Source organism: Microtus pennsylvanicus, chromosome 21 (genome assembly GCF_037038515.1).
Source record: "Microtus pennsylvanicus isolate mMicPen1 chromosome 21, mMicPen1.hap1, whole genome shotgun sequence".
Taxonomy (NCBI): Eukaryota; Metazoa; Chordata; class Mammalia; order Rodentia; family Cricetidae; genus Microtus; species Microtus pennsylvanicus.
In genome coordinates, this window is record NC_134599.1 from 36,552,373 (window position 1) to 36,624,461 (window position 72,089).

A 72,089-nucleotide genomic window follows, 5' to 3' on the forward strand; every position below is an offset into this window, starting at 1 on the left:
AGGGCATCCACATGCAGGGAAGTGGGCAGGAACTCCTAGGTAAGAACAGCCTTGCTGTGTGGCATTGCCTCAGCAGGAAGGAGCCTCAAGTCTCACATGCACCATATTCTAGGTGCCTCTACCCTGGGGTGGTGTTGGAACCCGTGTGGACCAAGTAGGACACAGGGAGCTGAGTCACGATTCCAACCCCACGCTGGACCTCACAGCTGGAAGACTCTGGGGGCAGGGTGACCTATCTACCGGCCCTGAGACCTCTGGGAGCAGGGTGACCTATCTACCGGCCCTGAGCCCTGGGCCCTACCAACAGGGTGGAGGTGTTGAGAGGTCATTTGAGGGATTCTCTGGAGCAGACATCCTCCTTAGGACTTTTTAGCTGCACAGGGTTTACTCTGCCTGGGCTACGTAACAAATGAAAAAGGTATGGTGACCTACATTTATTGTCTGACTCTTGGGAGGCTGTGAGTTCCAGGCCAGCCTGAGGTACAACACAGTGAGACCCTGGCTCCATAAAAGAGCATAGTGTTGACCTGGAAGCTGTAGCGATCCTCCTAGCAAACTGCCCCTCGCAAGTCTGTACCCAGCAAAACCCCAGCACTGACGGTGAGGTGAGGACACGACACAGCAGGAACAGGTCCTTTAACCCTCATGACCTTGCTGGGTTGTGTGTGGTGCAGGTCTGTGCCTGGGACACACAGCTGCTACAGATACCAGAACCTCAGCTCTTTAGATCCGGAGGCCAGGAAGTGCAGGTCCAAGCCACATCTGGCAGGTGCATCCTGCTTGTCGCTCTTAGTGGAAGGACAGAGGGTGAGAGAACAGAGCAGCGGCTTGCAGCCTGAAGCCCCAGCTCCCCTGGTCCACAGGAATCTCCTGGGCAGCAGTCACAGAAGCACCTGTGCGCTCCCCACTGGGTTTGCCTTCCCAGCATGCACTTGGCACCCACACTCCAGGGACGAGTGAGATCTCCTAAGATCCCTCCCTTTGGCCCTGTTCCCTGAGTGTGAGAGAAGAGCCAACGCTGCACAGCTCAAACAGCTGCTGCTTTGGGCACCGGAGTTCTGCTAACAGCCTGTATCTCCACAGATGATCTGGAGCCGGCCCTAAAGACCACCCTGCAGCTCCTGGGCGAGCTGGGCATCTCCTCCCCGGACGCCAGCGGGCAGGTGCCAGACACCAGCGCGCAGGTGTCACGCCTGCTGGAGGAACTCAGGGACTTGATTACCAAGAAGGACCAAGAGCTCTACAGGTGTGGGTCAGGCCTCCCCCTTTCCCCTCCATCCCTTCCCTCCTCTCTCCATCATCCCTTTCTTTTTAGTTGGGTTGCTGGAGGTGGAACCCCACCCAGCTGCTCTCTCAGGTGAAGACTGTTTGGGCTTTTGAGGACTCAGCTATTGAGTGCCTCACTACTACAGCACTGTTCCACTCCTAGCCCACTTCTGAGTTCTGAGACACTGGGACCTTGGGTGCAGTGAAGCCATCAATTCATACTGTGCCAGAGTCCAGCAGAGTAGGACTGGGGACCGTAGAGACCTGAGGTCACCACGGGCAAGGAAAGCATCCCACACTCAGTCTCATGCCCTAGATAGGGCAGCTCCAGGTCAGCAGGGGACAGAGAGAGCTTTTCTGAGCTGGACAGTTGCTCAACACATGTTAAACGTCATTCAGAAGTCAGTCTTAGCAGGATGTTTGGGGGTTTCTTTTTGTATGTTTTGTTTTGTTTCTAGACAGAGTTTCTCACTCTGGAACTCGCTCTGTAGATCAGGCTGGTCTCGAACTCAGAGATTCGCCAGCCTCTGCCTGCCAAGAGCTGGGAGTGAAGCTGCACACCATCACTGCCTAGCCAGTCTCGTGGTTTCTTGAGGGACATTGTTGTTTTGTGTGTTTTCTAAGACAAGGTCTCAATCTGTAACACCGAGTGTGGCTTTGAACGTGCAGAAATCCTCCCACCTCAGCTTGCAGAGTTCTAGAATGGCAGGTGTGAACATCACACGTGTTGGGGTTTTGTTTTTGTTTTTTTACGTATTTTTATGTTTGGGCATGTGCATGCCAAGGCATGAGTGTAAAGGTCAGAGGACGGCTTTGGGGTCTGTTCTCTCTTTCCACTTTGTGGGCCCTAGGGATCAGACTGAGGTCATCAGGCAGGCTTGGCCATTTTGGCCACCTCCAAAAAAATGCATTTAAGGAGATGCCCATAGGAGTTCTCAGGGATTCTGAAGCGCCGTACCCAGTGCTGGCCTACAGAATGGGTCAGCCATCACTCATATGGAGCATAGACTGAGGATGTCTCCCTGTGCTTGTGACCACTGTATGGCCACAAGTTTTCCCAGTCAGTATCTGAGCAGTACAGATGTACCTGGTATTCACTCTTGGACACATGCCCTCCGTCATCTAGGGGCTCTTAAAGTCTTCAGACACCTGGCCTTTGACCATGTGGTAATGGCTGAATCTCACATCTAGCTTGGCACCAACAAGGTCTCCTCACATCAAATTTGCCCACTGTTGAGGGTGTGGGGCACTGAGGTCCCAGGTGAACAGGAGGATGAAGGATGCATTCAAGGCTCGCCACACAGCTCTTTCCTGCTAGGCCTGGGGGCACAGATCTGTCAGCTGTCTCAGATGCTTGGGGGCTGAGGCAGGAGGGTCATCAGTTTAGGGTCAGCCTAGGAATCTTAGGTGCTGTCTCCTTCAAAAGAGGGAGAGCTGGGGACGGAGGGAACTCAGTATACACAGGCCCTGCTTCTGTTTGCAGCACCATATGGACACATGCACACTTGCCCCCAAGTTGGCAGCCACCCTTGTTGACTTCCAAAGACACCATTAGGGTCCTGAGATCAGCCAGCAAGGAAAGTCTGGTGTCCTGAGTTCAGTCCCCAGGATCTGTATGGAAGGAGAGAACCTATTTCTCTAACAAGTTTGTTTTTCTAAGATCTCCTTTAGAGTTCTTGGCCAGAGGCGAAGTTGTCCCTTCTCTTTCTTCTGCCCACAGGATCTTCAGTCTGGCCATGGAGCTTTCTTCCCAGGCCAGCAAGGATGCAGCCTTGATGAACCAGGAAGTCTGGGAAGAGGCCCAAGGCACCCCTTCGTGCAGCCAGTGGTACTTCGGTCCATAGGCAGCAGACATCACCAATGTCCACACTCCTGGTGGTGGGGTGTAGGGATAAGCCCAGCCCATTAGGGGGCGTGTTCGCCTTGGGCTAATGTTACCTATAAATCTGGCGAGCATGAGCCCCACAGCTCTCTTTGTCTGTATTTCCTGCTGATCACTGGATGGCTGGTGTTGTAAGTTCATTAAAATTTGCTGTTTCATATTAAGCTAGCCTGGTTATTATGCCGCCTACAGTGGGGGGCAATGAGTGGAGAGGCTAGGCAGATTTGGATGGTCACTGAACACCCTTGGAGTCCCCACACCCAGTAAGGTCCACAAGGAAGTTCTGAAGATACTGCAGGGCCAGCAAGCCTGATCACCAAGTAAAGCTGATTGCTGCCATACCTACCCCAAGTTTCATCCCTGGAACCCACATGCACATGGAAGGAGAGAACTCACCCCTGCAAGTTGTCCTCCGGTCTTCACAATTGGGCTGGCTCACACACCCTGGACAGACATTTCCTAAAATACACAGCATCCTAGGCCAGCAATCAATCCCTGGCCTTTAAGGACAGCAGCAAATGCAGGCAAACACTCATACACATAAATATATGAAACGACAAGTATTGATGAGGCTGTAAAGAGACTGAAATCCTCTTCCATTGCTGGTAGAACTATAAGATGATAAACCCACCGTGAACATGTTCAACATCTTTAGCCATCAGGAAAATGAATATCAAAACTACTTTGAGATTTTATCTTACACCTGTTGATTTCTTAAGCTCCATAATACAAGGGACTGTTAATGCTGGTAAGGATATGTGGCAAGGACATGTACAAGTGCAAACTTGTACAGCCAATGTGGAAATCAACATGCAGTCCTCAGGAAGTTGTGAGTCAATTCACCTCAAGACCCAGCTATACCACTCTTGGACATATATCCAAAAGATCCTACCACAAGGACATTTGCTCAACTGTGTTCAGAGTGGCGTGGTTCATAAAAGACACAGACTGCTGTATCTGGGAGAGATTGTGTTGATGATTGACGTGGGAAAGTTCCTCCAATGAGGGTGGCAATATCCCTAAGAAAGTGGGCTTGGGCTACAAAAGGGAGCTATCTTAGCATGAATGAAGGAGTGACTGGGCAAGAGAGAAAGCCAGGAAACAATCTTTGTCCATGGATTTTTGCATTCAACTATTAACATGATTTCCTATCCTAAGCTCTAAAAATGATGAAGTCAAATTACCCCACTCATTGTCTGAGCTGATTTTGGTTAGGGGATTTAATCAGAGCAACATAAATGTAAGTTAGGACAAAAAAATGGAAAACCAAAAGTAATATTGTTGCTAGGCAGAACCTGGGAATGATGTCTCTTGAAACAGTGTAGAAGATATCTAGATTTTAGGTGGTGAAAAAAATATAGAAATTAGTATACAGAACTAAATTGGCTGTTCTTATAGGACCAGGAATATGGAAATGTTAAGAAGAATGTCAGAAAGTAGAGATTGAGATCATAGCATTTCAGTTGGAAATGATACACTCCATAACCGATTAAGTTAGAGGTCATTTGTGTGATATTTTGGCTCCAAAATCTTCCTTTTATTTTCTTATTGAGTGTGGTTGAAAAGGTACTTACAAGGGTTTTGATTCTGTGGTTGTTTGAATCAAAATGGCCCCGAAAGTCTCATGAAGAGTGGCACTATTAGGAGGTGTGGCCTTGTTGAAGTATTTCATAGTCACTTTCTGCTGCCTGCTGATCTGGATGGAGATCTCTCAGCTCTTTCTCCAGCACCATTTCTGCTTGCATCCACCATGCTTTCTGCCATGTTGATAATGGACTAAATCCTCTGAAACTGTAAGCTTGCCTAAATCAAATGTTTTCCTTTATAAGTGTTGCTGTGGTCATGGTGTCTCTTCACAGCAATAGAAGCTTTAACTAAGATACCCAAAAGGCAGCCAAACAGGCACGTCTCCATCTAGTATGTACAATGGCTCTCCCATAGCTGCATATGTGGAGCTTACCTTCTCTCTACTCTTCCACCGCACATATGCTTTCCATTACAATACATTTCTCAGTGAACGTAGAAAGTAAGCCCGATAGCACTCAAGGTAAATCCCCACTTTTAAAAATGGCTTTCTCATAGGTGCATACAAAGAATGTACATCCTCCCAAGTCTTTTCCAGGCTGTGTACTCTAGTTCATCTCTGAAACCAGAAGGTCACATGTCATTAGGCATGATTTGCATATAGGTGACTGGAAAAGAGGCTGTGTACTCAGATGGAGGGGATACTTTCTTTCATGATGGAATATTAACAGTCAGCAAACCCGGTGGTGGTCATCCTTGGTAAGCAGTCACAAGTGATCACAGGAAGGTACCAATTGTTTGTCTTTAGATAGTGCTGAGTAACAACAAAAGAAATCTGAATAGAAACTGTATATGATAATGTAATAAATTAGTATTTCCTAGGTATAAACTGTTCAACTAAACCTTAGATAAAACACAATACATTATTCATATGATACTTGGCATTACTACTGAAAGACCCCCAGTTCTTGGGAGACTCTCACTCAAGTCTTGGGATAACACGACACCCCCCATAGTAACTCACAAAGGACCATCTTTGCTGCAATCACAGGAGGCTTTAATCAATGAGATGGGAACCAGTACACTGGGGCCAAGACTCATAACCCATGCAGGGGAAGAGTTTGACCCTGAGTGACTGGGAGAAGGAGTTTTTAAGGGAAGAAACCATAGCCCAGTAATCCAAAAGTGTCATAGAAAATTTCAAAAATCCAGTGTTGGTCACAAGGGGGCAACTCCCTGCCTCTCAAGATCACTTCCAAGATTACAATCTAACTTTATCTTCAGCTAGTTCTTGAAACACAGTCACTGAACTGGCTAATCCTAGATTCTTGATTCTTCTTTTCTTGCTTAGATTTTTGGCTATTTTCTTCCTGCTGGGAGGGTCTGGATTTAACCAGGTATTTCACCACTATAACCATGCTTTTGGGTTTTAATGTATGTAGTTGATACCAAGAAACAGTAAACACATAACAAAATATCATGGAATTGATCCAGTCCAACACAACTAAGAAATCCCTCTTAAAACTGTGATGCTCCAGCTTACTCTAGAGAGTTACACAGGCAGACTCTCTATCCTTTCTATGGGTGAGTATCTCATTTGCTTTTTTCACTACAGACATGTATACAAAAAAGTTAAATAAACATTTACATCTTTGCATCCAAATCTCTAATAGTTCTGATTAACATACTACTTGTCTTTGGGTGTATTTCAAAGGCAGCCCTCCCTCAGCTAAATTCTATATTGTGTGGCTTACTCTCTAAGCATTGGTCAATCCTTTATATCACCAATTCTACATTGCGACTGAGTAGTAGAGTACTACACAGTACATGAGACCCCATTTACAACGTCCACAAATTAACTCCAAATGGACCTTACACCTAAATGTCAAGTGCTAAGTGCAGAACTTCTAGAAAATACTTGAAACTAGGCCTCTCTGACTTTGGCAACCCGCCTAGGCTTTGGGAGGTTTCCTTAAGGCAATGATGTATAGAGCAACAACAGAGCTCTGTCTCTGATCTCAGGAATACGCTTGGGTGGGAGAGCTGGCAAAGATGTGGGGACAGGGCCTTTGGAAAAGGGTTGTTTCAGATCCTCAGAACCCAAACCTTTACACAGAAGGGTGAAAGCTGTGGTTATCAGTTCCAACACCACTGTGGACTTTGTTTATAATGTTCTTGGTTTACCCAATGTTCTTCTCGTGCAACTTTTTCTGATTAGCCTCTTTCTGAATTTGTATACTTCCTTTTAAAACCAAACCCATTGATTTACATTAGCAAAAGACTTGCTGTTGAACTTGACTTAGATCTCCAACCAATCTGGGATTTGTTTCTGTAGATTAGCCGCCAGTGCTGGGAATGCTGTGCTGTGTCCCTTCTGCTTACCTGCTTCTGTCACTCAGACCTTACTAGCCAATGAGAGCCTCCACCAGTCAAATGGGAGGGTTCTTCCGGGAGCCAGACTTCCGGTTTAGCACTTCCTGAAGAAATCACAGTCTCTCTCATGCACTGCGCCTTGTGATCCCTTGTGGGGTTAAAGCTTGTCAGCTAGGCAGCTGCACCATGGTGAGTGAATGGTTGCTCTCCCGAATGGGAGGAGAGGCAAGCCAAGGAGAGCAAGGGGCCAATGTCCCCAGGTGGGGAGGAGTTGCTGGCCTTGGTGCACGTGGTTGCTCTTCCCACGTGTGGAGGAGTGGCTGGACTTGGTGGGTTTGGTGCTGCTGTCCCCAAACTAGGTGGAGCGGACTGCTGAGGCTCGTGGCTGATGTGATGCATCTTCGCCTGGCTGGGCGGGAGCCAGTGGACAAACACAGAGTTTAGTGTGTTCCTGCCTCATCCTAAGTAGCCCTAAGTGATCCTTGCAACTCCCTGTGGCAGACTCTGAATAACTTCACTGCCTGGGTGGGTTGTGTCTGCACAGAGCAGAGCTTTGGGAGCTGCAAATGGTGGTGCCTGTAGTGCTTATGTTGTTGCATGTGGAGAGATATCACCAAATTTTCCAAACTCAGAGCCTACTGGTCTCTCCAGTATCTACAGAAGTTCTGCACTTTTAACATTTATGTTTAGGATCCATCTGTAGTTAATTTTGTGGAGCTCATAAATGGTTTCTCCTGTGTAGAGGCACTCCGCTGCTAAACTGTGAAGTAGGAGAGCATAATTGAGTATAGAATTAATAGTTTAAGGATTTGCCAGTTCTTAGGAGACATTAAGTCACACAAAGTAGAATTTAAGTGAGGGAGTACTGCATCCCAAATTCCCCAAAGATAAGTAGTATGCTGGCCATGCCTGTTAGAGATTAGTATCATGAGATGCAAATGTTTGTTCACCAGGATTAATAAGCGAGTAAGGTACATTTCTATAATAAATGAGACAACCATGATTTACAACCAGCCAAAAGACCCACTTCCCCATCAAAGACCTCTAACATGCTGCCCAAGGGGCCATTACAGGGTCACAACCTGTGTGCCATGAAAGTATAATAATTCTAGGACAGCTGCATTTTTCAGTTTTTAAAAAAGCAGTTTATAGTCAATGTCCCCTATACTGTTTGAGGTGGACTTGAATCCTGTCTGTAGCCCCACAGACCCTTGATATCCTCTTGGTTAACCGCCATAAATTTTTGGATTAAAAGTATGCTGCACCACAGAGTTCTAAAATTACCACTTTGAGTCTTATCGTGGTGGTGTCCATTGCAATAACAATAAAAGGATTTGTGTGTGGAGCATGGCTTCTCCCTTCAGACCCAAAGTGTAGGAACAGTATACTGTGTACACTGGAAGGGGGAAAAACTGGACAATAACTAGATCACAGAATGAAGTTTAAGGGAGTGAGCTTCAGGGGTATCCATTACAAAGAAGGACCTGATTGACATAGTGTGTGACTTTTGGTGTGATTTCCCATCATACATTAATTTCTTGCATGTGAATGAAGACAGACACCAGTGGGTGTGCAGTTTAAGGAGGATAGCTTGAACAACTACATATTTAGTTTCCAATTAGTGAACTCTCCCATGCAGGTATATTTAATCCTGGTTGACACCGTGAATTCAGCTCAGATGTTTGAGACACAGGCCATTGGCTGTAACTCCATGTGTCAGCTTACAGCACTCAGAAGCTAACATTTTACATGGGACAAAGTCATGCTTTCTCTTACTAATGGCATTCTCCCTACCAGGGAAGTGCCTACTCTGTTTCAAAGTCATTATAACTTATCGAAAATCCAAAAAACAAAAAAAAGAAAAGAAAAACAAAGTCAGTATAACTAAGTGTTCAATTATTTTTTATTATTTTAAGAAATCAATTAATGGTTGTCATATTTTAGATTTCATTTTCTTCAAAGGCATAACTGCTATAATCTTGTATTTTCTAATGTTTCCCAGGTTTTGAATTTCATTTTTAAGAGCTGTTTATTTATTCATCTTTTTATTTATTTCAGATTAGAGCAGTGATTCTCAACCTGGTGGGTTATGACTCATTTTGGTAGATCAAATGAACCTATCACAGGACAGGCCTAAGACCATCAAAAAGTACAGATATTTATATTATGATTCATAACAGCAAAAATATAGTTATGAAGTAGTAGTGAAAATTGTTTTATAGGTGGGGAGAATACTACATCATGAGTAACTGTATTAAAGAGTCATAGCACTAGGAAGATTGCGAAAAACTGGTTTAGATCAGTGTCTCCTGTAGCTCGGGCTTGCATCATACTATGTAACTGAGAATTGCTATGAACTCCTAGTGCTGCAAAAACAGTCCAGCAACTCCTACCATGCTGGACATTGACTGGTCTGTGTGAAGGAGAAATAGATCAGTGAATGAGTATACTCCAACTTCTTTAGATTTTATTGTGAATTTACAAGTGAAGTAGGACCTGTGTAATAACTGAGTTCACGGACCAATTCTAAAGCCAGTATCGTCACATCAGAAAAAGGGATGGGAAAGAAGGAAGGTAAAAGCTTTCCTACTGTGACAATAGTTGGCATTAGCAGTGAGTAGTGAGGTAATCAATTTTAAATGTTCCATAAATGTGCTGACTGGCCATTTCATGGGTCCACAGACCATGCATACAAGAATCTATATAAAGAAATTAACTTATCATTAAACCAAATTACTGTAGTTACAGCAGTTCAAGTAAAATAGAAGAGCTGGATAAAATGGTGTGGCCCTGCCTACCATGATTTATTTTCTAGGTTTAAGATGTATACTGTGAGAGAAATGATGTGAGTAGCACTTCGTGTGCTCTGATACAAATCCCTGGTCTCTGGGGCACATGACCATAAAATCTGTTTCAACTTTTTAACAGAATTTTTCAGGATTATAAATACATTATTTCCACTATCTCTTTCCTGCCTCTAAGCCCTCCCATAGACCCTTTGTTGTGTTCTAATTCTCATGGCTTCTTTTTGTTTAATAACAATTACTGTTTGTGACCTGTGTTTGTTTGCAAGACCTCCCAGCTATGAAGTAAGGGGTTGGCTACTCTGGACCTTGAGTGTGTAATGGAAAGTGTACATATAGGACCATGTGCCTTGGAGGAGGAACAGGAAGTGCTCTGGGAAAATGGAAGATTTTACTAAACTACAAAATTTCCAGATTAGTATCTTGTCTGACCATAGTGTGGAAGGACAAACCTGGAGGATTTTTGCTTTCTAAGACATTTGATTTCTGCTCTCCCAGTAGGGTAACTGCCAATGTCTGGAAGCCCAGCTGGGTGGTCCTAGCTAATGAGGGACTCTGGTTGGCAATTAGGAGCACCAGCAGGAGACAGTTTACAGGTTCTTTCCAGTATTGTATCCACATTCTCTTGCCTGTTCCCAAGACTTACCACAATCCCTCAGTGTCTTCTAATTCATGGCCCACTTGTCTTTAATAGCAGTTGTAAATGTGATCTGTGTTTGGCTGCAAGATTTCCCAGGTATGAGGCAATGGGTTGGCTGCAGTGCACATTGAGTGTGTAATAGGATGTGCACACAAAAGACCCTGTGCTTTGGATGAGGAACAGGATATGCTCTTTGAAAGTGGAGGATTATCTACTAAATTACTCACTTTCTATCTAGGGCCCTGACCACTGGGCTGGAAGGACAGAACAGGAAGTACTGTGCTATCTGAGTCATTTGATCTTTGATCACCCAGTAGGGGAGCTGACAATATTCTGAGGCCAAGATGAATGGCCCTAGCCAAGGAGAGATTCTTGAAAGTCTTAGCAATCAGGTATAATAGTGGCAGGTTTCTTGCAGGTTCTTTTCAGGATTCTTTTCTACTTTTATTGAAGTGAGTTTTTTTAACTATACTATTTTGCTTTTTAAAGATTTATTTATTTTTATTTTGCATACAAAAATCTGCCTCCATGTATGCCCACATGTCAGAAGAGGGCACCAGATCTCATTACAGATGGTTGTGAGCCACCATGTGGTTGCTGGGAATTGAACTCAGGACCTCTGGAAAAGCAGTCAGTGCTCTTAACCACTGAGCCATCTCTCCAGCCCTAGGAATACCACAAGCTATGCCATGGTGAGTATAGGGTGTTCAGAGAAGGTCTGTTGAACTGTCATTTCTGCTGGGATTTGGATGGACCATGAGCCAGGCTGTGGTTCTGTTGCCCTATGTAATGACCTGGGCAGTGGTCGTTGTCCTCTGTGCCTCCCTGTATATGGATTTCCTGGGAAGAGGGACACTCTGCAGCCCCGGCAAGGTAGAATATTATACTTGTAATATCACTGTCCAGTGTACACACAGAGTCATGCTTTTGGTGTGCAGTGGGAAGTCAGATTTGAAAACTTATAGTTTTATTTCTAGAAGTTCTGAATATTACATTCTACTTTCAAGTTTGTCTTATAAATGTTTCAAATAATTTAAAAGCTGGCAGAACTATGGTGATGTTGACTGTCTTTTAGCAATACATGATTAAAATGTTTCTAATTTGTTTGATACTACTAGCCACAATGATGTCATTCAGTGATATTTAGTTCCAGGTGACAAAAAGAGTTTCTGAGCTGCAGAGGTTTCTTAGGTGTGTATGGTGTTGGGCAGGTAGATAGGGCAGAATCTATATCTTGTGCCATAATCCATGTGACAGGAAGCAGAAATTATACTATATTGCTTTGGTATTGGGCATCAGTGAGACTGGGTTTACCTGAAAACATAACAAGACCGAAGGAGAGGTCTCTAGAGCATGGGGCCTCGCTGTTTGGAACAAATACCAGTAGCTGTAGGGTCAGAAAGAAGAGTTTATGGGTCATTTTGAGGTAGTTTTGTGAAAATTGTGAAGTCTTTATTTATTTAATTTCTCTACACATAGAATTATAGGTAGGTGAGTAACATTTTTTAAGATCACATGTCTTCTAAGTTTTCTTTGGTCTTTTTATTAATAGTTAATGATATTTTTCTGCCTATTCTCTCTTCTTTTTCTCTCCATCTCCTTTATTCTTTCTCAAATATTGTACACATTCTTGATTGTTGTTGCTTTTTCCCCCCAAGACAGGGTTTCTCTGTAGCTTTGGAGCCTGTCCTGGAACTTGCTCTGTAGACCATCTGACTTTGAACTCACAAAGATCCACGTGTCTCTGCCTCCCGTGTGCTGAGATTAAAGTGTGCATCACCACAACCCAGCAAGAATTCATATTATGTCAATTTGTGTACTATTTTTTCATAATCCCACTGATTACTCTGGGTGTTTCCACTATGAATATAACTTTGTAATCAGTTTTCCTGTTATAAATTGTTTTGCATTGTCATTTTAATGTATTTAAATCATGCAAATTTACCACACACATCATCTTAATTTTGATGCATCATGTTTCCAAGGGTCATTTATTTACTTCTTTATTTATTTTGGTTTTGTTGCTATTATTGTTAATCTGAGAGACTTTTGGTTTATTTGATAAAAGCCATTATGGATGTTGGCAGATGGCTCATCACATACTCATTTTGGAGAAGACCTATGTTCAGATACCTAACTCAAGTTGTTAGGCTCATAACTCTTCCATTTCAGATCCAAAGCATCTGAACCCTTCTTTTTTGTATGTCACCTGCATACATATGGAAGATATTCTAACTCATGTAAAATATATGCAAAAAATAACAATAAACTTGTTTTCAAAAGTACTTTTGACTTATAAAGCAATTAAAGTAAAACAAGTTGCTTTAGGTGTACACTGATTCTTTAAAAAATCTGTTATCTTGCATTTTGTTTAAAAATGTTTTCATTTCCTCACTCTGATTGCAGACTTACAGGCAATTATCAATCATGGGATACAAATGGTGTCTAAGTGACCCTAGGAGACATCCTATTCCTTACTATAAGATAATGAGATCCTTTTAGTAGTCAAAACTATTTTCTACGAAGTTAAGACATGAGAAGGTTTCAAGGGAATCTCTCCAATTTTGGTGGAACATCCCTCCTCACCCAAGCCATTTTTTGTTATTGTTAAAGGAGAGAGAACTGAAGTCTATAGGATGAGTGCTGGTCAGTGATTTCTTAGAGTTTGATTTTGGTTAAAATCTTGTAGTTTTTATTTAAAGGAGCACAATATGTCTTTGTGTCTTTGTCATCTATGTTATTGATTTTATTAATTGTTATTTAAGAATATTCTTCATTTCTGGAAAATAATGGTCTCACTAACTTTGTATTCAAAAAATTTCTCATGTTATTAGTTCCTTGAGTTTTTATTGGTTTGGGAAGTTTCTGTGGAGAGACAGTACTAGTTTTTTCTTCTTTATCTTATATGTTTGCCATTTTCCATTTTCTGGCATATCTATCTTCATGTTTGTGTTTTTGCTGGTCAAGTGACTGATGCTATTAGTACATTGCCTTTAGATCTTTAAAATATTTTTGTATAATATTGTCTTTTTCTCTTAATTAGCCTCAGCTATCAGCATGACATAGCTTAGAGTGATCTGAGAAAACACCAATTAGGGTATTCCTAGATCAGAATGTCTGATTAAATTGTCTGAGAGAGATTGTGTTGGTTTTGATTGATATGGGAAGGTTTTTCCACTGTGTTGGCAATATCCCTGAGCAAGCAGCTCTGGGATAGATAGAAGAGCTAGCTAAGCACAAGACACTGACAAAACAAGAGAGAAAGCCAGAAAATAATGGTTCCACATGTTTTGCCTTTAGCTATTATTTTTAGCTTGAGTATCCGCTTTAAGCTCCCATAATTAAGAATTGTGAAATAGGGTTAACAACCAAATAAACTTACTCATTACCTGAGTTGCTTTTGATTAGATAATGTAATAGCAGCAACAGAGAAGAAAGTTGGAACAAAAATGGGACTCAAGTGCTGCAAAAGACTTTGGAATGTTGACTGTTATAAGAATGCTACAGATATCATAAAACTGAACAAAAAGCCTAATCAGCTGTTCTTTTGGGACCTAGAAGATGGAAATGTTGAGAGTAATGGCAGAGAGTGGAGGTCAAAGTCATAAAATTTTTGTGGGTTGTAAGCTCTGCAGGGAACCATGGAGTTGGCCTGACCTAACTTCCTTGAGAGACCTGTGTCATAGGTTTTTCAGTTCCAGTTGAATTCCCTCAGATAGTGAAACGTTCAGGCTGATTTGTGTTTCTTTGTATGATCCCTTAGTAGTCAAGGAATCATGAAAGTTTAACATGACAATTCAATTTAAACATTAATCTTGTGTACACTGTATAGCTTGCAAATTTTATTATATCCTGGTGTATACAGGTGCCTAGGCTTGCAATAATTATAAAAAATTATTTTAATTACAAGACTGCTTAGCCAATAGCTTAGGCTTTTTATTAAGTAACTCTTACATCTAAAATTAACCTATTTCTATTAATCTTTGTGTCATCACATGACTGTGGCCTACCAGTAAGGTTCCATCCAGCATCTTTCTCCTTCGGCAGCTACATGGCATCTCCCTGACTCTGTCTTCTTTTCTCCTTTATCTCTGCTTGGAATTTCCACTTGTTCTATTCTGTGAAGCCATAAGCCCAAAGTAGCTTCTTTATTAACCAATGGTAATAAAACATCTTCATAGCATACAGGAGGAATCGCACATCACCTCCTATTTTCTGTCTAAATAAAAAGGAAGGTTTCGATTTTGACATAACAAGATTACATATAATGAAACCATTATCCAGCAAGAATTAGAGTTACAATATTTAGTCCCTTTACACTTGGCAAGTTAAGAAAAATACTATATCATCTATTCCATCTTTTTGAGTCTAAGGTTTTATGTCTAATCTATTTTTTTATAATTATAAAACTGTCTCTTTCTTCAACTCCATCAAAGAATCCAGAAGGATATACTACTACCTAAGTAAACAGGAAGTACGTTGTAAGCAACTTCTAAAACTCTAGAATTGACAAAGACATCTTGCTGCCTGGACAGTCACCCAAAGTTCTTCTGTAACAGTGGGACATCCATCTCCAGCCTATAGGCCCATAGTGTCTGGCAGACTTTTCCATGAAGCAGGAAATTTCAAAGACAGTTCTGCCTATATTGGCAGTTTGTTAGTCACCTTTTTTTGTGGATCCTGCAGAATGTCTGGCAGACTCTTGCATGGAGCAGGAACTTTGAATGACTTTCTCACCTTCTTTAGGCAACTTTAGCAGTCATTTTTCTGTGGGTCCTGAGTGTCCAGTTTATAAAACATACCATGAAGCAATTGCAGCAGAAGTTTCTTGCCCAAATGGCTAGTCACATTGAAGGCAAATTCCATAATGAGATTCTTTAATGCCCATCAACCTCTCTGAAATAATATGTGCTGCCAGAGGCAGATGTGGCTCACTGTCATGAAAAGTCCTAAGTTTTTAAAACATTTTAAATGCCATATTATGTATGTCTTTGAAAGATTTAAAGAATACTTATCCCATCTGAAATATATCTCTGTACTTCTAGAAAGCCTAACATGACTAAAAGTTTAACTGTTATAAAAGACAATCTATTAATTTGTATTTCTTTTTATTTATTTATTTTTTTGTTTTTTTTTTTTTTGTTTTTTCGAGATAGGGTTTCTCTGTAGCTTTGGAGCCTGTCCTGGAACTCCCTTGGTAGACCAGGCTGGCCTCGAACTCACAGAGATCCGCCTGTCTCTGCCTCCCAAGTGCTGGGATTACAGGCGTGCGCCACCACCGCCCGGCTCTTTTTATTTATTTTATTGAAAAAAATTCTGCCTTCTCCCCACCTCCCATTTCCCTCCCCCTCCTCCCCCTTCTTCCCCTCCTCTCTCCCTACCCCCACGCCCCTCCCCCTCTCCAGTCCAAAGAGCAGTCAGGGTTTCCTGCCCTGTGGGAAGTCCAAGGTCCCCCCCCTCCATCCAGGTCTAGGAAGGTGAGCATTCACACAGGCTAGGCTCCCACAAAGCCAGTTCATGCAGTAGGATCAAAACCCAGTGCCATTTTCCTTGGCTTCTCATCAGCTTTCATTGTCCGCCATGTTCAGAGAGTCCGGTTTTATTCCATGCTTATTCAGTCCCAGTCCAGCTGGCCTTGGTGAGCTCCCAACAGATCAGCCCCACTGACACAGTGTGTGGGTGCACCCCTTGCAGTCCTGACTCCTTGCTCATGTTCTTCCTCCTTCTCCTCCTCATTTTGACCTTGGGACCTCAGTCCAGTGCTCCAATGTGAGTCTCTGTCTCTATCTCCAACCATCACCAGATGAAGGTTCTATGGTTATATGCAAGATATTCATCAGTATGGCTATAGGATAGGGCCATGTCAGGTTCCCTCTCCTCAGTTGCCCAAGGAACTAACTGGTATGACCACTGTATCCCTAATCTCTCCAAGACCTTTATCATAAACGGATGTTGAATTTTGTCAAATGCTTTTTCACCATCTAATGAAATGATCATATGGCTTTTTCTTTCAGTTTATTTATATGCCGGATTACAGTGCTAGATTTTCATATGTCAAACCAGTTCTGCATACCTGGGATGAAGCCTATTTGATCATAATGGATAATTTTTCTAATGTGTTCTTGGATTCGGCTTGCCAGCATTTTATTGAGAATTTTTGCATCGATGTTCATGAGTGAGATTAGCCTGTAATTCTCTTTCTTGGTTGAGTCTTTGTGTCATTTTGGTATCAGAGTAACTGTAGCTTCATAAAAGGAATTTGGCAATGACTCTTCTGTTTCTACGTTGTGAAATACATTAAGGAGTATAGGTATTAGGTCTTCTTGGAAGTTCTGGTAGAATTCTGCATTGAAACCCTCTGAACCTGGGCTTTTTTTGGTAGGGAGGTTTTTGATAACAGCTTCTAATTCTGCACAACTCTCGGTCTATTTACATTGTTCACCTGGTCCTGGTTCAACTTTGGTATATGGTACTTATCTAAAAAAATGTCCATTTCTTTTACATTTTCCAATTTTGTGGCATACAGGCTTTTGTAGTAAGATCTAATGATTCTCTGAATTTCCTCTGTGTCTGTGTTTATGTCCCTCTTTTCATTCTGATCTTAATTTGCATGTTCTCTCTCTGTCGTTTAACTAGTTTGGATAGGGATTTATCAATCTTGTTGATTTTTTCTCCAAGAACCAGCTTTTTGTTTCATTGATTCTTTGGATTGTTTTCTGTGTTTCTATTTTGTTGATTTCAGCCCTCAGTTTGATTATTTCCAGTCTTCTACTCCTCCTAGGTAAGTCTGTTTCATTTTTTCTAGAGCTTTCAGGTGGGCTGTTAAGTCTCCAATGTTTGCTTTCTCCATTTTCTTTTTTTTTTCTTTTTTGAGACAGGGTTTCTCCGTAGCTTTTTGGTTCCTGTCCTGGAACTAGCTCTTGTAGACCAGGCTGGCCTCGAACTCACAGAGATCCGCCTGCCTCTGCCTCCCGAGTGCTGGGATTAAAGGCGTGCGCCACCACCGCCCGGCTCTCCATTTTCTTTAAGTGGGTATTTAGTGCTATGAACTTTCCTCTTAGCACTGCTTTCATAGTGTCCCATAGGTCTGAGTATGTTGAAAGCCTCTAGAAGACACATTTATTAAAACACTATGCTTGCCTGGCCTCCCTTGCCTACTCGGGCATCATCTGGCCTTTCTGTTGTGTGTATGCATCACTGCCTGTGGGCTGCATAGGTAGAGGCAGATTTGGGGTTTCCTGGAATAAGCCTTAAATCAGTAGAGGCTTAGACTGATCATCTTCTCTAAGTCCATGATGAGGAAAGGGCTTCTCAGAGTGTTGCCACCTCACCTCCTGTTCCCCAGCAGCTGCCACCGGAGCCTGAACCCCTCCCTCCTCTTCATCCCCTTATGATGGCAGTGCTTTCTCTAAGCTTTCCAAGCTGTGACTGTCCAACTGGAACATGAGTAATAAAATCTTGGAGAAATTGGGGATATTATATTATATTATATTATATTATATTATATTATATTATATTCCTTTAGGACTGGTTTCTATAGCAGCTAGTATGGCTACTGGGATTAAAGGTGTGTGTTACCACTGCCTGGTCAGTAAGACTGACCAATGGGGCTGTTTTACTCTTTGAACTTCAGGCAAGCTTTATATATTACAACATAAATGAAATGCCACTACATCCAATACAGGATGAGCCTGTCTTCCCAAAACTACTTCAACTGCCTGCAGCTGTTCCTGGGCTAGGCTTTTATGTCAATGAGCTGTGTGTCTGGGAAGAACTTTTGTCACAGGAACATAGTCTAGGCTTGTATCCATGGTCTCTTAGTGTCTGCAGTACATCTATTTAGGACCTTCTGGCTTTCATGGTTTCCATAGAGAAGTCAGGTGTAAGTCTAATAGGTTTACCTTTTTAAGTAATTTGACCTTTTTCCTTTGCAGCTCTTAATATTCTTTCTTTATTCTGTATGTTTTGAGTTTTAATTCTTATATGGAGATTTTTTTTTATCCAGTCTATTTCTCTATGGTTCTTGAACCTTCATAGGAATAACTTTCTTTAGGTTGGGAAAGTTTTCTTCTATAATTTTATTAAATATATTTTCTGGACCGTTAATCTGTACTTCTCCTTCTTCTACCCCTATTATTCTTTGATTTGGTCATTTTATTGTGACCCAGATTTCCTGAATGTTTTGTGATGAGAATTTGTTGGATTTGCTGTTTTCTTTGATCAGTGCATTTATTTTCTCTGTGGTATCATCAGTGTCTGAGATTCTTTCTTCTATCTCTTGTATTCTGTTGGTAATACTTGTCTCAGTAGTTCCTGTTCGTTTACCCAGATTTTCCATCTCCTGCCTTCCTTGGTTTGGTTTTCTTCATTACCTCCATTTCATTCTTCAAGTCTTGAACCGTTTCCCTTACCTGTTTGATTGCTTTTTCTTGTTTCTCTTGTTTTTCTTGGGTATCTTGGAGAGATTTATTCATTTCCTCTACCTTTTTGTTTGTCATCTCTATTTCTTTAGGGCAGTTTTTCACCTCCTGTTTAAGGTCCTCTATTATTTTCATATAGTTCCATTTAAAGTCGATTTCTTCTATTTCTTCTGGAGTAGGGTGTTCAGTTCTTCTTGTTTTGCGATCCCTGGATTCTGGTGATGTCATGTTGCCTTTCAGGTTGTTGCAGGAATTCTTGCATTGGTGCCTGCCCATCACTTCCTTCAAATGGAGCCAGGAGAGGCCTGGTGTCTTGGTTCAGTCTTTGCTGTGACTGAATCTCTGGGTGGATCTCCTCAGTGTAGAAGCAGGAACTGTTCCTGTCTGTATGGAAGTCCTCAGCACCATCCAGATGGAACTCCTCAGCACTGAAACAGGGAAGCCTGGTAGCCTAAAGACCCACGGACAGAAAGGCTAACGTGGGAAGCAGGGCGGGGTCGAATAGAACACAGGAGACCCTGCAGCACAAGGTGAAAGTGCCCTCGCTCCCTTGCAGGGGACCTTCAGGCCTGCCTGATAGGCAGGCACTCACCCCTCTGGTTGGGTAGCCTTGGTGCAGGAGCAGGAAACTATTCCTGAGCCAAGGATCTTGCAGACAACAGGGCAGGCTTGGGGGGGGATCTAATTTGTATTGCATCTTTAAATGAGCTGCACAAATATAATACCTTAAAGAAGAACATATATATATATATAAACAAAATTGACCTTAAATTTTTATCAATAGGTCAAAATCTATGCAAATGCAAAGTATTATCTCTATTTCATGGCTCCTTTAAATGTAAACAAATGTTTATAAACAATATTTCGGAATTTGGTAGTAGTTCTCTCCATACTCCTTCCTACTTTTTGTTTGTAGGGATCTCTGCATGGGCTTGCATCAGCCCCTGGAAGAAGCCTCTTTAATAACAATTAAGCTAAACAGCAATCTATGATAATAGCAGAAAATAGTTATGAATCATTTCATTGATATTTTTTCTTGGTCAACTGTATTTGGTTCTACCCTTGTTCTCTGAGCCATTCAAGTTCCAGCTCCTGGCCATGTAGGCAGTGTCAGTTATGGACTTCCTCTCACAGTATGAGCTTCAAGTTAGACCAGTCATCTATTGGCCACTAAGCAAGTTCTGAGTCACCAGTGCCCCAGCGTATCTTGCAGGTAGTACAAGTGTGGGTTGAATGTTTTGTGGTTGGCTTGGTGTCACAGTTCCACTGGTAGCCTTATGTGGTTACAGAAGATGGCTAGTTCAACCTCCTCTTGCATACTAGGAGTCCTCACTAGGGTTACCTTTATAGGTTCCAGAAAGTTTTCGCTACACTGTTTCCACATCCCCTGTTAAAAGTTCCCCTATTCCAGTTATCTCTCCCTGTCTTCTCCCCACCTGTCTTTTCTTCACTCACCTGATCCTTCCTGTTCCCATCCCCACCTGCCTCCAGTGCACCCATAAAATCTGTTTTATTTCTTCTTACCAACGAGATGCATTCATCTCCCGTAGAGCTGTTCTTGTTACTTAGCCTTTCTGTGTCTATGGAGTGTACTGTGATTAACTGTGATTACTGTGATTATACTTTAACTGGTAATATCCACCCATAAGTAAATACATGCCATGTTTATCTATGTGATTCTGTGTTTCCTCACCTAGGATATTAAAGAACTCAAGAAACTAGACAACAACAAACCAAATAATCCAATTATAATGGGGAACACCTCTAAACAGAATTCTCAGTAAAGGAATCTAAAGTGACTGAGAAACACCTGAAGACATGTTCAACATCCTTAGCCATTAGGGAAATGAATATCAAAACTACTTTGAGATTTCATCTTACAAGTCTTAGAACTGTTAAGATCCATAACACAAGTGACAGCTAATGCTGGCAAGGGGATTCATTGCTGTTGCAAGTGCAAACTTGTACAGCCAATGTGGAAATTAATATGCAGTCCTCAGGAAATTGGGAGTCAATCTACCTCAAGACCAATGTATACCACTCTTGAACATATACCCAAAAGATCCTACCACAAGGACATTTGCTCAACTGTGTTCATGGTGGCTTTGTTCATAAAAGCCATAAACTACTATATCTGGGAGAGATTGTGTTGATTGATGATTGATGTGTGATGGCTCCTCCACTGTGGGTTGCAATATCTCTAAGAAAGTGGGCTTGGGATACAAAAGGCACCAATCTGACTAGGCAAGAGAGAAAGCCAGGAAACAATCTTTGTCCATGTATTTTTGCCTTCAACTATTAGCTTGCTTTTCTATCCTAGGCTCCCAAAATGATGAAGCCAAAATACCCCCACTCATTGCCTGAGCTGCTTTTCATTAAAAGATTTAATCAGAGCAACATAAATGCAAGTTAGAACAAAAAATGGAAAACCAAAAGTAATATTGTTGCTAGGCAGAACCTGGGAATGATGTCCCTTGGAAGAGTATAGAAGATATCAAAACTTTAGGTGGCAAAAAAATAGAAAGTAGTACACAGAATTAATTAGCTTTTCTTGTAGGATCAGAAAGATGGAAATGTTAAGAGAAATGATAGAAAGTGGAGATTGAAATCATAGAATTTCAGTTGAAATTGATTAAGGTAGAGGTCATTTGTGTGATATTTTGGCTCCAAAATATGTCTTTTTCTGCCTGTGACCTGGAAATTTAGTAAAGCAGAATTTAAAAATATGAGCTAATTTCTTAAATGGAATATTGAATGTGGTGGATGGTTATTACTGATGATTCATTCAAGACCATAGTGGAAAAAAAAAACAAGTGGGGCAGAAATAAATGAAAATGAAAAGGCAGTTTCTTATGGCAGTCAATTACTGGAACAGGCTGGGATTTTCAAGGATTTTATCACCATTATAGAGAAGGACCTTGCTATGGAATGGAAGCCTAGCAAGGTACTCTAAGGGTAAGACTCCATTCACATAAGCATTCAACTTATGGAAGGCGTAAGCAAAGTGATTCCCAACTGTAACCCTAAATGCATTTTTCTTCATTGGTGACCATGAGCCTATATATACCCAGGTCAGGATGTAATTGATTGAATAAAAACCTCCCATATAGGAAGATGTATTTGAACATGTCTCTTTTCTTGGCAACTTTCATTTGATTGCTTGTGAATCCAGTAGGAGGATGAGCCTTTCTGGATGAAATTCCTCATTGGACACGTGATATGAGTTTCTATAGCCTCAACCCATTCCCTGTTCTTTGTGCCTGCTATGTTGTGGTTGAAACTAATTGGTCAGCTTTCTTCTTTTGCTGTCATGACTTCCCTACCATTATAAACTCTATCACTAAATCACATTAGATTCAGTAGAATTACCTGCTATTTGATGCTAAGACAGTTTGGTAGCCTACAGTTTTCATTTTTGTTTGTTTATTTCTGAATACAAGATTTGTCTGTGTAGCCCTAGATTTCCTGAAAGTTGCTCTATATACCAGGCTGGCTTCAAACTCAGAGATCCCCTGAACCTGATTCCCAAGTACTGGGATTAAAAGTGGGCCTGGATTTTTTGTTTTTATATTGTTCTATGATGATTTTTGTTCCTATCAAGCATATGCTGTTGTACTGAGCTTCACCCATATCTTGAATTTTAAAATTTGACAGAGGGTATCATTATGTTTCCCAGGATGGCATGTATTCATGACATTGATACTGGTTGTGCTTTCTGAGCCATTGGATTGCAGGTGCATCACCTTCTTCTTCCTGCCTATTTTGTTTGGTTTGAATTTTTATTTTAATATGAGTATTTACTTGTACATGGATATGTACCATGTAAGTGCCTGATCCTTATATTGATTAAGAGATGGAACTAGAAACGCTGAACTTGGAATAATGAATAGTTGTGATCCCCCCATGTAATTCCTTGAGTCAGACCAGGAGTACTCTTTACTGTTGAAACATGTTTCCTGCTCAGTGTTGATTATTTGTGATCAACATAAATATTTGATGTTTTCATTTGTCCATTTATAAGAGTGTTATTGCTGGGTAGGTTGATCCCAAATTTCCTGAGACACCACACTGCTTTCCATAGTGGTTGCACAAGTTTGCATTCCCACCAGCAATGGATGAGTGTACCCTTTACTACACATCCTCTCCAGCAAAGGCTATCGGTGTTTTTGATTTTAGCCATTCTGACAGGTGTAAGATGGTATCTCAAAATTGTTTTGATTTGCAGTTTTCTGATCACTAAGGAGGTTGAGCATGACCTTAATTGTCTTTTGGCCATTTGAACTTCTTCTGTTGAGAATTCTCTGTTCAGTTCAGTACCCTATTTTTTAATTGGGTTAAGTAGCATTTTAACATCTAGTTTCTTGAGTTCTTTATATATTTTGGAGATCAGACCTTTGTCTGTTGCAGGGTTGGTGATGATCTTCTCACAGTCAGTGGGTTGACAGTGTCCTTTGCTTTACAGAAGATTCTCAGTTTCAGGAGGTCCCATTTATTCAATGAGGTCCTTAATGTCTGTGCTGCTGGGGTTATACGTAGGAAGTGGTCTCCTGTGCCCATATGTTGTAGAGTACTTCCCACTTTCTCTTCTATCAGGTTCAGTGTGTTTGGACTGATATTGAGGTCTTTAATCCATTTGGACTTGAGTTTTGTGCATGGTGATAGATATGGATCTATTTTCATTCTTCTACAGGTTGACATCCAGTTATGCCAGCACCATTTGTTGAAGATGCTTTCTTTCTTCCATTGTATACTTTTAGCTCCTTTATTGAATATCAGGTGTTCATAGGTCCGTCAGCATTTCTTGGTTTAGCAAGTTTCTGTGGAGAAACAGTTTTAGTTTTCTCCTCTTGATCTTAGAGGCTTACTTTTTCTCATTTCTTGACCTATCTGTGTTTTTCAGTTCTTCATGTTTGATATGGTTAATATATTGATTTTGTGTTAAAAAATCTTCTTCTCCTATATTATCATCTCTACCTTAATTAGCTTCAGCTGTCAACATGATGTAGATTAGAGTCATCTTAAGAGAACATCAGTTGAGGCTTTGCCCAGATCAAAATTGCTACTAACTATGGGAAAATTGTGTTGATTGATGATTCATGTGGGAAGGCTCTTCTCTTCCACTCATGGTTTCAATACCCTAAGAAAGTGGGACTGAGAGGGATAAGTAGGCTAGCTGAACAAGAGAGAGTGACTAAGCAAGAGTGAAAACCAGTAAATATTTTTCCTTAGTGTCTCTTGCCTTCATTTTGTAACTTGAATTTCTATCCTAAGCTTCCACAGTTGTGGATTGTGATCTGGACATATCAGTCAAAGAAACCTGTTTATTACCTCACATGCTTTTATTTAGGGAATTTAATCACAGCAAGAAATGAATAAATTAGGTCAAAATGTGGTACACCAAAAGTGATTTTGTTGCTGGGTAGAATGTGGAAACGTTGTCTTTTGGAGGAATGTGGAGGATATTAGGACTTTAGGTGGCAAAAGGAATAGAAAACTGTACAGAGCTTAATTAACAATTCCTGTAGGACTAGGAATATGGGGGTGTTGAAAGTAATGCACACAGTGGAGCTCATTGGATTTCAGTGGGAAATAGATTTCATGAAAAATTTATCTATGGGTCATTTGTATAATATTTTCTTCCCAAATCATTCCAATTTTCTCCATTCCCTGAGAAGTTGAGTAAGGCCAACTTAAAAAGTAGTTGGGAGATTTCTTAGACAAAGCATTGATTCGGTTGGGTATTTATTCCTGATGATTTATTTAGGTCTACAGTGGAAAAAAATGAGTGATGTGGATAGAAACAAAAAGTCAGTTTTGTGGAGAAAAACAACACTAGGAAGATTCAAAGGGCAGTCCTGTCATGAAAAAGAGGACAAAATTTCAAGAAGTTTAGAACCATTAAAGAGAAGGCCCTTCTTATTGTTTGAAGCCTAGGAAGGTAACTTAGGGAAAGATTTCATCTATCCAAGTCTTCAATTTCTCAAAGGAATAGGCAACCTGATTCCTAATCTGAGAAAGCAACTTCATGCAGAAGCTGCTGGAACTCTGAACAAAGCATAGTAGCATCCATAACAACTTAGAAGCCAAATTGTGTGTGTTGTGGAGGGACCCATGTTGTATTGTTTCTGGAAAAAAGAAAGAAGCAAAATTTTAAAGTCATAAATTCTTCCTCTTTAGTTTCAGTTGAACATGGTTTTGTCCATCTGTGTTTGGCAGAGTCAGAAACCCACTGAAGAGACTGTGAAACTTTTTATTGCATGAAGCTGTGAAGATGAAGACAGAATTGTATTTTTAGATGATAGGATGTTGTAATACCCAAGCTATGAGATATCTGCCATGGAGAACTACATATAGGAGGTAGATATATACATATATATAATAAATATATAAGGATATATATATAATTTTTCATGAATAGTGCTATCTAAGCTCTTTGAAAATAAATCCCTACCTGTCTGAGGCACAGCTAAAGGATTTGTTGTTTGCCCTACTGAGTTTTCGTGTTACCATGAACCAATCTTCCCTCACTGTGTCTACATTTCTCTTTCTCTCTTTTCAAAATTTATTCTTCTTGTAAACACAGGCTGCTTATTCATTTCCCAGGCACCCAGACCTGAAGAATCACAGAGAAACTATATTAATTACAGCACTGTTTGGCCTACTAGCTCAGGCTTCTTAGTAACTTGCTCTTTCATCTTAACCCACGTCTATTAATATCTGTGTCACCACGAGGCCGTAGCCTACTGATAAGGTTCTGGGGCGTCTTTCTCCTTTGGCAGCTACATGGCCTCTCTTACATTCTGCCTACTCTCTATATATATCTCTTCCAACCTGGCTATATTCTGCCTTGCCAAAGCAGCTTTATTCATTAACCAATAAAAGCAACACTTATACAGAAGGACATCACACATCACTTTTCTTATAATATATCCCAACTGCAGTTTTTCTGTTCTCCATTTCTCTCAGTCCTCTCCACAACTCCCTTCTCCACCAGATCCACTCAATCTTCATTTCCCTTCAGAATAGAGCAGACACACAAGAGATATCAATAAAGCCATATATAGCAAATTGAAATTAGACTAGGCACATATCAAAGACTGCATGGATCAATCTAGTAGGAGAAAAAGGGTTCCAAGAGCAGGCAAAAGAGTCAGAGACATTCCCCACTCCCACTGTTAGGAGTTGCACAAAAATAGCATGCTACAAATGATAACACATATAGAGAGGAATTGGGGCAAACTCCTACAGGCTCCATGATTGCTATTTCAGCCTCTGTGAGCTCCTAAGAGCCCTGCTTAGTTGATTCTGTGGCCTGCGTTCTCCTGTATTATTTTAGTTAGAAAAGATTTTGACTATGAATTTTTTTGAAATTTTTTTCTGTGTTTTTGGGGTGAGATAGTTCTCCATTTCCTGTTATTATTAGGGTTGGTATTTTTCTAGTGTTTCAGATTTCCTGGATGTTATGTTTCAGGAAATTTTTGGTTTAACATTTTCTTTGATCAATATGTCCATTTCTTTGATCATGCCTTTAAAGTCTGAAATTCTCTGTTCAATATCTTATTTGATTATTTAGATTTTCATTTTCATAATTATTTCAGTTCATATTTTTTAATTGCTCCTATTTCTATTTTAAGGTCTTGAACAGCTTCATTTCTGCCAACTGTTTCTTTGTTTGTTTTTGGTTTTCTTTAAGGGATATATTAATTTTCTCCAATACTGCATTTATCTTTTCTCTACTTTTTTTAAAAAGGGATTCATTTACTTCTTTAAGGACTTCTGTCATTTTCGTAAAGTTGGTCTTAATTGTGCTTCAACTCTATTGGAATATTCAGAGCTTGCAGCAGTAGGATACCTGGAATCTGGTAGTGACTTATTGCTCTGGCTGTTGTTGATTGTGTTTTTATGTTGGTGTCCAAGTATCTGGGTTTTAGGAATTTGTGGATCTAGGTACTCATCTCTCAGTTTGTCTTTGTTGCATGGGTGTTATTTTGCTTGGTTTCTATTTGCTTTCTAATTTTCTGCTTTATGTGGCCTATGGTTGAGCAGGTGCTCTCATCCCAAGTTAGAGCTGGAAATCTTACAAATGGTGTTCACCCAATGTTTGGGCATGAAAGGAGAGGAGACCATAGGGAATTTGGAGATAGTGTTGATGGGGACTGAGAGACTGAGGAAGGCCATTTGTAAGGTGGCCTACATAGACTTCTTGCAGATAGTTGAAGTTGAAGGCTACAACACAGAGAAGAGGAGGGAAGTGGGATTGGGGATAGTGTTGTGGAATTATTAAAAGAATGGAGGTGCACAGATAAACCCATGTGAATTTCTGGTGACTTCCATAGGTTCTGGTCCAGCAGAGAGTCTTTACCTCTGTTTCCCTACCTGGTTTTTTTATTTTGGCTCATGTGGCCTGCACTTGAGCAGAGGCTATGCATCTGATATAGGGGTGGGTACATGGTTTTGGTAGTAGCAGCTGTAGGGTTGCTGAAAGATCATGTCTGTGGGAATGTAGGGAGTGTGGAAATTTCATGGGTTTGTGGTCTGCCTATCTGTTCTCACTGGTGTGACATACACATGAGTCTGCCTAAGATGGGAGGTGTAACACAGTCATATTCCTGTTTTTATGAATGGGACTATGCCCTGTGCCATTATATGTTGTAAATCTTTATTTTTTTTTTATTTTACAACATGTGACAGTCAAGAGATTGTCTAAAATGTCAGAAGAGACTTTGGACATTTGTGATGTTTGGGCTGCTACAGATTATAAGGATCATTGAACTTACACTAAATGCATTTTATTTTTATTTGTATTTATTCTTCTCGTATTCTATATATCCTGATTCAATTCTCACCCTCCTCTACTCATTCCAGTTCCTCCCCCACCAAATCCCATTGTCCCAGCCCCACTGCTTCCTTTTCCCTTCAAAAAAAAAAGAGCAGACCTCCCAGGGAAATCAACAAAATAAATCATACCAAGGTGCAATAAGACTAGGCACAGACTCTTATTTCAAGGCTAGACAAGGCCAATGCAATAGAAGGAAAAGGGTCCTAAGAACAGACAAAAGAGTCAGAGATGCCATGACTCCTACAGTTAGGAGTTTCACAAACACCCCAAGCTGAACTATAGCATGTATGCAGAGGACCTGGAACAGAGCCATGAAGACTCTGTGATTGCTACATCAGTTTTCTTTGAGCCACTATATGCCCTACTTAGTTGATTGTGTGGGCCATGTTCTCCTGATTTCCTCAACCACTGAATGCTACAATCCTCACACCCTCCTTCTACAAGATCAATACAGCTCAAGCTTATGTTTGGGTAAGGATCTCTGATGGGCTTCCATCAGCCCCTGGAAGAAGCCTCTTTAATAACAAGTAGGCCAGGTGTCAACCTATGATTATAGCAAGAAATAGTTAAGAACCATTTTATTGATATCTTTTCTTGGTCAGCTGTTATTTGGTTCTACCCCTGTTCTCTGAGCCATTCAAGTTCTGGTTCCTGGCCATCTAGGCAGTTTTCAGTTATGGGTTTCCTCTCATAGTATGAGCTTCAAGTTAGACCAGTCATTTATTGGCCATTAAGAAATCTCAGAGTCACCAGTGTCCCAGCATATCTTGCAGGTGGTACAAGTGGGTTGAATATTTTGTAGCTGGCTTGGTGTCCCAGTCCCACTGGGAGCTTTATGTGGTTACAGAAAACGGCTAGTTCAACCTCCATATTCTTGATTACTAGGAACAGTCACTAGGGTCACCTTTATAGTTTCCAGAATGTTTTCACTACAGTTTCCACATCCCCTGTCTTTCCCTGTCTTCTCCCCATCTGTCTCTTCCTCGCTCACCTGATCCTTCCTCTTCCCATCCCCCCTGCCTCCAGTATACCCACAAGATCTGTTCTATTTCTGCTTACCAGGGAGATCCATGCATCTCCCCTAGAGCTGTTGTTACTTAGCCTGTCTGTGTCTATGGATTGTACTGTGATTAACTGTGATTACTGTGATTATACTTTACTTAACTGCTAATATCCACCTATAAGTGCGTAAATATCATATTTTTCCATGTGATTATGGGCTTCCTCACCTAGGATATTAAAGAATTCAAGAAACTAGACAAGAACAAAGCAAATAATCCAACTATAATGGGGAACACCTCTAAACAGAATTCTCAGTAAAAGAATCTAAAGTGACTGAGAAACACTTGAAGACATGTTCAACATCTTTAGCCATCAGGAAAATGAATATCAAAACTACTTTGAGATTTTATCTTACACCTGTTAGATTTGTTAAGCTCCATAAATCAAGGGGCAGCTAATACTGGCAAGGACATGTAGCAAGGGGATTCATTTTACAAGTGCAAACTTGTACAGCCAATGTGGAAATCAACATGCAGTCCTCAGGAAGTTGTGAGTCAATTCACCTCAAGACCCAGCTATACCACTCTTGGACATATATCCAAAAGATCCTACCACAAGGACATTTGCTCAACTGTGTTCAGAGTGGCGTGGTTCATAAAAGCCATGACTGCTGTATCTGGGAGAGATTGTGTTGATGATTCACGTGGGAAGGCTCCTCCAATGAGGGTGGCAATATCCCTAAGAAAGTGGGCTTGGGCTACAAAAGGGAGCTATCTTAGCATGAATGAAGGAGTGACTGGGCAAGAGAGAAAGCCAGGGAACAATCTTTGTCCATGGATTTTTGCATTCAACTATTAACATGATTTTCTATCCTAAGCTCTAAAAATGATGAAGTCAAATTACCCCACTCATTGTCTGAGCTGATTTGGTTAGAGGATTTAATCAGAGCAACATAAATGCAAGTAGGACAAAGAAATGGAAAACCAAAAGTAATATTGTTGCTAGGCAGAACCTGGGAATGATGCCTCTTGAAAGAGTGTAGAAGATATCTAGACTTTAGGTGGTGAAAAAAATATAGAAAGTTTTACACAGAACTAAATTGGCTGTTCTTATAGGACCAGGAAGACAGAAATGTTAAGAAGAATGTCAGAAAGTAGAGACTGAGATCATAGGATTTCAGTTGGAAATTATAGACTCCATAACAGATTAAGCTAGAGGTCGTTGTTTGATATTTTGGCTCCAAAATCTTTCTATTACCTGGATATTTAGTAAAGCCCAATTAAAAAAATGGGCTGATTCCTTAAGTGAAATATTGGATCTGTTGGATGGTTATTACTGATGATTCATTCAGGTCTACAGTAAAAAGAAAACACGTGGGGCTGAAATAAATGAAAATGAAAAGGTAGTTTCAGGTGGCCACCAATTACTGAAAGAAGCAGGGATTTTCAAGGAGTTTATTACTATTATAGACAGGCCCTTGCCATGGAATGGAAGTCTAGCAAGGTGCTCCAGGAGTAAGACTCCATCCACATAAATCTTCAATTTATGTAAGGAGTAAGCAAAGTGATTCCTAATCCTAGGAAGCAATTTCATACAAAATCTGCTACACCTGTGGTCCAAGTGTGTTAGTGTCTGTCAATTAAGAAGTTAAGCTTTTCAGGACCACTCATCATGTGCTGGTCCTGTAAACAAGAAAGAATCAAAATTTAGGGTACTGGGTTTTTAGTTTGTGGTTACAATTCAGCATTGTTACTGGCATCCATGTTTGGCAGAGACAGAAACCCAGTGAAGAGATTGTGAGAGTTCATACCATGAAGCTATGAGGACAAAACCTGGTGTTGTTGTTTTTACTCTTTTGGAGGTCTGCCACCCAGCTCTCAAAAAGTGACATACACTGAGGCTTATTATTATTATTATTATTATTATTATTATTATTATAAATTTCTGGTCTTAGGTTGTCTTGTTTCTAGCCAGCGTTTCTAAACTAATTGTCCCATCTACCTTTTGCTTCTGGGCTTTTATCTTTCTCTATTCTGTATAAATTTTTATTTACTTCTTATTCTGTGGCTTGCTGTGTATCTGAGTCACTGGCCCATACTTTTCTCTCCTTTTCTTGGTCATCCTTCCTTTTTTTCCTCCAAGATTTCTCCTCCTGTTTATTGTTTCTGCTTGCCAGCCCTTCTTATACTTTTCTACCAAGCTACTGACTGTTCATTAGGCCAAATAGGTATTTTAGACCAGCCCAGTATCATAGCTTCACAGAATTATACACATGCAACATAAAAGAATGCAACGAATATTTGTATCATTGAAACAATTGTTTCACAACATAAACAAATATAACACATCTTAACATAATATTCCAAAACAGCCAGGGTTGTATTTTGATACAGCCTAGGTTGCATTTTGATAGCATAAGATATTGAGATGCCTAAACTATAAAACATCTTCTGTGGAGAACTAGCTGAATATAGGGAGTGAAATTAACCACAGAGATATATGAAAAGATGCAGGGCTGGGTGGTATGGTGCATGCCTTTAATCCCAGCACTCGGGAGGCAGAGCAGGTAGATGTCTATGAGTTCGAGGCCAGCCTGGTCTACAAGAGCTAGTTCCAGGACAGACTCTAAAGCTACAGGAAAACCCTGTCTCAAAAAAAAAAAAACACAACGAAAACTAGATGCAGGGATAGGGCCATCTAAGCCCTTTGAAACTGAAGCCTTGTGTATCAGAGACAGAGCTACAGGATTTAATATTTGTCCTGCTATGCTTCAATCTTCTCTTGGTTCAATCTTCTCTCACTATGTCTCCATTTCTCTATTTTGCAGTGTAAATGGTGTTCCATATTCTATACCATTGTATGTTGGAAAGATGTAACTTGTTTTCTGATTTTTTTAAAATTTATTTATTAAAGATTTCTGTCTCTTCCCCGCCACCGCCTCCCATTTCCCTCCCCCTCCCCCAATCAAGTCCCCCTCCCTCCTCAGCCCGAAGAGCAATCAGGGTTCCCTGCCCTGTGGACAGTCCAAGGAACCCCCACCTCCATCCAGTTCTAGTAAGGCGAGCATCCAAACTGCCTAGGCTCCCACAAAGCCAGTACGTGCAGTAGGATCAGAAACGCATTGCCATTGTTCTTGAGTTCTCAGTATTCCTCATTGTCCGCTATGTTCAGCGAGTCCAGTTTTATCCCAGGCTTTTTCAGGCCCAGGCCAGCTGGCCTTGGTGAGTTCCCAATAGAACATCCCCATTGTCTCAGTGTGTGGGTGCACCCCTTGCGGTCCTGAGTTCCTTGCTCGTGCTCTCTCCCCTTCTGCTCCTGATTTGGACCTTGAGATTTCTGTCCAATGCTCCAATGTGGGTCTTTGTCTCTGTCTCCTTTCATCGCCTGATGAAGGTTAATATTCAGGAGGATGCCTATATATGTTTTTCTTTGGGTTCTCCATATTTAGCTTCTCTAGGATCACTAACTATAGGCTCAATGTCCTTTGTTTATGGCTAGAAACCAAATATGAGTGAGTACATCCCATGCTCCTCTTTTTTGGTCTGGCTTACCTCACTCAGGATAGTGTTTTCTATTTCCATCCACTTGCATGCAAAATTCAAGAAGCCCTTGTTTTTTACTGCTGAGTAGTACTCTGATATGTATATATTCCATACTTTCTTCATCCATTCTTCAATTGAAGGGCATCTAGGTTGTTTCCAGGTTCTGGCTATTACAAACAATGCTGCTATGAACATAGTAGAGCATATATTTTTGTTGTATGATAAGGCCTCTCTTGGGTATATTCCCAAGAGTGGTATTGCTGGGTCCAGGGGTAAGTTGATCCTGAATTTCCTGATGAACCGCCACACTGCTTTCCAAAGTGGCTGCACAAGTTTGCATTCACACCAGCAATGGATGGGTGTACCCCTTTCTCCACAGCCTCTCCAGCAAAGGCTATCCTTGGTGTTTTTTATTTTAGCCATTCTGACAGGAGTAAGATATTATCTTAAAGTTGTCTTGATTTGCATTTCCCTGATCGCTAAAGAAGTTGAGTATGACCTTAAGTGCCTTTTGGCCATTTGAACTTCTTCTGTTGAGAATTCTCTGTTCAGCTCAGTACCCCATTTTATAATTGGGTTGATTAGCCTTTTATGGTCTAGTTTCTTGAGTTCTTTATATATTTTGGAGATCAGACCTTTGTCAGTTGCGGGGTTGGTGAAGATCTTCTCCCAGTCAGTGGGTTGCCTGTGTGTCTTAGCGACAGCGTCCTTTGCTTTACAGAAGCTTCTCAGTCTCAGGAGGTCCCATTTATTCAATGAGGTCCTTAATGTCTGTGCTGCTGGGGTTATACGTAGGAAGTGGTCTCCTGTGCCCATATGTTGTAGAGTACTTCCCACTTTCTCTTCTATCAGGTTCAGTGTGTTTGGACTGATATTGAGGTCTTTAATCCATTTGGACTTGAGTTTTGTGCATGGTGATAGATATGGATCTATTTTCATTCTTCTACAGGTTGACATCCAGTTTTGCCAGCACGATTTTTTGAAGATGCTCTCTTTTTTCCATTGTATACTTTTAGCTCCTTTATCGAAAATCAGGTGTTCTTACGTTTGTGGGTTAATGGAATTCTATTCGATTCCATTGGTCGACTTCTCTGTTTTTATGTCAATACCAAGCTGTTTTCAATACTGTAGCTCTGTAGCAGTATTTGAAGTCAGGGATGGTAATGCCTCCAGACGCTCCTTTGTTGTATAAGATTGTTTTGGCTACCCTGGGTTTTTTGTTTTTCCATATAAAGTTGATTTTTGTCTTCTCCAGATCTGAGAAGAATTTTGATGGGATTTTGATGGGGATTGCATTGAATCTATAGAATGCTTTTGGTAAAATTGCCAAATTTTAAATTTAAAATTATTATGTTGATCCTCCCAATCCAGGAGCAAGGGAGATCCTTCCATTTTCTGGTGTCCTCTTCAATTTCTTTCTTCAAAGACTTAAAGTTCTTGTCAAATAGATCTTTCACATCCTTGGTCAGAGTTACCCCAAGATATTTTATGCTATTTGTGGCTATCGTGAAAGGTGATGCTTCTCTAACTTCCTTCTCTGTTTCCTTATCCTTATTGTATAGAAAGGCCACTGATTTTTTGGAGTTGATCTTGTATCCTGCCACAATACTAAAGGTGTTTATCAGCTGTAGGAGTTCTTTGGTAGAGTTTTTGGGGTCGCTTATGTGTACTATCATATCATCTGCAAATAACGAGAGCTTAACTTCTGCTTTTCTGATACGAATCCCCTTGATCCCCTTATGTTGTCTTATTGTAATTGCTAGAATTTCAAGCATTATATTGAAGAGGTATGGAGAGAGTGGACATCCTTGTCGTGTCCTGATTTTAGTGGGATGGCTTTGAGTTATTCTCCGTTTAATTTGATGTCAGCTGTTGCCTTGCTGTAAATAGCTTTTATTATTTTTAGGTATGACCCTTGTATCCGTAATCTCTCCAAGACTTTTATCATAAAGGGATATTGAATTTTGTCGAATGCTTTTTCAGCATCTAATGAAATGATCATATGGTTTTTTCTTTCAGTTTATTTATATGATGGATTACATTGATAGATTTTCGTATGTTGAACCAGCCCTGCATCTCTGGGATGAAGCCTACTTGATCATGATGGATAATTTTTCTAATGTGTTCTTGAATTCGGTTTGCCAGTATTTTATTGAGAATTTTTGTGTCGATATTCATGAGTGAGATAGGCCTGTAATTCTCTTTCTTGGTTGGGTCTTTGTGTGGTTTTGGTATCAGGGTAACTGTAGCTTCATAAAAGGAATTTGGCAATGCCTCTTCTGTTTCTATATTGTGAAATACATTAAGGACTATAGGTATTAGCTCTTCTTGGAAGTTCTGATAGAATTCTGCAATGAAACAATATGGTCCTAGGCTCTTTTTGGAGGGGAGATTTTTGATAACAGTTTCTAGTTCTTCGTGACTAACGAAGGTCTATTTAGATTGTTCACCTGGTCTTGGTTCAGCTTTGGTATATGGTACTTATCTAAAAAAATGTCCATTTCTTTTGCATTTTCTAGTTTTGTGGCATATTGGCTTTTGTAGTAAGATATAATGAGTCTCTGAATTTCCTCTGTGTCTGTGGTTATGTCCCCCTTTTCATTTCTGATCTTATTTATTTGCGTGTTCTCTCTCTGTTGTTTAATTAGTTTGGATAGGGGTTTGTCGATCTTGTTGATTTTCTCCAGGAACCAACTTTTTGTTTCATTCATTCTTTGGACTGTTTTCTGTGTTTCTATTTTGTTGATTTCAGCCCTCAGTTTAATTATTTCCAGTCTTCTACTCCTCCTGGGCACGTCTGCTTCTTTATTTTCTAAAGCTTTCAGGTGTGCTGTTAAGTCTCCAATGTATGCTTTCTCCGTTTTCTTTAAGTGGGCACTTAGTGCTATGAACTTTCCTCTTAGCATTGCTTTGATAGTGTCTCATTGGTTTGATTATGTTGTCCCTTTATTTTCATTAAATTCAAGGAAGACTTTAATTTCTTTCTTGATTTCTTCCTTGACCCAGGTATGGTTCAGTAATTGACTGTTCAGTTTCCATGAGTTTGTTGGTTTTCTGGAGGTAGTGTGGTTTTTGCCTTCTAACTGTAATCCATGGTGATCTGATAAGACACAGGTGGACACTGATATTTTTTTGTATCTGTGGAGGTTTCCTTTGTTTCCAAGTATGTGGTCAATTTTCGAGAAGGTTCCATGAGCTGCAGAGAAGAAGGTATATTCTTTCCTATTTGGGTGGAATGTTCTATAGATGTCTGTTAAGTCTATTTGCTTCATTACCTCCAGTAGTTCTCTTAATTCTCTTAGGTTTCTGTCTGATTGACCTGTCCATTGCTGAAAGAGGTTTATTGAAGTTTCCTCCTACTAGTGTGTGTGGTTTAATGTCTGCCTTGAGTTTTAGTAATATTTCTTTTACATAAGTGGGTGCTTTTATATTAGGGGCATAGATATTCAGGATTGAGACGTCATCCTGAAGAATTGTTCCTGTTATGAGTATAAAGTGTCCATCTCGATCTCTTCTGATTGATTTTAGTTTGAAGTCAGTTTTGTTAGAAATTAATATGGCCACACCTGCTTTTTTCTTAGGACCATTTGCTTGAAAGACCTTTTCCCAACCCTTTACTCTGAGTAGATGCCTGTCTTTGTGGTTGAGATGTGTTTCTTGCAAACAGCAGAATGTTGGATCCTGTTTTCGTATCCAATCTCTTAGCCTGTGCCTTTTTATAGGTGAATTGAGACCATTAATATTAAGTGATATTAATGACCAGTGGTTGTTAACTCTGGATATTCTTATTGTTTTTGGAAGTAGAATTTGTGTGTCTCCCTTCTTTGAGTTGTGCTAGTGAAGGGTCGCTAGATGCCTCAGTTATTGTAGGCAGTGTTGGCTGTGTTGGATTCCTTGGTTGCGATTTTCCTTCTATTATTTTCTGTAGGGCTGGATTCGTGGCTACGTATTGTTTAAATTTGTTCTTATCCTGGAATGTCTTGTTTTCTCCATTTATAGTGAACGAAAGCTTGGCTGGGTATAGTAGTCTGGGCTTGCATCCACGGTCTCTTAGCTTCTGCAGTACTTCTATCCAGGACCTTCTGGCTTTCATTGTTTCCATAGAGAAGTCAGGTGTAAGTCTGATTGGTTTACCTTTATAAGTTACCTGGCCTTTTTTCCTTTGCAGCTCTTAATATTCTTTCTTTAACCTGTATATTTTGTGTTTTGATTATTATATGGCGAGCGGATGTTTTTCTTTGATCCAGTCTGTTTGGTGTTCTGTATGCTTCTTGAATATTCAAAGGAATATCTTTCTTTATGTTGGGAAAGTTTTCTTCCAATATTTTGTTAAAAATATTTTCTGGCCCTTTGAGCTGTGACTCTTCTCCTTCTTCTATTCCTATTATTCTTGGGTTTGGTCTTTTTATTGTGTCCCATAATTCCTGAATGTTTTGTGATGAGAATTTGTTGGCTTTGCAGTTTTCTTTGATCATTGCATTTATTTTCTCTATGGTGTCCTCAGAATCTGAGATTCTTTCTTCTATTTCTTGTATTCTATTGATTATGCTTGTTTCTGTAGGCTCTGCTCATTGATTTTCCATATCCAGCTGGTCTTCAGTTTGTGTTTTCTTCCTTGCTTCCATTTCAGTTTTCAAATCTTGAACTGTTTCCATTACCTGTTTGATTGTTCTTTCTTGGTTTCCCAGGGTATTATGTACGTATTTACTCATTTCTTCAAACTTTTGGTTATACTTCTCATCCATTTCTATAAGGGCATTTTTTACATGTTGTTTAAGGGACCCTATTGCTTTCATAAAGTCAATTTTTTCCACTTCTTCTGTGTTAGGGTGTTGAAGACCTTCTGTTGTAAGATCGTTGGGTTCTGGTGTTTTCATGCTGTTTTTCAGATTATTGGGTGAATTCTTGCCTTGGCGCCTGCCCATCTCCTCCTATGGATGCTATCTAATGGGTCTTTTAAAACTGGTTCAGGTTTCCCTGCTGGCCAGGGGCTCCTCTTACAAAATGCCCTCACTCTGTTTCCTGGTTCCTGCCGGGGGGCCAAGGTCCCTCTCACCCCTCAGAAGGGTCTTCAGGAATAGGGCCTGGCTCCTCCTTTGCCAGGGACTTCACCAACCAAAGGCCTACCTCTTTGATTTAATTGATGTGCGGCGATCTGGTCTCGGTGTGCGGTCCTTGCAGCCTGTATCTGCTGCCACAATGGTTTCCGTTTCCTGCGGCCTGCGTCTTCTGCTGCCGCTGGTCCGCCTCTGCGACCATGTTCCGTCCGCCTCTGCGACCGGGTTCCATCCCTGTTTTCGGATTTTTACAAGATATTATTTGCTGTGGGACACTGGTCTTGTACCTTGCAAAGATTTGTCACTTGTATTAGTTTAATAAAATGCTGATTACCAGTAACCAGGCAGGAAGGATATGTGGGGTGACCAGAACAGGAGAATTCTGGGAAGAGGAAAGGCTAAGTCTGCAGTCATCACCCAGACATAGAGGAAACAAGATGAGAATGCCTCACTGATAAAAGGTACCAAACCCTGTGGCTAACACAGACAAAAATTATGTACTAATGCAAGATGTGAGAATTAGTTAATAAAAAGCCTGAGCTAATAGGCCAACCAGTTTATAATTAATGTAGACCTCTGTGTGTTTCTCTGGGATTGAATGACTGAGACCAGGTAGGACAGAAACCTCTGTCCACAAGTCACTGTCAAGTGATTGTTTTGAGCATCAGAAGAGACTTTTAACATTTGAAAAGTGTAGGGGCTATTGCAGACTATGAGTATCATTGAAATGACCAAATTAATTTTCTTCTTGGATGAACATAAGCCTCTAGTGACCCAGGTTATAATTTAATTGATTGAATGAAAACCTCCCAGATAAGAAGATGTATTTTAACATGTGCCTCTTCTTGGTAACTTTCATTTGATTGCTGGTGAAATCATTAGTAGGAGGAGCCTCTCTGGATAAAATCTCTCATTGGGGCTGTGATATGATGTAGTAAAGAGGGCTACTTGTTTGTTCCCAGCTGCTCAGCCCTGAAATAATCACACAGAAACTGTATTAATTAAATCACTGCTTGGCCTTTTAGCTTTAGCTTCTTATTTAAGGCTAACTCTTACATTTTAATTTAACCCATTTCTATTAATCTGTATAACACTATGTGGCTGTGGCTTACCAGCTAATGTTCCCAGAATCTGTCTCTGGCAAGGCTACATAACTTCTTTCTGACTCCGCATTCTTCCTCCCAGCATTCAGTTTAGTTACCCCCACCCCACCTAAGTTCTGCCCTATAGCTCTGCTATAGGTCCAAAACAGTTCCCTTATTAAACAATGATAATCACAGCATAGAGAGAGGAATTCCATATCACCTCCCAATTCTTCAACTCCAACAGAGACTCCAGAAGGATATAATATTACCTAGGTAAACAGGAAGTATATTGTAAGCAACTTCCAAAACTCTAGAAATGACAAAGACATCTTGTTGCCTGGATAGTCACCCAAAGTTATTCTGTGTTGTTGGGGGCATTCAATCTTCAGCTCACAGGTCCATACTATCAAGCAGACTTTTCCATAAAGTAGGAAATTTGAAGACCTGTTCTGCCTTGCAATGGAATAGTCCATCAGTTGCCTTCTTCTGTGTCCTGCAGAATGTCTGGCGGACGCTTTCATGAATCAGGAACCCTGTGAGTCCTGCATGTCTAGTTCATCAAGCAGTCCAGCCTAGAGCAGTTTCTTGCCCAAATGGCTAACCAACTCCATAAGGAGCCTCTTCGATGCTGATTATCCTCTTGAAGTAGATTGCTGCTGCCAGGAGCAGATGTGTCTCATTGTCATGAAAAGTCTTAAGCTCTTAAAACATTTTAAAGGTCATATTCTGAAAGTCTATGAAAGATTTGAAGAATCCCTATCTATCTGAAATACATTTCTATACATCGAGAAAATCTAATATGCTACTAACTATTACTATTATAGATGACTCTCTATTTACCTATATTTTAATTATACATTACATTTTTAAATGAGCTAAACAAATACAATGACTTAATCAAGAGCAGAAATGCACAAATAAAATTGACCTTAAAATAGTATCAATGAACCAAGATCCATACCAATGCAAATCTCTATAGCATATTCCCTTTTAAATGTAAACAAACATTTATGAACAGTATTTGGGAATATGGGCATAGTTCTCTTCAAATTGCTTCCTGCTCTTTATTTGGTGAAGTAATTTTTTGGGTGTGATCATAGTGACCTTTTGGGCAGTCTTGCTTCATCAAACCACATTAGTCTGGAGGGATTCCACAGGTTCTCATCCTTTGTGGGAAAAAAAAGAGAACCTCTTTTGCAAAGCAACAAATCCTTAGACCCAAATCCTGAAGACATGATACCTTTAAAATATATATGTTGGTTACTTAGCTCCTTTACAGCCAAAAAAAATTAAAGAAAACACAATAATATACATAATCCAGAGACTCTGTATATAGTCCATGTTTATGTGGCTTATTTTTTTATTCTATTACTTTTTAATATTTATTTTATTATCTTTACTCCTTTAATTTATGATTTTCTATACTCTGTCTCTCTAAAGACTTTTGTTTCATTTTTATAAACCATTTACTTCTTTTTATAACTTTCTATAGTTTTCTTCTCTCTCCCAAGCCTATGTACATTTTTTAAACACACCATGTCTCATTTAGAGATCTTTTAGGTATGAATCTGTCCTATTGTGTGTCTGTAATTCTTTACTGTTTAGGAGCACTTCTTAAAATGCTAAGCACTGTGGAACTTAAGCTGTGCCATTGGTAGAGCAAATACGGCCTGCCTGCTTGCTCCATCCAGTCCATTGCCCCATTTTCAGGCATATAGGGGATCTAAGTTGCCAGTAGCAATCTGCTCACAGATCCCATAGCTGGTCCTCCAGAAAGTCAAGAGTTCACAGTGGCAGCACAGTCCAGAAAGCCAGCATTTCAAAATGGTGCAGGTTTTTTTCCTGCTATCTCTAAATCAGAAAAACTCTCTTAAAGGAACCACAGCATGTCACCAGTAAGCAAACCCCATTTGGGGAAATAAATGTGGCTAAACTTTATTTTTTTAGTGTCTAGAATCCTTTTCCAAGCTCTCTAAGATTTTAAGTGGATTTTAGTTGGCCACACAAGCACCAGTTTGTTGTGGGAAGCCACTTGTTAGTTCCCAGCTGCTCAGCCCTGAAATAATCACACAGAAACTGTATTAATAAATCACTGCTTTGCCCATTAGCTCTAGCTTCTTACTGGCTAACAGTTACATATTAATTTAACCAATTTTTATTAATCTGTGTATTGCTATGTGACTGTGGCCTAGTAAAGTTCTCAGCATCTGTCTCTGGTGGGGCTCCATGACTTCTCCCTGACTCCACTTTCTTTCTCCTAGCATTCAGTTTAGTTTTCCCCACCTAGCTAAGTTCTTTCCCATAGCTCTGCTTAAGCCCAAAGCAGTTCCTGTATTAACTAATGATAATCACAGCATACAGAAGGGAATCCCACAATATGAGTTTCTGTAGCCTCAACCCATTTCCTGTTTTTTGTGCCTACCATGTTGTGGTTGAAACTAATCAGTCAGCTTTCTTCTTTTGCTGTCATAACTTCCCCACCATCATAAATTCTAACACTAAATCACACAAGATTCAGTAGAATTAGCTGCTATTTGGTGCCTAGGTGGTTTAATAGCCCACTGTTTTCATTTTTGTTTATTTATTTTTGGAGACAAGGTTTGTCTTTGTAGCCCTAGCTGTCCTGAAACTAGCTCTATATACCAGGCTGGTTTCAAACTCACAGATCTTTTGACTCTGACTCCCAAGTGCTGGGATTAAAAGTGGGCCAGCATTCCTGGCTTTTGTTTCAATATTGTTGTATGATGGTTCCTATCAAGCATATGCTATTGTACTGAGCTTCGCCCATATCTTGAATTTTAAAATTTGTCAGAAGGTTTCATTATGTTTCCCAGAATGGCATGTATTCATGACATTAATACTGCCTGTGCCTTCTGAGTCATTGGATTGCAGGTGCATAAACTTCTTCCTGCCTGTTTTGTTTGTTTTGAATTTTTATTTTAAAAAGAATATTTTTGTAGGAGGAGGAGGGTGGCCCTTTGTTCCCTTCTTGGCGACAAAGATGGGATTGCTTGTCGTCCTGGCTAGCTTACACCCAAAATAATCACACAGAAGCTGTATTAATTTAAATACTACCTGGTTCATTATCTGTAGCCTCTTATTGGCTAACTCTCATATATTGATTTAACCCATTTCTAGTAATCTGGATATCACCACAAGGTTGTGGCTTACCGGGAAAGATGCAGCATGTCTGATATTGGCACCTCCATGGTGGTTCTCTATGACTCTGCCTTCTTCCTTCCAGAATTCAATCCTGTTTACTCTGCCTACCTCTACGTATTTTACCTGTATGCATGGATATGCACCATGTGAGTACCTGGTCTTTACACTGATCAAAAGATGGTATTAGAAACCCTAAGCTGGGAACAATGGATAGTTATGATCCCCCATGTAAGTCCTTGAGCCCACCTGTATGCAAGACCAGGAGGACTATTTACTGTTGATCTATCTTTTTTGCTCTGTGTTGATTATTTATAATCAGCATATTCATTGCTATTGTTTTCATTTGTCAATTTGTAACTTTAAACACACAGTGCTTTTAGTAAAATCTTATTTACATTGCAGTTAAAATTGGGACACTTCAGGTTTCTGGTAGATGAATAAAGAGTTCAAGTGAATGCATAACTCTTTGTAGAAACCAGTAAAAACCTATGAGTTATTTCTTTTATATTTGTTTGATATTTTTCATGTGAAACAGATATTTAATATGTATTTCTTGCTGTCCTAGCAGTGATTGCATAGACTAGGCTGGTATTCAACTCAGAGGAAGATAGATATACATGCCTCTGCCTTTTGAGTATAAGGATTAGAGGTATGATTCAATACATCTGGCTTTTTCATCTTATTTTTCTTTTTGTAGGTAGGTATTAACCTTTCATACAGTTTCTCTTATCTGTACTCTGTACTCTTGATCTGTTTACATATCTTTCATTGTTGGTCAGTAGGCATTTCTCTTGTAAGGTGATATCCCATTCAAAGGGTCAGAAATGACAGAGGTGAGCCTCCTATTCATTTTGCTTCTAAAGTGACTTGGTGATTAAATTATGATGTCTGTGTCATGGAGTAAGTATGGGGAGCACCAGAATTATATGACTATACTGTCAAAGAAGTATACATTTACAGTGTTGTCAGAATCGTGCTTTTGGTTGTACACATGTATGGCATATTTTAGAATACAGTGACCCATGATGATGTGCATGTCGACTTCAATTGGGAAGAATGGACTTTGCTGGATCCTTCCCAGAAGAATCTCTACAAAGATGTGATGGTGAAGACCTACAGAAACCTCACTACTATAGGTAGGGCTGAATTATCTTTCATGTTTCAAATAAGGGGACAACTGTTCATTGGTTAATGGTGCTCTTTTGTAATATGAATGAGAAAGTAGAATGGGGTAAATAAATCAGGCATGGTTGTAAGGTTTACTACAAATGGTGGCTAAATTTTTTTTACAATTTTTAATATATAATGTCTGGCACTATATTTTAGGATACAGTTGGGAAGACCATAATGTTGAAGAACATTGTCAAAGTTCTAGAAGACATGAAAGGTAATTTTCATTTATAAATATACAAATATACCTCTGAAGAATTGTAATACATCCTATATGTTTTAAACAACAGCAGCAGTGTATATAATAACATGCATTGATAATTATTAAATTCTCACAAAATCATATACCTTAATTTCAGATAGGTGAACTGCATTTGCAAGTCATTCTTTTAAGAAAGAAGTCAAGGAAACAATGTCTTAACTTATATTACCATTTGAATCATAATACAATGAGAACTATACTGTAAAATTGTCTGTTTATTTCATATTATTCATATTATAAAAGATATACATGTTGAAAAGATGATAAGTATATCTCTAAAACTCTCTACTACACTAATAGTCCATAGAAAAGGTAGTTTAACCCATATACTTGTGACTGTGTTAAGTTCAGTGAGGGGGCAGTTAGAGTCATGAATCAAGGGGCAGCTGTTGTGGAGAGGCCTTAATCCAGATGCCACAAGTCTATGAGGACATAAAGTGTGATCTCAATGTGGAAATCTTGTATTTGTTATTCTTCCTTTACTAGGTATATCATATGTTACACTGGATACAAGCCACATGAGCATAGGGATGTGAAAAGATATAGCATACCTCTCTCTCAGAACAAACAGAAGATGTGTAGCAGTCTCCATGTTGAGTATACGTGTTGAATTTGATATAAAAGTATACAAGTAATTAGTTTTATAGCCTCATTGTTAATATATCAACAATCTCACATTTCAGAAAAGCACCATGAGTACTAGGACTGTACAAATATTTCTCTTTGTCCTAGTTTACTTAGCAAATGTAGTATCACTCACAGTAGAGGACACATGAATGCAATAAGAGTGGTAAAGCTCTGAGTTTTTTCAGTTCTCTTCAAATACACGAAAATTCTCATGTAGAAAAAAGATTCTGTAAATGTGAATCATGTATCTTCAAAGATGAAAAGCAAGCCTTAATGGGGAAAAACAAAATTGTAAACATGGTAATAAAATGTTAACATTTAATTCCTCTTTAAAAAAGGACTAAATTGTAAAATTAATTTATACAGATAAAAAATTCAACAATGTATTAAATGTAGTAATGCTTTCACATGTACCATTATCATTGTAGGCATGAAAAAAGTCAAACTAGAGAGAAAACTTCTGCATATACTCAATGTATTAAAGCCATTACATGTGAAAGTCATCTTCACATGCCTGAAAAAACACGTACTAGATTAAAACCCTATAAAGGAAATGAGTGTGGTCAAGCCTTTTCACATCACAGTCATCTTCAAATGCATAAAAAGACATACACTGAAAAGAAACGCTATGAATGTAACCAGTGTGGTAAAGCCTTTGCATGTCACAGTTACCTCGAAAGCATAAAAGAACTCATACTGGAGAGAAACCCTATGAATGTAATCAATGTTTTAAAACCTTTGCACATAACAGTACTCTTCAAACACATGAAAAAAGGCATATTGGAGAGAAACCCTATGAATGTAACCAGTGTGCTAAAGCCTTTGCATGTCACAGTGATCTTCAAAGGCATGAAAGAACCCATACTGGAGAGAAACCTTATGAATGTAACCAGTGTGGTAAAGCCTTTGCATGTCACAGTAATCTACAAAGGCATGAAAGAACCCATACTGGAGAGAGGCCCTATGAATGTAATCAGTGTGGTAAAGCCTTTGCATGTCACAGTTACCTCAGAAAGCATAAAAGAACCCATACTGGAGAGAAACCCTATGAATGTAACCAGTGTGGTAAAGCTTTTGCACGTCACAGTAATCTACAAAGGCATGAAAGAACCCATACTGGAGAGAAACCCTATGAATGTAATCAGTGTGGTAAAGCCTTTCCATGTCACAGTTACCTCAGAAAGCATAAAAGAACTCATACTGGAGGGAAACCCTATGAATGTAACCAGTGTGGTAAAGCCTTTGCATGTCACAGTAATCTACAAAGGCATGAAAGAAGCCATACTGGAGAGAAACCCTATGAATGTTGATGGAGGAAGGTCATTGGCTAATAAAGGAACTGCCTTGGCCCATTTTATTGGTTAGAAGATAGGTGGGTGGAGTAAACAGAACAGAATGCTGGGAGGAAGAGGAAGTGAGCTCAGACTTGACAGCTCTCCTCTCAGGGCAGACACCTCAGAGAGATGCCATGCCCCGCTCCTGGGCAGACACACGCCATGAAGCTCAGACCCAGGATGGACTAGGCTAGAATCTTCCCGGTAAGACCGGTTCTCACAGATTATTAGAGATGGGTTGATCAGGATGTGAGAATTAGCCTTTAAGTGCTAGAGCTAAAGGGCCAAGCAGTGTTTAAAAGAATACAGTGTCCCTGTAATTATTTTGGGGCATAAGCTAGCAGTGCAGATGGCCGGGGTGCTGGGAATGCAGCCCCACCGCCCTTATTACTACAGAATGTAATCAGTGTGGTAAAGCCTTTGCATGTCACAGTAACCTCCGAAAGCATAAAAGAACCTATATTGGAGAGAAACATTGTGTTTGTAATTAGTGTGGTAAAGGCTTTGTTTATTATAGTCATTTTCAAAGACATACTAACACATACTGGAGACAAACCCTATGAATGTAATGAGTGTGGTAAAGCCTTTGTACGTCACAGTACTCTTCAAATGCATAAAAGATCACACACTGGGGATAAACTCTATGAATGTAATCAGTGTGATAAAGCATTTGCATGTATGAATAATCTAAATCATGAGAAAAAAATCATACTGCAGAGAAACCCTATAAATGTATTCAGTGTGGAAAAATTTGAGCTTTATATAGGAGTAAAATTTTTATTTGCAGCAATCTTTTAAAATCTTTGCATATTACAGTAGACATTGACCTGAAATAAAAAAGAGGACTTCTTATTATACAGTATTTGGTCAGATCTTTAGCCAAAACATTTATAATCAGCTACAAAGTGATTTGGTATTCCCCTCTGTATGCTGTGAATATATTTTGTTGCCTTTGTTTAATAAAAAAAAAAAAGCTGCTTTCGGTCTATAGCAGGGCAGAATAGAGCAAGGCAGGAATTCCAAGCAGAGATAGAGGAGAAAAGAAAGTGGAGTCAGACTCCATGTATCTGGAGTCTGGAGACAGATGCCCTGGAATCTTACTGGTAAATCACAAGTCTTGTGGAAAAATACAAAATAATAGGAATGGGTTAATTTAAGATGTCAGAGTTAGCCAGGCGATGGTGGCGCACGCCTTTAATCCCAGCACTTGGGAGGCAGAGGCAGGCCGATCTCTGTGAGTTCGAGACCAGCCTGGTCTACAAGAGCTAGTTCCAGGACAGGCTCCAAAACCACAGAGAAACCCTGTCTCGAAAAACCAAAAAAAAAAAGATGTCAGAGTTAGTTAATAAGAATTCTAAGCTAGCTGGGTGGTGGTGGTGCATGCCTTTAATCCCAGCACTAGGTAGGCAGAGACAGGCGGATCTCTGTGAGTGTGAGGTCAGCCTGGTCTACAAGAGCTAGTTCCAGGACAGACTCCAAAGCCACAGAGAAACCCTGTCTCAAAAAAAAAAGAATTTTAAGCTAATAGGCCAAGCAGTGTTTTAATTAATATTGTTTCTGTGTCATTATTTTGGGTCTAGGCAGCCAGGAATGAACAAGGATCTTCTGCCTACAACACAGAGCTATTTCTTCTGTAGAAATAAATTTGTCAGTGTTAACAATCTTTTCAAGCATTATGATGTCATTTTTATACTGTTTGTACTTACAAACTCATGGTAAAATGAATTTATGAAGTCCTATGTGTAGGGTAAATGGGCCAGCCAAAAAAAAACACATCCTGACTCTGAAATCAGAGCCAGTGAAATACATAATTTTGACTCTGAAACTGGAGACAAAGAAATACATCCTGACTCTAAAACCAAGACAAGGAAATACACTTTGTTTCTGAATCCAGAGCCAATGAAAGAAACACCTGACCCTGAAATCAGACTTAAAAGACTATAAAAGGCAAGTGATAGAACACACTTTGACTCTAAAACAAAAGCCAAAGAAACACACTCTACCCTTGACCAACTGAGCACAAAACCAGCTAATCCCTAAGCTCAAGATCTACCAACCCCTGAACATGAAATCCAGCCAATCTCTGCATTGTTCAAGATCAGAGATTGACATCTAACCAATTCCCACCATGAGAACCTTCTCCCTGGGAATACTCTGTGACTAAGAAGTCCTATATAAGTTCTGTACATGTTCAGCTGGCTTCTGCCCTGGCAGAGAGAGCCCCTCTCCTGGATTCTTCCCTTCCAATTAAATTTCTTGAATGAGTTTTGGGTGAAAACCTTCACTGCAGTGGTAAGAAACTTTGTAGTGGATTGGAACAGAGAAGCTTTGGTCACCTCTGCTGGCAAACTCCCTTAAAGGAGCAGAGCAGAAGTAGCAACTCTTCACCAGCGACTTCAACATTTCTGCAAGTTTCCCATTAACTCCAGTGAAGCAGAGAAGTAACAATTTGGGCTGAAGCTGAGAAAAAAATTGGCATCTCTGTTAGGAAACTCCCTAGTGGGGTGAAACAGAGAAACATCGAACATCTCTGCTAGGAAACTCCCTTAGGGAAGTGGAGTATAACAGCCATGGACATCTCTGTTCTGAAGCTCTCTTAGCAGAATGAAGCAGGGCCCAGCTGTGATGGCTCTTTTGGAGAGGAGCAGTATTGCTACATCCTGCATGGAGAACATCTCCCACTGGAACACAGCCTCACATATAGCCGGACTTCCCAATAGCCAGTGTTTGTCAGGGACCATCTTTGACAAGTATACCAGTTACCAGGGTAGGGACCTGGGGATTAGAAAAATAAGCAAAGAGAATGAAGACACAAGTGAAAATAATAAAGCAGAAGCATAGGATAGTACTGGCAGGGAGTTCCAGTGAATACTGTAAATCTGCCTGCATTTAATTTCCCATTATGTTTATACCCCAATACAATGGGGGGGGGGAGACAGAAGACTGCTTTAACACAATGCCAAGGACAACTAGAACAGTTACTTGCTTCAATACTTTGATCCATCAAGTCCTTGATTATTGAGAAAAACATTCTGTTATTCAGGCAGTGAACCGACCCTAGACCAAGGATCCTAAAGGCAGTCATTCCTTAGGCCAAACATCTTAATTCAAAAGAAGGAGCAAAAGTATGTTTGAATTCTCTCACCTTTGCTCAAGGGGGAGTGGATTTATCTGCCTGGGCCCTCTTAAAGTACAAAACACAAAACAACCACACCTTAGGTCAGGGTGTGTAACCACACCTGTTAACAACTTTGCCACCCTGAAACTCTGACCTTCAGACAAGGTGGAAATAGGCTCATGGTTTGGGGCCTCTACAAGGATACCTTTTCTTGTCATAGCTGTAGGTATCCAGTACACTTTCCTTTCACAACTGTAGGTATGGCCTGACTTCTAACAATCAGCCTACCATTTTCTTCAGAGCCCTAGGTATCAGGCTACCTTCCCTCCACAGCTTCAGTTATAGCCAGACTTCCGGGAATCGAACCAGGGTTTTTATTTATTTATTTATTTATTTTTTAATTTATTTATTTATTAAGGATTTCTGCCTCCTCCCCGCAACTGCTTCCCATTTCCCTCCCCCTCCCCCGATCAAGTCTCCCTCCCTCATCTGCTCGAAGAGCAATCAGGGTTCCCTGACCTGTGGGAAGCCCAAGGACTGCCCACCTCTATCTAGGTCTCGTAAGGTGAGCATCCAAACTGCCTAGGCTCCCACAAAGCCAGTACAGGCAGTAGGATCAAAAACCCACTGCGATTGTTCTTGAGTTCTCAGTATTCCTCATTGTCCGCTTTGTTCAGCTAGTCCGGATTTATCCCATGCTTTTTCAGACCTAGGCCAGCTGGCCTTGGTGAGTTCCCAATAGAACATCCCCATTTTCTCAGTGTGTGGGTGTACCCCTCGTGGTCCTGAGTTCCAAGAGGAACATGGGATGTACTCACTCATATTTGGTTTTTAGCCATAAATAAAGGACATTGAACTTATAATTCATGTTCCTAGAGAAGCTAAATAAGAAGGTGAATCCAAAGACAAACAAACACATAGGCATCCTCATGAATATTAACCTTCATCAGACGATGAAAGGAGACAGAGACAGAGACCCACATGGGAGCACCAGACAGAAATCTCAAGGTCCAAATCAGGAGCAGAAGGAGATAGCCAGACTTCTCAACAGTCAGGATTCCTTTCTCCTTATAGGTGTATGTATCCAGTATACTTTCCCTTCACAGCTGTAGGTATGTCCTGACAGGTCAGTGAGGGTACCTTTCTCTTTAGAGCTATAACTATTCAGAATACCTTTTCTCCACAGTTTCAGGCATAGCCTGACTTAATAACAGTCAGGGTAGCTTTCCTATCAGCTGTACATATCCAGGATTGTAATTTGAGACTGTTCAGGAAGTTTCTGGCGCCATCTAGACCCAAATAGTCACACAGAAAATATATTAGTTACAACACTGTTTGGTCTGTTAGCTCAAGATTCTTATTGACTAATTCTTACATCTTAAATTAACCCATTTCTATTAATCTCACCACAGGCTGTGGCTTATCAGTAATGTTCTGTTCTGGCATCTTTCTGCTTGAACAACTACATCTCTTTTACTCCACCTATTCTCTCTCTCTCTCTCTCTCTGTCTCTCTGTCTCTGTCTCTGTCTCTCTCTCTCTCTCTCTCTCTCTCTCTCTCTCTCTCTCTTCCAGCCTGACTATATTCTGCCCTGCTGTAGGCCAAAGCAACTTTTTTTTTTTACCAATGGTAATAAATCATGTTCACAGCATACAGAGGAGAATCCCACATCCCAAGATACCTTCTCTTCACAACTGTAGGTATAGCCTGACTTCTGACAGTCAGTGTTGTAGGGAGGTTGCTTGTTTGGTTCCCAGGCACCTGGCTAGCTTAGATCTGAAATAATCACACAAACACTGTATAAATTAAACAACTGCTTGGCCCATTAGCTCTGGCTTCTTATTGGCTAAGTCTTACATATAAATTTAACCCATTTCTATTAATCTATGTATGGTCTTGTGGCTGTGACTTACTGGGTAAAATTCCCAGCATCTGTCTTCAGCATCTCCATGGCATCTCACTTACTCTTCCCTTCTTTCTCCCAGCATTCAGTTCAGTTATCCCTGCCGACCTAAGTTCTGCCCTATCAACAAGCCAAGGCAGTTTCGTTATTCATTAATGGTAATCACATCACACAGAGGGGAATCCCACATCAGATCAGGGTATCTTTCTCTACACAGCTATAAATATCCAGACTACCTTCCTTTCATAGCTGTAGGTATAGTCTGACTTCTGGCAGTCAGGATAATTCCCCCCCCCCCCCCCCGAGCTGTAACACTTGCACTATGAATTTAAACAGTAATGTAACCCTTTTAGATTTTATATTTCTCCTCAATTGAATGGAATCACTGATTCAAGTGTAAAACTTTATTGATTTATATTTGTTCCTTTTCTGTTGTGATATAATGTCTAGGTCAACTTATAAAAATTAAGTTGGCCTTTGGCTCCAGCGGGATACATACAGGATCACCATGAAAGTGACATGACAGCTGGACAGTGGTGGTGCATACTTTGATCCCACACTCAGGAGGCAGAGGCAGGTGGGTCTCTGTGAGTTTGAGGCCAGTCTGGTCTACAAAGCTAGTTCTAGGACAGACTTCAAAGCTACAGAGAAACACTTTCTCAAAAAAGAAAGAAAGAAAGTGTTATTGCTACAACTGTCTAACATGACAGCTAAAACAGGTTAAGAACTCAAATCCTTAACTTACAGCATGAAGCAGAGGGTGTAAACTAGAAAAGCCTACCCACAGTGACTTATTTCCTCCAGCAGGACAGCATTTCATAAGTCTTCCCAAATGATTCCATCAACTTAGAAGGATTGATTTCTCAGACTTCAAGCCTGCCTGATTGCTTCATGGTGAAGAAAAACTCTGTAAGCCATTAGGTGCCTTAACACCTATATTATAGGAATGAATTCTTACATGAGAAAAACTTTCATGACTGAAAATATGTTTAAAGAGTTGTTTTAATTGTGATTATGTGATATCAGTGTGCTTTGTGTGGGTATGTGAATGTGCATGCTGGTTTCTGATATATTAGATCCTAGGATTTTATTGCAGAAATTACAGGAGGTTGTCAAAAAATCAGACCTTGGGCCACGTAGCAAACATTTCTTAACTGCCCAGCCATGTTTCTAGTGCTCTAAATATTTTAAAGCCTATGTGTATCAATTAAAAGACAGAAATATGAATAAACTCACATAAAAGAAAACGCTTTCTGAAAATGATTTTGTAAAGGCTTTAGACATTACAGTTGTCTCCAGCTTCAAGAAAAAAATAATGATCCATTTATTTTTCATTATAGCCTTGAAGGAAGTAAATTATTTACCATGCTCACTGAAGACTGATGGTAGAGATCACTGCCTTGTGGTTTCTACTTTGAAACATTTGAGGTAGATACTAAAGTGTGCTCCATGTGTGACAAATCCATTTAGTAAAGTTTATTTTATGGTCCTTATTTTTCTTCCGTGACTTTTGTTAATCTGTATTTTTCTACTATAATGTGTAGAATGGTAACCCCATCATCTAATTGATTCATTTTTTTTTATCTAAATATCAGGCAGTGTGTGATCATACTTTTTAAGTAAGAGTATCTATGAAATGGTGGTGGGTTGTTGCTCCTGGTTTTGTTTTTCATATTTCCACAAATTCCCTTGAGATTTTCTTGTTTGTTATTCAGTTTTGCCTAAATGTTAGTAATGATTCAGGGATATATTTGAACTCTTGATCCTCATGAGTCTACCTCCTTAGTACAAGTCTAAGGGTAGATGAAGTACTCACAACATTTGCTCTTTGGTCAACACAATTTAACAATGTTAATGTTAAAAATGCTTAATAGAAGAGAATATAAGAAACATTAATGATCTCGTGTGTGTACTCAAAACAGTATTTTCATTTATTTGGTAGAGATGTAATAAGTAGGATAATGAACATTCAACTGTGTATCTCATACCATAGCTTGATGTTTTATATGTGTGTTGTAAATATATATTAGAATATATATACATAATACTGATGTTCCATGCTTCCCTGCTGCCAATTAGTTAACCATTTTATCTTGAAGAATTGCCTTCTAAGGAAATTATCCAAAGATGTCAGGTAATGTAAGGGCACTAAGATTTATTTTGTAACAAAGATTTACGGTGTGTGTGCAATGTGATTATGGGTTTTTAGGACCAATGCAGATATTTGGAGACCAGAAGACCACTTTGCAGTTTCTACTTTTGGTCCTCTTAATATGATAATCAAGGTCAGTTTTCCATCCTTGCACACCACAGACCTTTCCCATGGAGCCATTTCCCTGGTCCTCAAATAAGATTATGAGGAATACTATAATAGTAAACTATTGTCCTCTTTTCAGATTGTAAACAAGACAGATGAACACTGTATAATTTGAATGCAAAATCCTCTTTGCATAGGAAAATATTTGTATGATCAAACTGCCACACCAACTCCAGTGTCATCTCTGTGACATGACATATGTCATTATACCGGATGGGAGCTACGTATCCTATGGGACTAGCCTTCCTGGAGGTCAATGGAAGACAGCCTGGTATTAGCCACCGCTGAGGCATAGACGGGTTTCTCGATTAGATGGCTATGCGGGATATGAACTTTGCACAAATTCTTTCATAATAATGATAGTTTTTATATATATTCAAGACAAGGATCATTCTCTTCAGAAACAGCTCTGGGATAAGGAAGCACAGTATGGGAATGTATAAGACTACAGCAGAACCTTTGTTATACACAGGGTGTATGATGAGCAAGGGAATAGATGGGTTAATGTTGATGGACAAAAACTGTTATATAATACTTTGAACTTTATGGATAGGCTTGCTAGATCCCAACCCCCATGATGTCTGCTGCATAAGAAGGTATTAAAAAGTATAGTTCAACAGGTGCAGAGAACTGATTAGGTATATTTGGTCACTAGATGAAATAAAGGATTAGGAAGAGGAAGGGCCATGATAGCGATAATGAGACAGAAACTTTCTATTCTTAACATGAAACCACTTGTCTGAGGTTTACAGTCCCAAGGACAAGATTTCCTCTTCTAAGGATGCTTTATGTCTAACACCTGTTCCTGATAATGTACTTTTCTTAGATATTGCTGATGTGACTAAAAGAAGCTTTCATACTGTGTCAACCAATGACACATGACCTTCTGATTTGTTCTTTGTTTGAATACTATATAATGAAAACATGAATTCAGTAAAATCGCAGCAGATTCCAACCACTCTCTTGTGTGTTGTGTCTGTCTGTCATTCACCGAACTTGTGCCTTCCTGTTACCAGGACCCTGCTTCTCCCATGGTCTGAGTGGCTCCCCTAAGCCGGTCCATGGCACAAACATTTTTTTAACTTGCTTATTCTGGGGACTAAACATTTGTTTATAACACTTTCTCAAAAACCACAATTGAATTCCAATTAATTGTCTCATTCATTAAAATTGGTTGCTGATAAGCCTGATGACCTGTGTTCTATCTCTGGGTGATCCATATTGCTCCTACAAGTTTTTTCTTTTATTTCTAAACTTGGGAAGTGGCATATGCACACTCCTACACACATAAATAATTTTTAATCCTGAATAAGTGCAATTGAGACCAATTGCAGTCAAAGAAATCCCTAGGTTTCATCACTAAAACTCACATAGGGGAAGAAAATAATAGACACCTGTGAGTTGCCCAGGTGTATACACACAAACACTGTTCAAACATTTTTACATGGATAAAGTTAATAAAGTAAAGACAATGACCCAATTATTGAGCACATATTAAATGATTGCACATTTCAATTACAGAATTTCAAGAAATTTACTCTTCATCTGAACAATGATGGTCCCTTTTAAATCATACTTTATTTTTCATTCTCTGATTCAATGATAGGTCATTTAAAAACATATACCTCAACTGGATTTAGAGGTGTATGGCTATAATCCTAGCACTTGAAGGATTGTGTTTGGCCAGTCTCTGAGTCTGTGGCCATCTTGGCGCCCATAGTGAATTCCATTGCAGCTATGGCTCTGTGGACATACCCTGGGTCAAAAATTCCAAAAATAAAATCTTATCTCAAATTTTGGAACTTTTCCTAATATAATCTGGCTGGACTCTGAATGGTTTTAACAGAAGCTTTTATAGTCTTACATCAAGAGAACTGTGTTAACAATAAAACTCAGAAACAATATGGAGAGGTAAAGAAATCCATTAAATTCTTTGACAACCATCAAGAGGGGACTTTCCTCACCTTCAAGTGATAGGAGACAGAAGGAATAGTAGCTCATCTTCATCTTTAGCATTATTATGACCTGGAGAGTTGGCTCAGTAGTGCTGCTCCTCTTGGATACTGAAGTTTAATTCCTGGCACCTATATCTGATTCTTCAGAATGACTTGTATTTCCCAGTCTTAGAGATCTGGTGCATTCATCTGGCCTCCTAGGGAACCAGATATGCAAATGGTGGAAAGACATCTATATATATGATTACATATTGTTAAAAGGGTTTTCTTCATGTGTCTATTACCTTAGAAAAGAATAAAATTTAATTTAAGTGTATAAGTTTTGCCAGTGAGTATACCAATGGCATGCCAGGAACCAGTAGTGACTAGAAGATGTTGTCTGATCCCCTGTGACTAGAGTTACTGACAATTGTAAGCTGTCTTTTGGGTGCTGGAAATCAAAAGTCAGGCCCTGTGGGTGAGCAGCCAGTGTTTTAAGTGCTGAGCCTTCTATTCAGTTCCATGAACATGCCATTAATAGCAATAAGGTGTGACTGGTTGATCTAAGTAACAGTTGACTCCCATCAAATGCAGCCTTCCTGTCTTAAGGTCCACTGTCTTCCAACTATGAGCAAAATTGTTTTTCTTTATCTTTGTATTATAATTCATCAAGAGACTAGAGCACAGTACTGTCTTTATTCTACAGATGGTTGAAACCCAGGCTCATGGAGATTGGTGGAGTTTTAATATAATTAAGTGTAACTGCTCATCTTACTCACCCCAACTTTCTAACGAATGATTAAATGGAGTTAAAGCCAACTAAGTCAAGCATGGTTACAGATGTATAACCATGGTACTTAGAAAGTGGAGGCAGGAATTTCAGGATTTCAAAGTCATCTAAAATGAGAATGGTCAGTAGGGTATGGTGGAAGGCCCATTGAACCCAGGGAGCCTGTGGTTTGCTCAGGACAGTGTCCATAGTCTTTCCTGCAGCCCTACAACTTCAGGGCTGTGGCACCAGCAAATGTTAGATGAGGTATTTGCCAATCTAAGTTTTTTATTCTTGATAATGTTTTCTGTCCAAGTCAGCCTAAGTCACTTAAGGGTCAGAATTATGTTGCTCAATAAAGATTGCAATTCTCCTACAATTGGGTGAATTAGCCTCAGGCGGGGATGAGATCCCTATTTATGTATCTGAAACAACATGTTCAGTTCTGAAACAATAACACAAAACCAACAGAAATGGACCCAGCAGGTTTTATTAATATAGTTGCACATCCTTATTCATACAGACTTAAGGAAGGAATTAGAAAAGAAAATTTTGGGAATAAATTTTAAATAAAAATGCAGCTTGCAAGATAGCTTAGCAATTAAGAACACTGGGTGTTGTTGCAGTTGGCACAGGTTACATTGCCAAAAATCATGGTTGCTAACCATCTCCTGCAACTCCAGTTCCAAGGGATCTGATTCACTTATCTGGCTTCTGCGGGTACTGCACAGGGACACCTGTGGGTAAACACCCATATACATAAAATAAAACTTAAAAAACGAGATTCTGTACAGTAATGTCACAGACTTGAAATAAACACCAATCAGGGCTGTTCATCAAAAAAGCATCTGTGGCCTTTCTCTGAGACAGCTAGCTTGGAGGCAAAAGAAGGATTATTTTGAGGTTAGAATGGCTCAGAACAGCTGTTGACTTAAGAACAATCACAGTGTGGATAGGTGACTTTCCCATAACATTGTTTTAATTTGTATTCTATGTCCTTTGTATATGTGAGGATTGTAGCATCAGTACATCTTAAATATATCATTTAGATCATATATTAAGATCTATTTCTCTTTTAAGTCATACATTGTGATATATTTTATTTTTATCATAATGCATAATCTCAAAGATAGTTTTGTTCGGTAAATCTCCATCTGCCTAAGTGGCTAGACTTGCATTCTCCTGTCCCTATTTACACTGTTCAATGTATAACCTCAGGCCTGAACCTAAAAAAAAGACTTAAGGATGACAGCATATGTGGAATGCAAAATCTGGACCAGGTGGTCTCCTCTTTTAGCATTAACCACCATGAATGCATACTGTTACTAACGGAATTTATGTCTATTAAACTTTAAGTGTGTGAATGATTTATCACTGGGAAGACATATTAATTCTAGAATAGCAGTACCTCAAGCATTGTAGAAAAATGTTTCTGAGAAAAACATTTCTTTGTTGGATTAGGTAGCCTTGATCCCACACCATTGCTCCCCAGAGCAATGACCTTGTTGTCCTTGTAATTAAACTAAATTCTTGGATGAAAACACAATGACCACTGAGCTCTAAAATTGAAAATTTAAGACATGTAGTCAACTGTCCATTACAGTAACAGGAAAAGGATTTGTATGCGGAGCATGGCTTCCACTTTCAGACCAGAATAGGAGGAATAGTTTATTGCATACACTGTAGGTAGGCAAACATCTGCTGGAGTCACCATTGTGAAATAGGACCTGATTGTGACAGGATCAGTGATTTTGTAATTTCCCAGCATATGTTAATCTGTCATGAGAATGAAGGCAGGCTAGATTTGGGCTGTGTAATTCGGGAAGGTTAGCTTGAGTCAATAAATATTGACTTTCTAACAAGGGAACTCTCCTATGCTTATATGTCCAATCCTGCCTGTCATGATTCTATCCATTAGCTGCAGCTGTGTGTTTCAGGTCACAGGTCTCAGCAGCTGACACTGCACATGGGGCATGGTGAAGTAATGCCTTTTTAATGTCAGTCTCTTTACCAGGGAGTGTTTTTCTCTTGTCCAAAGTCAGTATAACTGTGTTTTTAAAAAATTATATTTATGTTTTTTAAAAGATAATTGCTATTTTCACTTTTTAAATTTTATTTACTTTAAATGCTCTAATTTCTGCTCTAATCTATTTGTTTCTATTCCCTATTATTTCCAGGTCATTAAGAATTTCTTTCCATTTTTTCTCAAATTCTGTTGATTATTTATTTCTGTCTCCTGTAGCTTAGGCTTATCTCACACTACATATTTGAGAATTGCTTTGAACACCTAATCCTGCTCCTGCTGCCCAGAAAGCAAGTTCTGCAATTGCTTCAAGACTGGGCCTTAACTGCTCAGTGAGAAGGATAATAGATGAGTAAATGAGTGTCCTCCAGCTTCTCTGGATTTTATTGTGAGTTCTAAAATTATCAGTTTGAGTCATATAGAGCATGGCTCCTCCCTTCAGACCAGAAGAGTAGGAACAGTGTACTGTGTGCACTGCAGGGGACACACTGGACAATACCTAGATCACAGACTGAAGTCGAAGGTCATGAGCTTCAGACCAGAAGAGTAGGAACAGTGTACTGTGTGCACTGCAGGGGACACACTGGACAATACCTAGATCACAGACTGAAGTTTAAGGTCATGAGCTTCAGACCAGAAGAGTAGGAACAGTGTACAGTGTGCACTGCAGGGGACATACTGGACAATAGCTAGATCACAGACTGAAGTTTAAGGTCATGGGTGGCAGGGGTGTCCATTACAAAGAAGGATCTGATGGGTCACAGTGTGTGATTTTCCATCATATATTAATTCCTTCCGTGTGAATGAAGACAGACACCGGTGGGTGTACAGTTTAGGGAGGAGAGCTTGAACTACTAAGCATTTAGTTTCCATTAGTGAACTCTCCCATGCAGATATGTTCAATCCTGCTTGACACAGTTAATCAGCTCAGATGATTGAGACACAGCCATTGGCTGTAACTCCATGTGTCAGCTCACAGCACCCAGCAGCTAACATTTTACATGAGACAAAGTCATACATTTTCTTATTAATGATGGCGGAGGAGTAGTGGTTCTTTGCTCAGCTGAACCAATTTGCAACAGGAAGTAAATTTCTAAAAATTAAACAACAAATGACAAAAATTATTTAAAATCATACAATTTGAAATATATCTCTCTCTTCACATTTAAACAGTGTAAAGCTGGTAGCACATACTTAAGTCCTGGCATTGGTGAAGGCCAAAGCAAAGGGATCATGAGCTGATAATAAGACCCTATCCTAAAAAACACAAAACTAAACGATGAACTGAGATACTATGGAGCTGAACATGTAGCTCCATGGTAGAGTACTTGTCTAGCATGTATGAAGCTTGGGTTTGATACCAACCGATGGAAAGATAAATAACTAAATTTAAAAATTAAGTAAAAATAAGAGGAAATCATTTATATAAAAGTAAGCAAATACTTTGAAAATAGAAGTGAAAGTCAATTTTTCAACAGGATCACAACATAAATAGAGAAGTATATACCTAAGGCATCAACATCAAATTTATTTTTAACTGAGATAAACCAGACATTACTTTTATGAATCAGTAAGTCTTTTTGATGGGTATTTTTGTTTGTCTGGTTTTTGGTTTTGTTTTTTCAAGTTGAATTTTTTTTTTTGCTTTTGTTTTGGAGCATGTCCTGGAACTAGCTCTTGTAGACCAGGCTGGCCTTGAACTCACAAAGATCCACCTGCCTCTGCCTCCTGAGTGTTGGATTTACTACTGTGCGGCAATGGGCATTATTTTTAAAAGTTAAAAGAGCTTTACTATTATCTAAAATAGAGATAATTACTTTTCCCCTACAAAATTTATTGAGTATTATGTAACAGTATAATGTTAATTAAAAGCTACCTTCAATAGTCATGATGAGAAATAAGAAACTTACTAGGAAAATCATTCTGACAAATATTCTACTTCATCTAGATGACTTTCTTAAATTAGCCAATCTCAAAAAGCTTTTCTAACCTGTGTGGAGAATAAAGCTTGAAGCTACTTCATCACTAGTTCATATTTCACAGAGATAGAAAAGTATATCATAGCATTTTAGGAAAATATTTACAATGTATTTTCTAAATATTCTTAGGATTTTGCAATCAATTAGGGTCCTAAAAAACAAAGAAGCTACATATACTGACCTCATTCATGGCAGGGAATCTGAGAGGAGCAGAAACCTTTTGTTGTCCATTGTCATAGATATAGATGGTGCTCTGACAAAAGGGCCTTTGCCCAGGCATGTGAACAATGGTTATGTTGTGCTAATGAAGTAAAGCACACATTAAAATGACTAAAATTACATCATGTCTTTGCAATGACATATGCTTACAGATTATTACTTCATAATTTGTGTGAAGAAAATATTAAGGAAAGCTAAAATGCTGACTCAATTATCTCAAAACAAGTAACAATTTTCATGTACTGTAAAACAATTAAGTCTTTATCAGAGACTTACAAAAATTGTTTCTTCTGCATTTTCTAAGGTTCTAAATATTCTTAAAATTATTTTCTTCAAGGAGAACCATTTTATGTTTTTGAAGTAAGCAACAAAAATACATTGATTTAACATTAATTCATTAGAAATGAATATTGGCAGACAAAACCGTCTCCTATAAATGCATCAAACTGTTATACTTCTTTTTTGAGACAGGGTTTCTTTGTAGCTTTGGAATCTGCCTTGAAAATAGCTTTTATAGACCAGGCTGTCCTTGAAACTCACAGAGTCACCTACCTCTGCCTCCTGAGTGCTGAGATTAAAGGTGAGAACTGTTATACATCTTAAACGAAAGATAGAATGAAGAGTTTGAGGTGGCATCCTGAAGTCTTACCCAGAGAGAATCACAGAAACTGTGGTCAGGAACATAACTGTTGCTTATTCTCTTTTTGTGCACACTGCCACAACCAACATACCTAAGTGAGTGATAAAAGCTTCAAAACCCATTCCATTTCCTGTAAAAAAAAAAACTAACAAAAATATATGTTATCAGAACCTCTGAAATAAAGTAGACAAGTCTCTTCATCATTGAAGTTCACCATCGTGAACATATAATGTGATTACAAATATCTTTATCAACAATGCTGCAATCTTAATTTTATTGCTATACAACAGACTTGGTTTCAGTCATTTTTTAAATCCATTTTGGCATAAAAGTTAAAAAAAATTATAAAAGGTAACACTGGAAGTGGGATTTCATTATCAAGCTAGAACAGTGGTTTTCTACCTTCCTGATGCTGTGTGCCTTTAATATACAGTTCCTGTTGTAGTGACCCCTAGCTATAAAATTATTTCAGTGATACTTCATAACTGTAATTTTGCTACTGTTACAAAGCAAATATAATTATCTGCGTTTTCTAATGGTTTTAGGTAACCCTTGTGAAAGGGTCCTTCGATGGCCCCCAAAGGACTCACAGGTTGAGAACCTCTGAGCTAGAACAAAACCACAAATTTCAAATCTTTTAAAGTCTTCCAAATATCCAGAAAGCACACATAAAAGTTTTAATAATAAGGCATATTAAAAATTATTAGCTACCTGAGGCCTGAATGTTTTACATGAGAACACAACTCCTGCAGTGGAACGGTTTACTATTTCTTCTCCACTTTTATACTACTTTCATTTTTGTTTCCTAAAGTTACTCAGCATTTAGCCAGGAAAATATATAAGATACAGAACTATTTTAAAAGTAATAAAGCACTTCTAAACTATATACAGGCACAAAATAAAAATTTCATATAAACTGTTATAGATACTTTATCCTACTTAAGAATGTGACAATCTTCATTTATATTCCACAATTTGTACCATTACCTATATAATTGTTTTCTTTTTCCTCCTTTGTTAGCAGTGTCAAGGGGTAATTGATCCTGATCTAAGCAAAACCAAGCAGAGAAGGAAAATGCAGACCCAGGCCATTTCTCAATGGCAGGCACAGAAATTCCAAATTAAAATACTGCAGTGCACTCTCAAGATTGAGTTTCCGTGCCATTGTCAGAATTGCATGAGTCACAGGAATGGCATATGGGTGAATAAACTCAGATTCATCTACTCTCAGCAATCGTAGTAGTTGATGGATTCAGCACAAGTTCGATGTAGGGAAGAATGGGATTCAAGGGTTTCAATGATTCTTATTCCCATGTTTGCATTCACACACATAGTTTGGCTCTGTTTATTAATACAACAATTTTTTTCAGCCAATCAGAGATGAATATTTGTAGGTCATGTGATTCTAGCTCTGGAATTCATTGGATAAGAACCAAGAGAGGATGGACATTACTAATGCCCAAAATACTAACTGAAGTATGATCACCTTCTACAGCCTGAAAAGTGACACAGAAGTAAAAGGTTAGTTACTATTCTTAAAGTTGAAACAAAGGAACTTCACATCACAATGGTTAAAAACTTACTATATTCTTAAGTTCTTTAAGCAGTTCTAGTGATGGGACCCAAAGATTTTAATACCTCAAACGTGCATATAGCCAATTCTTTCTTTAAATACTTCCTAAAGGGGAAGACAACATATCAAAGCACATTTTCAATGATTAAATTTGTTGGAATATTAAATATCAAAAACTATTTGGTTAATAAAATCCAAGAAAAGACTGAGATTATGTTTTTTTATTATTATTTTCATTGAGTTCTACATTTTTCCCTGCTCCCCTTCATACCTCTCCACTCCCCTTCAACCCTCTCCCAAGGTCCCCATGCTCCCAATTTACTCAGGAGATCTTGTCTTTTTCTACTTCCCATGTAGATTAGATCTATGTATGTCACTCTTAGGGTCCTCATTGTTGTCTAGGTTCTCTGAGATTGATTTGTGAGCTGGTTTTCTTTACTTTATGTTTACAAACCACCTATGAGTGTGTATATGTGATAACTGTCTTTCTGTATCTGGGTTACCTCACTCAAAATGATGTTTTCTAGCTCCATTCATTTGCCTGCAAAATTCAAGATATCATTATTTTTCTCTGTTTTATAGTACTCCATTGTGTCAATGTACCACATTTTCCTTATCCATTCTTTGGTCAAGGGGCATTTCAGTTGTTTCCAGGTTCTGGTTATGACAAACAATGCTGCTATGAACATAGTTGAGCACATGTCCTTGTGGCATGATTGAGCATCCTTTGAATAGATACCCAAAAGTGGTATTACTGGGTCTTGAGGAAGGATGTTTCCTAATTTTCTGAGAAATTGCCACATTGACAATGAGGGCAGTTTTGTTCTCTGATTACTATCTATGTGCATCTATATCCATCTCCTCCTACAACCCTAGGGTCTTTTCTATGTTGCCTAAGCTGCCCTTAAAATTGCAATCCTTCTATCTCTCACCTATCTCCGAAACTGGGATAACAGGCATATGCCCTTGAACCCGACTGTATTAATCTTAGAATAGATGCTATATTATTTTTGTAATAATAATAAAGGTACAAAAGTCCAGCAAAATGAAAAATAGACTAAATTAGAAACAACTGTGTTACAGAACTCTTTTCTGTATATTAACTTATATGACACTTTCTTTACCCTCATCTCTCTCCCTCTCCCTCTTTCTCCCCCACCCCAAAACTGGGTTTACCTATATATAGCTTTGGCTAGCCTGGAGCTCTATCTTGGGGGTGGGGGAAAGAAGGGAAAAACATCAAGAAAGGTCTAGATTAGACAGATTCCTGATTAGTGTGGTGGTCCAGAACTAGGAAGGTACAGACAGAAGAAATGAGTGTTCAAGGCCATCCCAGGCTATATATTTAAGACCCAACTTAAATAACAAGGACTAGAGATGTAGCTCAGTAGCAGACTGGAGGCCCTGAGTTAGGTCTATAACAATGCTCAAATTTTAGTGGCCAAAGTAAGAGTACAAAGAATTTTCTCTCTGTTCTCTGTGTCTAAATGATCTAGAGCATCAATTTCACATAGTGTTCCTAAAATCATGCACATTTTTTAAACTCAAAGATTAAAAATAAAATATAAAGACTACCAAAAACATAGAAAATACAAAATCAGTCCATTAAATTAGGCAAAAATAGATACACCAACCACAAAAAGGTTTAAACAAAAAACCAGTTACCTATAAGAATAGATTGCATGCCAAGGGTAAGAATAATGTTGTTTTGATGGGGAATCTCTGTTAGCCAATGATCTTTAAGAGGGTGGACCAGGATAGGGAGTGACCTTTTGGGTACCTGGAGAAAACCACTGGCCTGCCCAGGGTTCTCTCTGTGGTTCCCATGTTACACAGCTGATGCTGGACTTCTCGTTCCTGTTTTGTGAGTTTGCCCCTTATAATAAAGAAAAATATAATTGGTATATCTTGGAGTTAGCCTGGGATTCTTTGACCCATGTCCTTCAACAATTGGCTTGGGGACCATTACATCCACTTTTTAGGACCCACGCAACTCCACCCAGCCACCACTGGATCACACGTAGGTATTTGGGCACTGATCCTCCTTGTGCATGGCTCTATAGCAATCTCTGGCCTCAGTGGCATCCCAGAGCTGCTCTGGGTCTGGCTTCCCGGGCACGTTGCAAAGGCACAGGTGGGGTGTGGGGTTCCCTGGATGTCTCTGTTGGCATTGCTGCCTTCCTGTCCCTCCAGTACCCATGCTGCGGCCACAGAGGGATCTTTGTGGAGTACAGGGTTTGTGATTTGTACTGATGGAAGGCTCTGGATTTTCTCTTTATCCTCGTCACCAACTCTCAAAATCACTTTGATCACTTTAATAACTGATCCTAAATTAAGCATATCTTTCAGTAACTAATGGGTTAAAACCAATTTGAAAAGTCCTTGGCTAGGATCTTCCTACCAGGCAAATACAACTGCGACACCTGCTGGCCGGTAACAGTTATTGCACATACTTCAATTCGATATACCTTATGACAGGTGAGATTTATAATGTCAACATAACAAGTAATTTATCAATACAAGACAACAGCTTTTTAACTTATACCATGTATGGTATTATGCAAGGCTTATGTGATTTCCATCCTACATCCCTATATTTCATTCCAGGGATTAGCTTTGTATTTCATATTTTCACCTTTAAAAATGGTTTGATAACTAATGAGCCATGAATGAGGCACTTTAAGACTGATAATGACCAGCTGAAAGGAAAAATCGGCACTCTGGAGAAGGATACAACCAATTTGATGGCCCAAACCCAGTCAATGATGGAGGGTGAAGAGACACTGTCTGAGAGAATTCAAGCTGTTGAATGTATTAAGCAAAATCTGTTAAACAGTTAGGATAGATTGATGGATAGAGTGTCTGTCCATGAAGGTAATATGTATGCCATAAAAATTATGTCCAAGATCCAGAGTAAGCGATCTCCACTGAAACAGGTACTGGGGAGTAACCGCTGAGCAAGCGAGCCAGAGCCAGAGACTGCTGAGAGTCCCAACGTGAACCTGGGACCTTCAAGGGAGTAGACCTAAGCCAGGATCCCTGTGGGTCTCAGCATGAGTTCCTAGGACCTCCCAGGAACTAGGCCTGAGCCAGGACCTCTGCCAGTCTAGGCGTGCATCTGGGACCTCCAAGGGAGTAGGCAGGAACCAGAGATCTCTTGGGGCCAGGCATGAGTCTGGGACGTCAGAGGGAGTAGGCCTTAGCCAGGACCTCTGTGGGCCTGGGCATTGTTCTGGAACATCAAAGGCAATAGGCAGAGACCTGGAACCTCTGCGGGTCCAACCATGAGTCTGGGACCTCTGAGGGAGTAAGCTTGAGCTAGGTCCTCTGCTGTTCTGGGTGCACCCAAGCCTGGGAACGCTGAGTCAGTAGACCAGAAACCTTTGCAGGACCAACTCCAGGCAAGGGACATCTACAGGAGGGGATCCAGACCAGGATTTACAGAAACAGGTAAAAGCCAGCAACCTAGTAGGCCTGAGACAACAAACTCCAAGGGAGCAGAGAAAAACACAGGAGCACTGAGCTATCTCCAGGAACACAGAGTAACCAATGGGTAAACTAGAACTGTGGCACTGACTGTACCACAAGGAACAACCATCTGAGCTTTGGATTCTTTAGCACCTAAAAGATTAATCAACAGAATCTCAGACAGCCCCAACCACATCTATTAGAGGAAAAGATGAGTAGAAAAGGTAAGGTCACATGCTACAGCAGAAATAGCAACACAATACCAGTAAACCTAAAGACCCTACAACAACAAGACTTGAACAACCAAATAAAGATAAAGCAGAAGAAAATGACCTAAAAATAATTTCAAAAGAATGTTTAAAACTCTTAAAGAGGAAATGAGAAGTTCCCTCAAAGAAATGGAGGAAAGGACAAACAAAATTTGGAAGACATCAGCAAATCCCTCAGGGAAAAACAAGAAAAGGAAATCAAACATATGAAAGAAACTATTCAAGACTTAAAAAATGAAATAGAGACAATAAAGAAAATACAAGCTGTGGGAATTATAGAAACAGAAATCATGAGAAACGATCAGGAACCACAAAAGCAAGCATGAACAGCAGAATACAAGAGATGGAAGAAAGAATCTCAAGTGCTGAAGATACAGTACAGGAAATAGAGTTATCAGTCAAAGAAAACATTAAATCTAACAAAAGCTTAACCCAAAATAACCAGGAAATATTGGACACAATGAAAAGAAATTCTAAGAATAGGTATAGAAGAAGAAGTTCAACTCAAAGGCACATAAAATATATATATTTAACAAAATCATAGAACAAAATGGTCCCAACCTAAAAAAAAGATATGCCTATGAAGAAACAAAAAGTTTACAGTACACCAAATAGACTCAATTTTAAAAAAAAGTCCTCTGGCCAAATAATCAAAACACTAAACATCTAAAGTAAAGAAAGAATATTAAGAGCTGCAAAGGAAAAAGGCCAAGTAACATATAAAGGTAGACCTATCAGAATTACACCTGACTTCTCACTGGAGACAATGAAAGCCATAAGGTTATGGTCAAGTGTTATGCTGTCATTAAGAGACCATGGATGCCAGCCCAGACTACTATATCCAGCAAAACTTAAAATCACTATAGTAAGGCAAAACAAGATATTTCATGACAAAACTAGATTTCACTAATACCTAGCTACTAACCCAGCCCTACACAAAATACTAGAAGGAAAAGTCCCACCCAAGGAAGTTGGCCACACCAACAAAAACATAGACAATTGATGGTCTCATAGCAGCAAATCCCAAAGAGAAAAACACACAAATTAACATTACCAAGAATGAAAAGTAAACTAACAGGAGACAGCAATCACTGGTCATTAATATCTAACAAAATAGACTTCAAGCTAAAATCAGTCAAAAAAGATAAAGAAGGTCATTTTTCATATTAGTCACAGGAGACTAATAAGAAGAAATCTCAATACTGAACATCTATGCCACAAATACAAGGACACCCTCATATGTAAAAGAAAAACTTCTAAAGTTTAAATAATATATTAAAATCCCACACACTAATAGTGGGAGACTGTAACACTCCACTCTCACCACAAAACAGGTCAGTCAGACAAAAAATGAACAGAGAAATAAGAGAACTAACAGATGTTGTGATTCAAATGGACTTAAAAGACATATATAGAATACTCTATCGAAACAGAAAAGAATACACCTTCTTCTCAGCATCTCATGGAACCTTCTCAAAAAATTGACCACATACTTGGTAACAAAACAAACCTCAACAAATAAAAGAAAATTGGAATAACCCAAAGTACCTTATCAGATCACCATGTTTTAAAACTAGAAGTCAAGAGCAATACTAATTCCAGAAAACCCACAAACACATGGAAATTAAACAATGCTCACCTGAATCATTGATGGAACAAGGGAGAAATTTAAAACTTCCTAAAATTCAATGAAAATGACCACACAACATACCCAAATTTATGGGACACAATGAAAGCAGTGTTAAGTGTTCATAGCACTAAACACTTACACGAAGCTGGAAAAAGCACACTAGTGAATTAACAGAACATTTGAAAATTTTAGAACTGAAAGAGGTAAACTCAGCTAACATAACTAGACAGGAAATAATCAAATTGAGAGCTGAAATCAACAAAATAGAAACAAAGAAAACAATACAAAAAATCGGTGAGACAAAGAGTTGGTTCTTCAAGAAAATCAACAAAACAGAAAACCTCTATCCAAACTAACCAAAGGCAGCAAAAGAATATCCAAATTAACAAAATCAGAAATGAAAAGGAGGACATAACAACAGACATGGAGGAAACACAGAAAATCATCAGGTCATATTTTGAAAACCTGTACTCCATAAAATTGGAAAACTTAAAGGAAATGGACAATTTTCTGGATAAATATCACTTATGAGAATTAAATCAAGAAGAGATAAGCAAATTAAACAGACCTATAACTGCTGAAGAAATAGAAACAGCTATTAAAAGTCTCCCAACCAAAAAAGGCCCAGGACCAAATAGTTTCAGCTCAGAATTCTACAAGACTTTCAAAGAAGAGCTAATTCCAATACTCCTCAAATTATTCCACACAATAGAAACAGAAGGAACATCGCCAAACTCTTTTTATGAGGCTACAATTACCCTGATACCCAAACCATAGAAAGACATTACTAAGAAGGAGAATTACAGGCTAATCTCACTCATGAACATTGATGTAAAAATACTCAATAAAATACTGGCAAATCGAATCCAAGAACACATCAGAACCATTATCCACCATGATCAAGTTGGCTTCATCCCAGAGATGCAGGAATGGTTCAACATACAGAGATCTGTCAATCTAACCCACCATATAAAAAAACTGAAAAAGAAAAACCACATGATCATCTCATTAGATGCCGAAAAAGCTTTTGACAAAATACAACATCCCTTCGTGATAAAGGTCTTGGAGAGAACAGGGATACAAGGAACATACCTAAACATAATATAGGCAATAGACAGCATGACAACAGCCAATATCAAACTAATTGGAGAGAAACTCCCAGCAATTCCACTGAAATCAGGAACAAGACAAGGCTGTCCACTCTCTCCATATCTATTCAATATAATTCTTGAGGTCCTAGCTAGAGCAATAAGACATCAAAAGGAGATCAAGGGGATAGAAATCAGAATAGAAAAAGAATTCAAACTCTCACTGTTTGCTTATGATATGATAGTTTACATAAGCAATCCCAAAAATTCTACCAAAGAACTTCTACGACTTTCAGTAATGTAGCAAGATACAGGATTAACTCAAAATAATCAGTAGACCTCTTGGACACAGATGATAAAAGGGCTAGAGAAGAAATTAGAGAAACAACAGCCTTCACAATAGCCACAAATAGCATAAAATATCTTGGAGTAACTCTAAACAAAAAAGTGGAAGACTTGGATGACAGGAACTTTAAATTTTTGAAGAAAGAAATTGAAGAAGACACCAGAAAGTGGAAAGATCTCCCATGCTCTTGGGTAAGTAGAATCTTACCAAAAGCAATCTACAGATTCAATGCAATGCCCAGCAAAATCCCAGCAAAACTCTTTACAGACCTCGAAAGAACAGTACTCAAGTTCATATGGAAAAGCAAAAAACCCGGGATAGGCAAAATAATCCTGTAAAATAAAATAACTTCTGGAAGCATCACAGTCCCTGACTTCAAACTCTACTATAAAGCACAGTACTGAAAACAGCCTGGAATTGGCATAAGAACAGACAGAAGGACCAACAGAACCCAATAGAAGACCCAGATATTAATGCACACTCCTTTGAACACCTGATTTTTGACAAAGAAGCTAAAGTTATACAATGGAAGAAAATATAGCATATTTAACAAATGGTACTGGTATAACTAGATAACAACATGTAGAAGAATGAAAACAAATCTATATCTATTATCATGCACAAAGCTCAAGTCCAGATGGATCAAAGACCTCAAGATAAAGCCAGCCACACTGAGCCGTATAGAAGAGAAAGTGGGAAGTACACTTGAATACATTGGCACAGAAGACCACTTCCTAAATATAGCCCCAGCAGCATAGATACTGAGAGAAACAATAAATGGAACCTCCTGAACCTGAAGAGCTTCTGTAAAGCAAAGGATATGGTCAACAAGAAAAAACGACAACCTACAGAATGGGAAAAAATCTTCACTTAACTCCACATCAGACAGAGGTCTGATCTCTAAAGTAGACAAAGAACTCAAGAAATTGGTCATCAAAAGAACACATAATCCAATTTAAAAAATGGATTACAGACCTAAACAGAGAACTCTCAACAGAGGAATCTAAAAAAGATTCCATCTTTTTTTTTTATCCTCCAGAGAACTTAGACAACAAACAATGAGGACAGTAAGAGAAACTTACATAGATCTAATCTACACAGGAAGTAGAAAAGACAAGATCTCCTGAGTAAATTGGAAGCATGGGGACTTCAGGGGAGGGTGGAAAGTGGGAGAGGAGAAACAGGAAGGGGAGCAAAGAAAAATATTGAGCTCAATAAAAATCAATAAAAAACTGTAAAAAAATTCTGTACAAGGACAGACTTCATACTTTGAAATCTTCAAGGAGGGCATTAGAAAAAAATACTGGACAGGAGATCCAGACTTTACAAAAGGCAGGAGTAAAAAAAAATTTAAAGATTAAAAAAAATTATCAAAAATTTGAGCAGGGACAAAAGTTACAAAGACAAAATTTAGCCCGATTAGTATGTACCAAACTCCTGGATGGCTTACCCAGAGTTCTAACTGACCATCTGTCACCAAGTACCCTAAGGTAGTCAAAAAATATAAATGGGAACCCATTCATATGAGTGATCTAAAAGAAATTAAGTAAGCAATTATTTCTTTCTTTTCTAAATATTTATTTTATTTATTTATTGTGTATACAATATTCTGTCTGTGTGTATGCCTGCAGGCTGGAAGAGGGCACCAGACCTCTTTACAGATGGTTGTGAGCCACCATGTGGTTGCTGGAAATTGAACTCAGGACCTTTGGAAGAGCAGGCAATGCTCTTAACCACTGAGCCATCTCTCCAGCCCCAAGCAATCATTTCTTACAGCCTACATTCACCCTTTGTTAGGAAAATGATCAAAACGTGGGCTTCAAGCAATAAGGCTAACCTACAAGCTTGGCTTCAGTTAATCTCAGGGGTCCTACAAGATGGACTGCAGCTTCTCTAAAAAGGTTATTGGGAAAAAAAGACAAAAATTTTTGAACAAAAGTAAAAAGCAAAAGAACTTGAGAGGTCCTGAGATCAAATTCTTGGCAAGGGTCCTTACTCTGATCCTAAGGACCAGGCTCTTTACAAAAAACACACCTTATACTTATGCAGCACAGCAGCCTTAAATTTTTGGTACAGGATTCAGAAACCAAAATAGAAAAAATATATATTAGGGTTAAACAGGGTCAGAGAGAACCTTTTAGTGACTTTTTTTCAAAGATTAACTAAGGCTGGACAAATAGGAGTAACAGACCCAGAAGATAGATGTATATTATTAAATATTTAGCTTTTAAAAATGACAACTTAGAATGGAAAACGATCCTTGGGCCTCTAAAGGTCAGATCAGTACTAATGGATGAATGGATCTGGATACAATGAATGTTGAGACATTTGACTATAATAATAAATTGGGTAGGAGAAGTGATTTCCAATGGTATAAGGAAACAGCAAAATGCTAAATGTTTTAATTGTGGTAAAATAGAACATCTGAGAAAGGATTTTAGACAAGAAATTCCTAGAAATAATATCTACTATAGAAATGGCAAGAATAGGAGGACTCAGCCTTTGGGTGTCTGTAGGAGGCATGGCAAAGACTAACATTGGTCCAATAATGTAGGTTGACAAAGGAGAGACAGGACAATCCGATACCATTGGAGAACTCCCTTGTGGGCCTTTCACAGGTCCAATGGCCCAATCTTTCTCAGTTACTGTGGCAAACATGTCCCACAAAAAAATTTAAAAAATCCAGTGCCTAATGTAAAAAAAAAACAATACTGGTCTGAATGATAAAATAGATATGGAGGATAAATCAAAAACTCTAGTAGGAAATAAAAAAACATATTCTGGCAGATTTCTATAAATGATCAAAGACCAAAGCTAAAAATGTAAATGGCATTGTTATTGAGGGCTTGATAAACATGGGTGCAGATGTAAATATCATTACTCCAGAATCTTGGCATCCGAATTGGCCTCATCAAGAAGCAGATATTCAGTTCCTAGGAATTAAAACCCTATCTCAAGTAAAACAATGCATGAAATGGGGTAAAAGCATTGGGCCAAAAGAATAAAAAATAATAAAATTATTATGTAGCTAATACTGCAATGAATTTATGCGGTTGTGAACTGTTGCAGCAATGAAATATTGAGGTTAACATTCCTGCAGTACCAAAAACTTAAGACAAAGGTCATCAGACATTCAGGCTGTACAAGAACACAAAACAACCAGCAAATCTTCAGAGATTCTAATGGTCTTGCCTTTAAAATGGTTAACTGAGAAAGCAATATGGTTTAAACAATGGTCTCTAACAGAAAGTTTTAAAACAGTTGGTACAGGAGAAACTAGATGCTCAACATATTAAAAATTCTACCAGTCCTTAAAATTCTCCTGTGTTTGTTGTTAAAAAGAAATTTGAAAAACGAAAATGGCAACAGATCTTGAAGCTGTTAACAAGGTTATTGAACCTATGGGCTCTTTATAATCTGAAATTCCTCTGCCTTGTCTGTTATCAAAAGGATGGCCTGTCATAGCTATTAATTTAAAGGATTGTTTCTACAAAACAGGACTGAGGAAAATTTGCCTTCACAGTGCCTACTTATAAAAATTCTCAGCCTACTAGGAAATACCAATGAACCATCCTCCCACAGAGAATGCTCAAAAGCCCCACCCTGTGCCAAAACTTTGTCAGTCATTGAAAATAATATGTAAGCAATCTTATAAGACTGTAATTTACCATTACATGGATGACATTTTGTTATCTGATTCAAATGCAGATACCTTAAAAAGAATGTTTCAAAAAGTAAAAAAAAAATGCCTAAATGGGGATTACAAATTGTTCCTAGAAAGATTCAAAGAGGAGATTCTGTCAATTACTTAGGTTACAAAATAG

General features: G+C 39.2%; 1 protein-coding gene and 1 long non-coding RNA gene across 2 annotated transcripts in view; both read left to right on the forward strand.

Moving 5' to 3' along the window:
* The window catches only part of LOC142839243 (HAUS augmin-like complex subunit 8), a 19,262-nt gene extending 15,950 nt beyond the window's left edge, over window positions 1-3,312 (forward strand). The window contains exons 7-9 of the mRNA XM_075955230.1: window positions 1-39; window positions 1,084-1,246; window positions 2,987-3,312. The exon at window positions 1-39 is cut by the window's left edge and continues 103 nt beyond it. Of these exons, the coding sequence (XP_075811345.1) occupies window positions 1-39; window positions 1,084-1,246; window positions 2,987-3,110 (326 nt within the window). The 3' untranslated portion in view covers window positions 3,111-3,312. The remainder of the gene's footprint in view (window positions 40-1,083; window positions 1,247-2,986) is intronic.
* A 7,779-nt stretch (window positions 3,313-11,091) lies between these two features.
* On the forward strand, window positions 11,092-51,226 carry LOC142839377 (uncharacterized). The gene is made up of 4 exons (XR_012908732.1): window positions 11,092-11,181; window positions 42,606-42,732; window positions 42,923-42,983; window positions 50,818-51,226. It is a non-coding gene; the product is annotated as an uncharacterized LOC142839377 (long non-coding RNA).
* The last annotated feature ends 20,863 nt before the right edge of the window (window positions 51,227-72,089 follow it).